Below are 70,028 nucleotides of genomic sequence, written 5' to 3'. Positions count from 1 at the left end.
TTATCTATCTATCTATCTATCTATCTATTTATTTTGAGAGAGAGAGCATGCACACAAGTTGGGGAGTGGCAGAAAGACAGGCAGAGAGAGAAGAGAGAACCCCAAGCAGGTTCTGCACTTTCAGCATGAGCCTGACACAGGGCTCGATCTCATGAACCACAAGATCATGACCTGAGCTGAAATCAAAACTCAGTCACTTAACCGACCAAGCCTAAGAGGTCTGATGATTAAACTGATGGCTGCTGTCCCTCCGTAGGTAGATCCTGGCACCACCTCAGTGCCAAACTTGCTACCATGAGTTGTGTTTGCCTTTTCCTAAAGGCGGGTTCTTGATTCTTTGACATTCAGACCTATGATCAGATCACAGTCATGGATAGAGAAACAAATCTGGAAAGCAATGCACTCTAGAGGGACTTAAGTCCCAACTCTAGAACTTCCCTTCTCTGGGCCTCTATTTCCACATCTACGATGAGGGTAATTAAATTAGATGCTCTCTAAAGTCACTTGAAAACTCTATATTAATTTGCCAATTATTCCTAGACTTCCATCACAACAGAAACATCCGTAAAAGATCAATATCACTTCTGGCCTAGACCATCGGGAACAGGGTAGCCAGGGTGATCTCCTCCATCTTGGCCACATTCTCCACTCACTTTCCCATATAAAACCTGTCACAGCAGCAGCTAGACGGGTTGAGAGTGTGTGATGGGCCTGTCATTGAACTAACCACTCTGCTATGATTACCCCATTATCCTCAGAGGAGGTAGGGATTATAAAAGGTTCCCTGCTGAGCTCCACTTTACATGGGGAATTATGACCCAAAAAACTGAAGGAACTCCCCCAACGTCATGCCACTGGAATGCAACAGACACAATTCTAACCAGGCAGTCTGGCTTCAATCAATTGCTGTTGAGCCCCTACTATGTGCATATGATACAAGCCCCTGCACAGAATCAATATTTGGGGACATCTCTGATGCTATTTTTTGCTTTGTTAAAAACCAATCGCTCCTTCTTCCCGAGCAGCCAGGGGAAATGCAGGACAATTGGGATTTCTCCTGTCGATATTCTATCTACATGCCAAAGAGAACATTAGCAGATTGTGCAGGGAGATGCAGTTCTCCACACAAATACATCTTACTGTTACTGAATCAGTGGCTTCAGTGCTAAGCTGGAGAGCACTATCTTTCTTAGGGGAAGAAAAAGTTTTTGAGTGAAATTCCAATTCTTCCTTCACAAACAGCCTCCTGGTAAAGACTGGCTAGGGGGGGCAGCTAGGGGGGCAGATGGGTGATGACCCCCTTGGCTCTGAACTTTGTCACAAGAACTGGGTGGGAGATTTCATAGCAAACTCTGAGAAAACAAGAGTGGCTTTTCTAAGGACCTGGAGACCCTCTTCCTGAAGAAAGATACCCTAGCATAGAGGTTAAGAGCATGGCCTCCTAACCCAAACTGCCTGGGTTCAACTCCTGGGCCTACCACTTATTGGATCTGTGACCTTGGGTCCATTATCTAATCTCTCTTGTGTTTCAGTTTCTTCATCCCCAAAATGGACTCCAGTAAGTTTTCTGAATACAGAATTCCATTCAGTATACGCATCAGTGTTATTATTTCAGTTCCAGGTTAACTCAGAAAGTCCACTATTTGGAAGTGTAAGAGTTTAAGTGTGGGATTCCACTTTCTCGTTAAATATGCTTCCTTCTAAGAGCAGTGTGACGGCCTTCCCTGAATGCAAAGCAACAAGAATGTCCATCTTTCCCTTCTTCCTTCCACTGTCCAACTGTACCCATCCTTGGGTTCCCATGGCCTCTCCTTGGCTGCCTTGTACACCCCAGCCTGGGTTGTTCTCCAGTGGTGGGGGAGTCAGGCTGAGAAGGGGGGTCTGGGTTTTCCCTCTGCTTCTCCTCCCCTGCTTCTTGTCCTCTGGATCAGCCTGGGTCGCCTCTTCTCATCCTCCCTGAGGAGAGCTGAGACAGGGCTAGGCCCACAGAAAGGATCAGGAGAAGGGCTAATCATACCAACTGACCACAGGCAACAAGGTTGCTCCGAAGACATTCTAGGGTGACTCTGGCCACAACTAATCCACAAAGCCATCTACAGAGTATGGCTTCCACCAGCCTAAAAGGGCTGGCCTACTCTCTGATGCCTTCTAGGATTTTCAAAAGCCTGGCTGGGGTTTAATTTTTGCACTTTGTCCCAGTCTGACCCAGAAACAGATCCCCCTGCAGGCTTGTATGTGAGGGATCCCCAGATCCCCAGGCTCCAGGCCCTGGATTAACCCAAATGGCCTCACTCTTGCTGCACCCTCTAGCCTCCAAGTCTCCAACTGGAACTGGGAACCGTGAGGCTGTGCAGTGAGGTGGGGGCAGCTCAGCCCCAGGGGTCAGGAGGTTTGTGGTCTACTCCATGGTACCCTTGCTCAAATGCCCCGACTAACCCACCCAAGTAGAGGGCTGAAGGAAACCCTTTCCATCCCACAGAGTAAGCCATAACCTATCTCCCCTGCTAAAGGCCAATCCCTTCCATTTTAAATACTTTTTTCTTACTATTAAAAGTAACATATATCCTTGCAAATGTTTGGAAAATACTAAAAAGCACACACACACACACAAAATAAATCATTGATATTCCCATGATCTGGAATTATCTGTCTGACAACATGGTTCTATCCTCTCATAATAGATGATATTAGATGCACAAGCTTCAGCAATATCCAAGGAAAGGAGTTAGGCCTCTACACTCAACTGGCAGCATTGGATGTTGACAGGTAGTCTACGGGGCTCCCAGGAAAAATCAAAGCCGAGTTCACCACATTCAGGGTTCACCCACACAGGACTATAACATAAACAGGTGTAGGGCTGTGCCATGGTTAATGTTATGTGCCAACTTGGCTAGCTACGGCACCCAGTTACTTGGTCAAACTCCTGTCCAGGTGTTGCTACGGAGGTATTTTTCAGATGTGACTAACATCTAAGCCAGCAGATCTTTTTTTATTTTTAATGTTTATTTATTTTTGAGAGAGAGAGACAGAATGCGAGCAGAAGAGGGGTAGAGAGAGGGAGACACAGAATCCGAAGCAGGCTCCAGGCCCTGAGCTGTCCGCATAGAGCCCGATGCGGGGCTGGCACCCACAAACTGTGAGATCATGACCCGAGCCGAAGTCGGACGCTGAACCGACTGAGCCACCCAGGCGCCCCTAAGCCAGCAGATCTTAAGTAAAGCAGATTACCCTCTGTAATGTGGATGGGCTTCAGCCAATCAGCGGAAGTTCTTAAGAACAAGGAGTAAGGTTTTCCCAAAGATGAAGGAACTGAGCCTCAGGTCTGCCCCATGGGTGTCGTCAACGGGAATAGCGCTGTCCGGGGACAGAGGGTCGGTGCACTTGTGAGGAGCACAGCATGATGTTCAGACTTGCCAAATCACCATGTTGTACACCTGAAACCAATGTACATCATCGGTCAACTATACTTCAGTTAAAAAACAAACAAGAAAAGAAAAGAAAAGAAAAGAAAAGAAAAGAAAAGAAAAGAAAAGAAAAGAAAGAAAAGAAAAGGGGCACCTGGGTGGCTCAGTCGGTTAAGCATCCGACTTCGGCTCAGGTCATGATCTCGCAGTCTGTGGGTTCAAGCCCCGCATCAGGCTCTGTGCTGACAACTCAGAGACTGGAGCCTGTTTCAGATTCTATGTCTCCCTCTTCCTCTGACCCTCCCCTGTTCATGCTCTCTCTCTCTCTATCTCAAAAATAAATAAATGTTAAAAAAAATTAAAAAAAAAATACAACTGCCACATGAAAGCCCTGCCTGAGTTTCCAGACTGCCTGGCCTGACCTACAGATTTCAGACCCCAGACTGCGACATCAACTCTCACCTCAATTGCCAACCTGCCGGCTTACCTCTGGATTTCAGACTTGCCAGTCCCTACAACCGTATAAGGCAGTTCCTTAAAATAAATCTCACTACAGGGGCTCCTGGGTGGCTCAGTTGGTTAAGCATCTGACTCTTGATTTCGGCTCAGGTCATGATCTTACGGTGTGTGAGCTCGAGCCCCCACCTCCCCCGTCAGGCTTTGCAGGGACAGCATGGAGCCTGCTTGGGATTCTCTCTCTCCCTCACTCTCTGCTCCTCCCCCACTCGCATGCATGCATGCTCTCTCTTTCTCTCTCTCTCTCTCTCTCAAAATAAATAAAATAAACTTACCAAAAAAATCTCTCTGGGGTCACCTGGGTGGCTCAGTCGGCTGAGCATCTGATTTCGGCTCAGGTCATGATTTCACAATCCGTGAGTTTGAGCCCCACACCGAGTTCTGTGCTGACGGCTCAGAGCCTGGAGCCTGCTTCGGATTCTGTGTCTCCCTCTCTCTCTGCCCCCCACCCCCCTGCTTGCGCTTTGTCTCTCTCTGTCTCTCAAAAATGAATAAATGTTAAAAAAAATTTTGTTTAAGCTCTCTGTATACATATCCTACTGGTTTTGTTCTTCGGGAGAACCCTAACATAAGCAAAGGTGAAATGGCAGAGCTGCTCTGAGACCCTCAAGGGGGAGACACGGCAGGCCAGAGGCCAGAGAAAAAGAATGGCCTCAGTGTGTCCCAGTGACTGTCATTTGAACCATCCCCACCCAGCAGCTTTCTGTGGGATCCCAAACAGAGAAACACCAGAGGAGGAGACTATTCTCCCTCCCTATCTGCCAGCAGGCTGCAGGGACTTCAGGGGCCCACATGGTCAGCCATGTGCTGTCCCCAGGCAAGAGCGAGTGGGGCCAACGCGTGGCAGATGCCAAGTTAGAGGCAGCAGATCCCAGCGCAGCCGGTCTGGAGCGGCAGGGTCTCCGGCTCCTCAAGGTGGAAGCCTGTCTTGCAGCAGCGTTTCCATGTGGCAGGAGTGGCTGCGCCCTGCTCCACGGTCAGGGGCTCAGGGGACATCCATGCATGAGACTGTGCAAGCCAGAGAGAAGAGACGAGAGCTAGATCAAGAAACCAGCGGAAAGCGGGACTCTGCCCAGAGGCAACCATGAGAACATGAGCTCCCTGGAATACATAACCGCCCAGGGAGGTCACGGAGCCTCCCCTGGGATGCAGGATAGCGTGCTTGCACCGACTTGAGTTAAATCTCAAAGGACAGCTGTCATCACATGGAAAGAGATATGGATGGGCACAGCTGAGGAGACGGCAGCCCTCACACAGTTTGGGACCCGGCTTCCCTCTTCTCCACGGGCCAAAGCATGCTGGCAGGAAGGCAGGGCATACAAGGGGTCCAGTGTCCTGCTTCAGGCCTTTCTTGGATTTTGATTAGTTAAATGCCTCCTTGTTTCTGGTTTATTTCTAGCCTTCAGCCCTGTTGGTGACTTTTGTGTATCTTGGGAAGGTGGGAGGGGAGTGAATCAGGAGGGCCTACTTTCAGCTGTCCTTCTCAGGGCCTAATCTGTCCTTTTCAGGGCCTCGTCTTGTTGCAGGAACAGCTGAGGACCACGGAGAAGAGATAAGGGGTGGAAGGAAGTGGATTTCATCCCACGTTACTGATGGGCTGGCTGAGGCTGAGGGAGCAAAGCGGACTTTCCACCCACCACCAGACCAGGAAGGCTATCACAGCATCTGCCCGAGAGGCCAGCACGGAGAGTGGCCAAGCAGAGAACAGGGGCCCCAACAGGGAGCCCACAGCCCCAGGAATCTGAACTTCTCTGGCTTCTTCCATGACCTGAGGGTAATGTAAGGCAGCCCAGCCACACAGATGATCCTTATCCCCACTCAACAGATGAGAAGCCTGAGGCCCCGAGGGGGACGTTTTCTTCCAAGGGTGGACAGCTGGTAAGTGATACAGCAGGACCAGAACCCTCACTCCCAGTCCAGGCGTGGGGCCAAGTGAGCAAGGCAGAGGACAAGACTTCCAGGCCACTGGCCTTGCTACCACACTCTCCCAGCCTGTCCCACTGGCCACCGGAGAACAGTCTGGAGTAGATGGGGTGTCAAACTCTGGTTTCCTCTGGCTTGCTCCTTTGTCCTCCTGTGGCCCCAGGGAGCTCCATTAGCAAAGGCCACCTCCTCGCCTTGCCAGTCTGGTACCACCAGCCTTGGCCTTCGCCACACATTTGGTTATATTCCGAGGTTCAGTCAGATGCCCCCCAAGCCACCCAGGTACTAGCTCTGACCTCTGACCAGCAAAAGGCTGAATCCAGGCCCTATGAGCCTCACAGACCACTCACCTGTTTTTAACTTATGTCTTAGGCTTCTGCCCCCAAGTCACCCCAAAACAGAGGCAACCTGATCCAGAAGAAGAGCAAGGGACATGTGTCCTTGTCTCATCTCACTCTGCAGGCAGAGTGGGACAGGGGGGTGAGCCAGCACAGCAGCCGAGGAGAAGCCTTCTGGGATATGGCCTTGCTGCAGGTGCAAGGCCATCAGGCTTCACTGGGCCTTAGTTTCTTATCTATGAAATAGGAATGTGAACTGTGTGACTGTTAAGGTCCCTTCTGGCTCCAAGGTTCTCCGGGGACCGGAATCAGAATCAGAACTCAGGCCCCCACTACTTCTTACCTGCAGAGCCTCCTGACCGGCCTCCTGCCTCTCTCCTATCTCAGCCAAGCCATTCTCCACCCAGTTTTTTCTACAATGCCCGTGTGACCATGTCGCCTCCATGATTGATTCCTCCAGTGGCGGCCCTGCCCAGCCCCGACACCCCCTGGCCGGGGCTCTGTCCACTGCTCAGGGTCACCAAGGTAGTCCCTACTACCATCTGCGATGGACTCCACCCCCACAAACCTCCACATGTCCCTGAGCCTGTCTCATCCTCTGGGAGTCCCTCCTTCCACCTTGACCACCACTTCCACTGGCCTCCACACCTTCATCCTCACCCAGTTGAGCTCTGCTCATCCTCCACGATCCTGGTGGCTGGATTGGTGACCCCATACTCACTGGCCCTCATAGCCGTTGCCTATTTACTGGTCTGTGTCCCCCCCCCCATGCTGTGACAGCCACTATGTCTTCTCTCCCTGCACCCTGCACTTAACAGGTGCTCGATAAATGTATGTGGACCTCATACTGAGGACAGTCTTCTGTCTTCTAGCCCGGTGCTCTTGTAGGAGTCCAGGAAACAGACCTGGGTGGAAACAGCCAGATTCTGCCCACTGTGTCGGGGCTTCTCAAATCCCTCTGTCCCTGACATTCCAAACCTCTTGCCCTGCGACCCCCATGGTCATCCTCATTCATTTGTTCACTTGACAAACATCCGTTCAGAATCTATTCCATTTTAGGCATGTATAGTAATGTCTTGCACAGGATCTTGTGCCTAGTGGGTCCTCAATGTCTGCTGACTTTTTTTTAATTTTTAAAAAATGTTTTATTTATTTTTTAGAGAGACAGAGTGTGAGCAAGGGAGGGGCAGAGAGCAGGAGACACAGAATCCCGAAGCAGGCTCCAGGCTCCGAGCTGTCAGCACAGAGCCCGACACAGGGCTCAAACCTGCAAACCACGAGATCATGACCTGAGCCGAAGTCGGATGCTTAACCGACTGGGCCACCCGGGCGCCCCTCAGTGTCTGGAAGAAACAGTGACAGTAATGGTATGTCCTCACATTCCTAGGGAGTGGTTTTCCCACCCAGTCCTCAAAATGGTATGGCCCTCCGTGGCAGGTGTTATTATTTCATTTTGCAGTGGAGGAATTCAGGAGAAAAGGTGAAGGGAGCAAGATGTACGTCACAGGGGTCACAGCAAATGCTGGAGCGGGGGCGGAGGTGGGACCCATAGACTATTCCCAGGGGACAGCATCAGCCTGTTCCTCACTGCCCTTGGGATCCCCTCCATGGGTTGCTGCCCAGCCCAGCCCAGCCCATGGCGCCTGCTCCTGGGAGGAGCCTGCACAGGAGACAGAGGACCCTGAAACCACAGACATGACAAGCAGGAGCCACGCCCCGAGTGCCACTCGACACTGGAACCCAAACTATTCCGGAAAACACTAGCCCCACAGCTGTTCTCCAGGCACAAAGTTCAAGGCTCCTTCATGGGCAGGTAGAAACTCTGCCAGAGTAGATTTAATCCCTACTAATCAACACGATAACTTGTTTTTCTTTAGAGTCGAGTGACAACAATAGTGGATCAGAACTCATGCTTGGACCTGGCCTTCCTGAAGCAAGATTAAGAAGGAAAAAAAGAGAGGGAGAGAGAGAGAGAGAGAGAGAGAGAGAGAGAGAGAAATCAAAGTAAAATCCCACAGAACCCACAGAAAAAAATAAAAATAAAAACATGAGCAAAATCAATGCCTGTTCTTCTACCAAGGCTATAAAATTGTATCCTGAAATTGCATTGCAAAAGCAGACTCTTCAGCCTGAGGCTAAATCGGTGTGACCACAGCTAAAATAAAAGGCGTCATGAGCCTGGGGGACAAGATGGGGGAGAGCACCCCCTCATCTGCTATGGTGCCTGGTCTGGCAAGGCTCAGCCCCAGACAAGAGAGAGGGTCAGTGTGGGGCCCCAAAAGGTAGGACAGGGAGTCTGGCTGATGGCCTCTGCGTGGTGCAGGTCCTGCCTTTTCCCCCACAGATCCCGCTCTGGACTGAGATACCATCGTATGTCTTGCCTGGACGGCTATACCCATTGCCCTGCTCTCTCCTTAGCTCCAGGCTTGCTGTCTCCAACCCAAGACCACCCTGCTGCTCAAGCAAGCCTCCTAGAACGCAGACCCAATCCCGTCCCTCCCCTGCTCAACTCAAGTCCCTCTAAAACTCCAGTCCTCCAAAGTCACCCTTTCCTTGCATCGCCACACACGATGACTCGCCTGCCCCCAGCCCGTCAGATTTACAGAAAACTCTGGACCCCCTTCACCTCTTGTCATTCCCACACATTTTCCTGGTCACCTTTCACTCTGAATGCTACTCCTGTTCATTTTCTGATCCCTTCTGTGTTGGTCAGAATGCCTAGAGTAGTAAGCGGCAGAGACCCCTCAAAGTAGCTCAAGCATCAGGGAAGAATTGTTGGAGAGCTCCCTTACTGGGGGCAGCGGCAAAGCGGGCTTCCGACTGAACTGGAACCAGAGGCTGGAAGGCCACCAGGACCTCCTCTCCCCCTCTCGTCCCTGCTCCCTGTGTGTGGATGCTCATCCTCTTAGTTTGGCCTTCTCCTAACAGCAGCCCACAGCCACGTAGCTGCTGCACGTGGCTGCTCTCACTGTTTCCAAGAGGAACAGTCCCTCTTTGATGCAAAGTTTTTAAATCCCAGGGAAAGACTGTGATCGAGTCAGTTCAGATCAGCTGTCCATTCCTGTACCAACAATCTGTGGTCAGTGCAGGAAGGCCTCCCATGTACCCTGCCTGCTTGAGTGCACTGGGCCAGTCCACAGCGGCCGCTGCCAATCATATCACATGGTGTGCGGGGCCCCTGGGTGGCTCAGTCGGTTAAGCGTCCGACTTCGGCTCGGGTCATGATCTAGCAGTTCGTCAGTTCGAGTCCCATGTCGGGCTCCGTGCTGACAGCCGAGAGCCTGGAACCTGTTTCAGAGCCTGGAACCTGTTTCAGATTCTGTCTCCGTCTCTCTGCCCTTCCCCTGCTTGCGCTCTGTCTCTCTCAAATATAAAATAAAAAAAACAATTAAATCACGTGTGGGAGTAGAGCATGCACTCTCAAAGTGGGCAACAGTGCCCCCCCGCAAAAGGCGAAGGCAGTTCTCAGAGGGCAGAACGATCTTGGGTGTGACAAGGTTGGTGGCCCTCCAGAGAACCACAGTACATAACCAGACACACAGTATGTCCATAGTACTGAAATTTCATAGTGGGGAGGGCAATTAAGGAAAAAATCTAAAAAGGCTTCTTTCGGGGGCAGGAGGGGTGGTGATCATGAAAAGAAGCAACATTGAGCAACACCGGAGTTGAGGATGGGGCACATCTCAGAAGGACGGGAGCATTCTGGACAAAACAAACAAATGTCCAGTCCCCCTCCTGCTTCCTGCAGCACCTCCCCCTTCCCCCAAGCACCGTGACACATGCTGGTGTGCACTTCTCCTGAAGATGGAGACTAGGGGGGCACCTGGGTGGCTCAGTCGGTTAAGCGGCCGACTTCGGCTCAGGTCACGATCTCGCGGTCCGTGAGTTCGAGCCCCGCGTCAGGCTCTGTGCTGACAGCTCAGAGCCTGGAGCCTGTTTCAGATTCTGTGTCTCCCTCTCTCTGACCCTCCCCCGTCCATGCTCTGTCTCTCTCTGTCTCAAAAATAAATAAACGTTAAAAAAAAAAATTTGAAGAGGGAGACCAGGGAGGCTCATCACAGCCCCATTACTAATGTTCAGTGACCACTCACACCACGGGGAAGGCCTGCCCGCCCATCCCCCTTGCACCTGGTCAGCCCCACCAGTCCTTGTGCCCGCTTTTCCCTCTGAGTCTGTGGAAGAATCCCCCGCCCTGATCCTAGGCCTGCTCCCCTTCACCATCTTGGATGCCAAGCTCAATGTAAGAATTTCCACTGTTTGATTTTTACAAAGCAAACCACCCACCTTCCTTCCAGACCACCCTGAGTTCGTCTTTCATAATCAAAAAGAGCCTTGAAGACATTTCAAAAATAAAAAGGCTTCTCCGCCCTGGAGTCTGCCCTCAGGAACACAAAGCTCGCGAATGACAATGTTGTATTCATGACAATTTTGTATTCGCTTGCTCAGATCACAGTTGTAAGCTGGGTTTCTTCCACCAGCACAGCCTCTGAAAGTCAAGAAGCGCTATTCAGAGGACACCCCAGAGGCTCAGCCGTTTTTGTTCGGTGTCTTATTGTTGTTGTAGTTTGTTTTAACCCATTACATGTAGAGAGGTCCAGTTCAGACTTCCATGACCTTCTAGGCTCCCCTAGGTCCCTAGGGGTGAGATAAGAATTCACAAGCAGTGATGAGGGAAGTGCTCCCAGGTGAGATGGGAAGAGAAGGGGCAAAGCAGGACAGAGAAAGCAAAGAAGTCCCACCGCAGCGAGATGCCATGCCGAGTGCCAGCCTCCCCTGACCCCACAGGAGCCCCACGTGTTAGTTACACCTGGCGTTCACCCACCTCTGGCCAAAGGAGCACCAGGCAGTCAATGGTTAAGCATGCCTTTGAGCATGGGGGGGATGTAAACTCTGGATGCCTGGGGATCCCTACCTCATACAAAATACAGTTCTAGTTTTCCAACAAGGAATGCCCTGCTAGGGAGGACTGCGGCCGAGCACCTATGTGCCTGCTCTACAGATCCCCCTAGAACCAGAGTGGATCTAGCTTCCTTCCAGCCTGCCCCCCATTCCCTGGCCCTACCCTGTCCCCACCCAGCCAGGCCCCCGGCCCAGCCAGCCTGTACTTGCCCAGCTCTCTGCTTCTGCCCACCCTGACTCCTACATCTGGAGTAAAGATGTGCCCTTCTCCATCTGTTTAAACCAGTCAAGGTGCTTCTGCAGCACCTCCCCCCGACGTCCTGTCCGTCACTCCCTGAGCTGCCCCACACCTTGTACCATCTCTCAGCTCCCATCTCCGTTATTTATGCCCACACCTCATGGGCTCCACATCCCTTCCCTCTTCTGGCATACTCCTCACACTCCCCAGGCTAGGAGATCAGCCTTGAGGTCAGAGCTTCTGCTGTCTGTTGAACAGGGTCATGGTGAGACCAGCCATGCAGATGCTCAGTGACAGGTGCTGAAGAGCACAGGTGCACCTCACGCCGACCCATCAGCTCTCTTTCTGAGTCTGCCCACACTTCTGAGTCCTGCCAAGCGATCATCTCCTTCCAGGAGCCCGGAAGCCCATCTGACTAAGTCCAGCAAGCCATATCCTGTCCCAAGACTTGGAAGGGGGTTTCTACCCTGTCACCTTCAAATGAATGGAGAGATCTGGTCAACTTTTCCTCAGTTTTTCCATAAAGAGTCCCCCCCCCGCCCCACCCACCACCACTGGGGCTAGGCTCTGTGCAACAGAGAAGGGAGGGGAGAAGAAATAAACAGAGGAGGGGAGACCGGGGGTCTGCACTCAGGAAGTGATTCCTGCCTCCTCCCCCAAGCTGGCTGGAGGCCGGCCTCAACCGCCCCAGGGACAGAGAACAGCCCACATTGAGGAAGAGCCAGGGGCTGACTCTGGCCTGTGAGATTTCAGGGGAGGGTCACACTCCACAGCTGGTGCAGTCCAGTAAGGCTGCCTGGAGGAAGCAGGTGGAGGGGAGGAGGAGCGGAGGGACAGAAGAGTGTCCCAGGCAGAGAGACCAGAGTAAACACAGAGTGTCTAAGTTTCTTGAATTCAGGCTGAGTTCTCCAGGGCCTCTCCCCACCTTGACTGCAACCTCCAGGAAAAGCTAAATGCCCCACTAATCACATTCCTCAAATGCTTTCGCCTCACATTTTAAGACGCTGGAACTTCTGTTTAAGCTGTTAAAGTCCCTACACCAGGCCCGCCTTTAGAACAATCGCAAGGGTGGCTTCAGTGGCTCCCAGAGAGCAGGCCTCACCTCCTGAACCCTGACCCAGGCCCGTCACCACCCAAGGCCAATACTGCTCAGCCTTGCCTTGACATTAGGATCCTTGAGCAATTCTGAAACATACCAGTGCCTGACTGAGTCCCTGACCATCACCACCTATAATCAAAATCCCCGAGGGTGGGGGGTCTGGCATTGATGCATTTGTTGTTATTGTTGTTTGTTTTTTGTTGTTGTTGTCGTTCTTGTTTTTTTAATGTTTATTTCTCTTTGAGAGAGAGAGAGAGAGCTTGAGCAGGGGAGGGGCAGAGAGAGAGGGAGACAGAATCACAAGCAGGCTCCAAGCTACAGCACACAGCCCCACGTGGGCCTTGAACTCCCAAACCTCAAGATCATGACCTGAGCCAAAATCAAGAGTCCAATGCTTACCAGACTGAACCACCCAGGTGCCCCTGGGTTTGTGTGTTTGTTTTTTTAATTTAGGATTTTATTTCATATTTACAGAAAAGTTGGAAGAATGATCAAATCTATACCATATACCCATTGCCCACATTTACCAGTTATCAACATTTTGCTTTGTTGTTCTGTGTGCATGTGTGTGTATATTTCCCAACCATCTGAAAGTAACTTAGAAACGTGGTGCCCCTTTATCCCTAAATGTGTACTTTTTAAAGGCAAGAACATTCTCTTACCCACAGTGTCGTTATCAAAACCAGGAAGTTGAACATTGATACAGTACTATTATTTAATTTCGCTGCCACATTCAATTCAATTATCCCAATAGGCACTGGAGCCTGGTAAAGCTCCCCAGATAATCAGAAGATGCCCTCAGGAAGCCTGGTGGGGATGCGACCCGCCTAAGCCACTCTGTGCTGTGGCTGCCACCACAGCCCAAGGCCCCCTGCTTTCTTTCTCAGTTCCACTCTCCCCAAGTTGGGAAGCTACAGCCCTAGCAAAAGGGGCGGGCTGATAAAAGGCATTAACCCCTTGTGTGCAGGCTGGACGCAGAGCTTGGCCCCTGGCTGCGGAGGCAGAAGCGGCTGCCTGGCACCCGCTATAAATAACCCGGAGGGGCAGGCTGTGGGGAGGTGTCACGCCGCCCTGGGGTGGGGGTGGGGGTGGGGGTGGGGAGAATGGTCCCTGGGCCCAGGGCCTTACCTGGGCCAACGCACGCGGGTAGGGAGGGAGGTGGCCAACTGGGCTCCGGCTGGGGGAGAGGGGGGAGAGGGGAGGGGCAAGCTGGGCGGGACCGTCGCGCAGGGGAGGTGCGCTCCTTTCCCGAGCCACCGAGAGCATGGGGGGTCCCAAGGGGCCCCCACGCCTCGTCCACGCCGGACACCCCCTCCTCTGCCTGCTCTGCCTCCTCCCGCCGCTGCTCAAAGTAAGTGCAGGAAGATGGGGATCCGGCTCGGGGTGGGGGCTCCCGGGAGCGCGGAGCTCCGGGGTGGGAGGCGGGTCTCATTGCTCAGTTAGTTACTGGTCCGGGTTTCACTCAGCCCAGTTAGGAGATGGGTTGGGGAGATCTCAGGACTTGGTGGCCGGGTTGAGGTTGGGGATCCCTATATGGGATGAGGGGGTGCAGATAGATCTCCTGCCGGCATGGGAGGGGGGGCAGGTGGAGGGGAGATGAAACTAACATCAACTAGGATGGGACATGGAAACCCTTATGGATGGACAGAGTGTTCCTGGTGACACTCATTTCTAGGACAAAAATTCGTCCTCAGGTCCAGGCATTCCCTATCCCCTGTCCATTTTGTACCCTCCCCTGCGGGTCCCTCTCCATCTTCCCATCACACCCTTCCTCACCCCGCCTCAGTTCTGGCCCTTCCCACAAGGGCCCACCAGAGCTGTGCCCCCCATCTCCTGCCACCCTTTGCCTACCCTCCTCTCAGTGCCTTAAAGCAGCAACCCCCAGTCCCCGTTGAGCAATGAGGCGGAGGAGGCACCGGGAGGACCAATCTAGCCAAGGGTTTCTGAAAACTGTGGGCACACCCCCCACCCCTGCCTGTGGCCAGAGTCAAGGTGTACAGGTGGGTACAGGGGTGGAGGGGGGATGGGACTATACAGAAAGAGCTGAAGAAGTGGAGGTGGGGCTGGGACGGGATGGTTCCCAGAAACAGATGCAGGAGGAGTCCACCTCTAACCCTCTCCCCATTTTACAGATGGGGAAACCAAAGCTCAGAGAAGGAGGGACATCTGTCCTAAGTCACACTTCTTATGAAGAGCCAAGACATTAAAGGGGTTCAGAGAGGCAAGAGGGGCCCCGGGGCCACACAGTGCAGGGGAGAAGAACCAGGCTAGAAGTCAGAAAACCAGGTCTTGTCCCTACTGTACCACACGCCAGCCTCTGGGACTGCCTGGGTCGCCATGTCCCGTATGTACACAGAGGACTCATTTGTTCAACGCTCATTCAACAGAGAGGTAGTGAGCATCCATTGTGGCAAAGTGGCTTTGCCAACACACCTGATTCAAATCCCTGCTTTGCCGCTTAATGTGTAACCTCGGACAGGTTACTCCAATTTTCCAAGCCTCAGTTTCCTCATGGGTAAAATGAAGGTGGTATCAGTGCCTACTGGATAGAGTTGTCATGAGGAATAGTTGAGATAATATTAGGCTATTAAAGACTGAGAACAAACTGAGGGTTGATGGGGGGTGGGAGGGAGGGCAGGGTGGGTGATGGGTATTGAGGAGGGCACCTTTTGGGATGAGCACTGGGTGTTGTATGGAAACCAATTTGACAGTAAATTTCATATATTAAAAAATAAAATAAAAAAAAAAAAGAGATAATATTAGGCTATATTAGATAATAGAGTAAAGCTCTTAGCACTGTGCCTGGCACAGAGTAAGCCGTCAGTAAATTCAGCTACGGTTTTGTGCCAGGCACTATAGATAAGGCATGATGCCACTAAGGGCCCTGCCTTCCCGGTGGGTCCAGTCAGGTGCAGGAGAGGGGCGGTCAGTGCCCCCCATGGGCGGATGGTCCTGAAATCTGCCAGGTTCTTTTAACGACATTGAAGTCTATACTTGGGATGAGTAGAGGCTGTGGGATGGGTTCACTCTCACCTGCTTCCCCCACCCCACATCCCCTGAGTTTTAAGCTCTTTTTTGCCTCCTGCCACGTGTTCTCAAGATACATGCCTTCCAAGAGAGCCGGATGTTAGGCCCAGGGCTGCCCCTTGACCCTCCCCTCTGTGGGGCCATGATGCCGATTACATAAGCTGGTGAGCCAAGGAGAGCTTTCTGGTCCCTGCCCCAGAGCCAGGCCAATGCGGAGGGAGTCTGTGGGAGGGTCCCCTGGGTTCTGGGGGTGTCAGAACTGAGAAGCTCAGAGGCAACAGTCTGTAGCCCCTTAGAGTCAACCAGACCCTCCCCGGGAGACTTCAGCCTGAGGCTGAAGATTAGTTATTTGGCCAAAGTTGCTCAGCACATAACCTCCTGGAGAGGAACTGAACTGTGATCTCTCTGGCCCAAAAGTGCAAGCTTCCTTGTGGTAACAGAATTTATTTCTGGGTCCTCGTCCAACTATTCTGAGATTTCTGCTCACTGTGAAAAGAGAACATGGGACCCAGAGCAGGCGGTAGGGAAGGAAGGTGATGCAGGAGGAGCCAGGTCTCCAGGATGCCTCTCGTTTACTGAATTGGCATTTAAGGAGGATGATGCGTGGTAGGGACAAGGAGGTGAAAACACCCGCCCAGGGCTCCTGCCCTCTGGGGTTGATGGCCCAGCCGGAGGCACCGGCAGGAAGAAAATAATGGCTAGGAATAAGTGTGCCTTTATAAACTCTGGTCTTCGGAACGAAGAAAAGTGTTGGGGGGTTATGATAAAGTCTGGTGGAGGTAGATGGGACAGCAGGGGTAGGGATGGGGCAGCCCTGGAAGATGGCCAAGGGGAAAGCAAGTAATGGGTGAGGGCCCCGGACAAGCCCCAACCCTGAGAAGAGATGGCACCAGGCTTTTGGGGTCTGCTGGGCCCTGGTGGGATCAGATTTCTGTCCTGAAAGCTTGGGGAGCTCTGGAAGCTTCCTGAGTAGGGGAGGGGGCTACCCTGATTTGCCATTGTGGAAGTTCCAACTGGCAGTTTAGCGAGGCAGACCCCTGGACCCAGCCCACACTGCAAGAACCCAGAGGAGCCGAGCCTTGACCTTGGTGTTCCTGGTTGCCCTGCAAGGCCTTTGGGAAGCTGCTTCAGGTGGCAGCATGGAATCATGAAGCCTATCTCGTGCACCAGGCTGGGCTAAGGGCGGAAGGTGGAAACCGAGGTTGAGTGAGGCTAAGTACTATGGCCGCTGGATTCTGAAACTCTTGATTCTAACCTCTTGAGGTAGTTGACTTACCCTCTGTGAAGATCCCAGGAGTCTATCAGTTCCTCTTGGCTGGGTTCAGCCTCTTGGACCTTTGGGTAGCACCCCCAAGGTCTCAGAACAGCGCTTCTGTGGCCTCTTACTCTAGGTCCTGCCTTCTGGTGGGGGGCTCTGGCCCGAGGAGGCTCAGCAACAAGAAAAGTCCCTGGCTCCAGAAGCCTGGACCCTTCCTGAGCTGCACAGCCCTCCCCAAGACTAATGCCAGGGCCCTGCACACCTCTCCTACACACCCAGGGTCTACAGGGTGTGGGCAGGGGGCTCAAGGGCCATTTGCCAGGAGCTAAATCGTAATAACCTTTCCCTAAAATTCAACTACTCTCGGAGTAGTTGACTAAGCCAATCATCTAATTTAATCTTTCTGTTTTTTTTTTTTTCTTGCCACTTTGTTGATGTTTATGTACTTTTTAAAAAACCAATTTGTCTGAGAGCACTGTTTACTTAATTTTGTATTCCTGGTAAGTCTTAAATTTGCAGCACTTTACGAATTACAGGACTACTCTGTATCCTCTTAGCTGCTATTTTCTCCTTTTATCTGATTTTAGCCATTATTAGGAATCCTCAGCCAGTTTGTCTAAAGTCGCTTTCTTCAAAATTGTAATTTTTTTAAAATGTCATTTCAAATCCACCAGAGGGAAGGATAGATTATCCAATAAGCTTATTTTGTTTATTCTATTTAGCATCTACACTGGGCTCAGCACATGCTCAGCACTGTCCTGAGTCCTGGTACCCATTGCCTGTTTTAAGCTTTGTAAAATCCCTAGAGGATAAGACCATCAATACTCCCATTTTACAGATGAGGGAGCTGAGGTGACCTCACGTGCCCAAGGTCACTCTTCTGGTAGTGGCAGGGTCAGGATTCAAACCGAGCAGCCTGACTCCAGATTATCTTCCCTCTCCAAGAATTTAATTAGGACACTCAGAGACTAAAACAAATCAGAATGGAGTGACTTTTAGGTCAACTGGACATTAGATGAGTTGATAAGTAAGGAGATCATTTGAGGCCTAGTGACCTGTTCTAGGGCCTCCTGCTGGCCAGCTGCCTCCCCCTTTAGTGGGCCTCCCCATCCTACACATCCCCCATCCTCAGACATCTGCGTGAGGGCCCAGAGCTTGGCATAGGAAGGGGAGAGGCATGGAGAAGAGAGAGTCACAGGCTGTCAGAGAGCACATGGTAAAAAGAGGCCTGGAAGTTTCTCCAGGGGAGTTGTTGGCTGTTAAAACTGGATGGGAGAGTGGGCATCTTAAGAAGAGTCACCTGCTGGACCCCTCAGGGATGGGAGGACCCACAGGAAGCTGCTGGGGCTTTTGAGGTCCTCACTTGAAGTGTAGCACCTGGTAAGTTAGAACTGAGTATCTAGTCTCCCCTCCCAGGAAGCCTGCCCAGATACTCCAGAAAATAATGGCCTACTTCCTTCTTATGACCTCCGGTCCCTTCCCCTCTGCCTCAGCCAGCCTCAGCTCCAGTACTGCCTCCTGTGGGTCTGCTCAGCGCCCAGGGTCTCCCTCCTTCTCACCTTCCTGCCATCCCCCCAGCACCTCCTTTTCCCCCTCCTCCCCCCTTCCCCTATCCCACCTTCTCCCCATCTCCAGCATCCTCCTCTCCTCTTTCTCTCAGGGCTGAGTTTCTTCCTCCTCTAGCCCTAACTCAGGCTCAGTGAAACCAGTGAATGAGAGGAAACAGTGGGGAGGGATCCTCTCCCTCCCAGAGGAGTCCTCCCTGACCTTGGGCAGAGAGGGAGGAGGCAGGAAGGGAGCTCACCCCATTCCTCTCTGGCGACTGGCAGCCTGGCCACAGGACCTGTGGTCCGTAAATCTCCCAGGCTTAGACTAGGGGCTAAATTTAGACGAAGTTTTGTAGCCAGAACAGGAGGCAGCACCAGGCTGGGCCGACACCCTGGCTCCAGGGAGGTGACACCTTTGAGGCCTGCCTGGTCCCTGGAGCACAGGTTCTGCCTGGACAGGGCCCAAGGTGGAAGAAGAGCAGCTGGCATCTTGGCTCTGACCTGCTGCCTCCTCCTGCCGGGGCCTCTCCCCTGCCCTGTGTAACACGAAGGCTTCCAATTCCAGACACGCAGAGGCTGGAACCAGGAACTGGCTGGCCTCAAAGTGAAAAGTGAGAGAGAAGGAATCTGACAAGCAGGAAGAGAGCCCAGAACCTGAGCTTCCCAGAACTGGGGGTAGGGGTGCAGCTCCACCTGGCTGACGGGACTGTGGTCGCATTCGTCCGTCCGTCCAAGCAAACAGTTGTTGAGCACCTGCCATGTGCCAGGCTCTGAACTGAGAACTGGGGACACAGATGCGAACCAGGCAGATGTGGGCCACCTATGGTCTCACTGGGTAGAGGTGAGGGGTGGAGGGTGGCTCTCTGCCCCTAGGACACCCAAGAGCTGGGTACAGAAGCCTCAAGTGTTCTCTGCAGAAGAGAAAATAATGGGTCTTCAGGGGGCTCAGGATAAGTTATAGAGCCCAAACTTCATGTGCAAGGTCCTGCCCGGCTGGCTGGGTCCGCCCACACTCCTCCTGTGACCCAGCTTTCTGCCTATAGGCCCCACCGCACGGGTGACAACAGCTTCTTACTTGAGTGGCCTCCTAAGCCCCACAGCCACCCTGTTTGGGACTGTGTGATACTCTCGGCATCTGTGGACCACAGGCCTTCCTTTAATTCCCCACCCAGGACCAACGCCTCTCTGTGTATCTGACCAGGCCACAGCCTACCAGACTGGCTGTCCAGTCCTGCCTCCGCCCCTTACCTGCTTGCTGCGTGGCCTTGGGAGATGACGTTACCTCTCTGGGCCTCAGTTGCCTCATCTGTACAATGGGGTTATCTGTCGCTACCTCAGAGGCTGTTGTGAGGCTCAAATGAGCTGTCGTGAAGCCCTGAGAGCTGTGTGTGGCACACTGTGAGTGCTGATTTCAGGTTAAAGAAGCCTCTCCTTCTCTCCTGTCTCCCTCTGCCCTGTGAATGGCATCCTCAAACCAGAGGCCGGCTGGTTCCTGAGCAGGCCCTGTGCCTTCCTGCCTCCAAGCCTTTGCTCGGCTCCTGCCTCGGGGATCTCTTTCTGCTCTTCTTATCCTTCCCCCTACCTTGGACCCTGGTTCCATGCTTTTGGACTGAGCTCCAGTGCCCAGCCCTCCACGGAGCCCTGAGTTTCCCCAGCCAGCGTTGACTGGGCACTGCTGAACGGTGTGCCCAATGAGGGGGCTTCAGGCTGCATTGCCAGGGCCCAGTGCTGGGAGGGGTGCTGAAAGCTGAGGGGTATCTGTGCTGGCGAGAGAGGTGGGGAAGGAGGGACACACGGTTCTAGGAAGCTTTTCTGGAGAAGGATTTGAGTTGGGCCTCAGAACTCCCCACAGTGGGGCTTGAACCCCCACCCCCTATCTCTGAGCTCTCTAATTGGACCCCTCCTCGAGTCCTTGACAGGGGCCACCATGTGACACATGCCTTCTATATGCCAGGCTCGTGACGTACAGTCATTTGTTTAATGTCCTCCAAAGCCCTATGGGCTCTGTATTGTCTCCATTTTACAGATGAGGAGAGCGAGGCTCAGAGAAGTTAAGTCACTTGGCCAAGGCCACAGGGCTAACAAGCACCATGCCCGGAGCCCTGAACATGGGGGTGTTTACAGCCTAGCTGCTCCGAGAGCTCATGGCCCAGGCCTTGAGGTGTAACTGTTCGTGGCCGTGTCTCTGCTTCCCCGGGGCCACTGTGTGCTTCCAGAGAGCGGCGGCCTCTTCTCCCTCTTCGCTGCCCACCCACCACCGCCGCCGGCAGCAGGGGATGTCATGGGTTTGAACTGAGTCAAATCCACCCAGCCAGCCCCCTTGAAGAGAAAGAACATCTTTAGCTGTGCCAGCTTATTGGACCGGTGGAGAAGTTACAGAAGATGGAGCCCAGATCTGGGAGTCATTCCAAAAGCTCTTTTGAGCTGCTCGCCCATGCTGCCCACGCCTGAAGGGCACACGTCAATACTGAGCGTGGTCACCTGCGCCCCAGTGCTCTGCGCAGCAAGGGGACCCAGCCGCAGCCTGAGACCATAGCGTCTGATGCAGGGACAGCCCCGCATTGCCCGAGTGAGGATGCCCGGACCCCGCCCCTCCGTCTGTGGGCTCAGAGCCAGGGATTCAGACTGCCCGCCCAAAGGTGAACATGAGACAGCTGAGGGATGCGGTCAAAACGTGGCAGTTGGGGGGCTCTGAGAGAAGGAGCTTGCATCTAAGACACAAAATCTGATCAGCCTGGAGGTCCGCCAGCAACACCACGCACCTCTGGGTGGAGCACTGCCTCTGCCATGACCTCCAGATGAGGCTGACTCCCTGGAACTTCTGTCCCCCACCCCGGGGAGGGCATTACTAGCTGCTTCTCAAACAAGAAGGGGGCTGGGAAGTGTATGATGGGTCAGGCCTAGAGCCCACAATCTCCCCAGATCCAGCTGAGTGTGGGGCCTCAGAATTCTTCTGGAGATCCCAAGACAAAGAGTGCCCCCTCTCCTTCCTAGCCACCTCACCGCTGGCAGGGACTCACTGGGCAGCGAGGCCTTCCTGATGCCCAAGAAGCTGATGCTGAAAGCTCCCAGTAGCCTCCGGGATATGTGAACAGCAAGACCATGGCCCCCAGTGTCTGTCCTGCAGGCTGAGAGGCCAGAGCTCCCAGCTCATGGCCCAGAGAGCCCCTTACAGACACATACACACACACACACACACACACACACACACACACACACACACACAATGCACCCTACACATATACTACTCACACAACCACAGGTGCTACACAGACATAATACACACCCACACACATACACCTTACGCACACATGTCTCTGCTCCCCAGCACCTCCTTCTGTACCCAGCCTCCTCGGAGAGAGTTGGCTGGTCCCAGGTGCAGTGACTCCCTATGAATGGCGTCCCCGCTGCCCTCGGCTCTCCGAGAAGCAGCAGGCAGTGTAAACCCATCTGGCCAGGTGGGGTCATTTATTAGGAGCTCCAGGCCAGCCTGCTGAGGCTAAACGTGCAGCCTCCAGCCCCGGCACAGGAAATGGATTGAGCCAGATGTGGGGAACGTGATGTTTGAGGGCTGTTGGGCTCTAGCTCTGGGGACATCCCGGGACAAACATTGATCCAGCTGTCATGGAGAGAACATGTGACTGGCCAGGGAAAGGGGAGGGGCTGCCCACTGGTGGGCAGTGCCTTCTACAATCTTGGAATCAGGAATGTCAGGGTTGGGAGAGGCACAGAAGTCATTTTGCGTATACACGCACATACGTACGGGGACACAAATGCACGTACACACACACACACACACACACACACAGGCCACAGAGTTGGAAAAGTGGTGCCCTTGGGAGAAATAGCGGGCGAGAGTTAGAATTCTAGAGTCCATTACTCTCGTTCAGTCTCACGCCATTTCCCAGCCTCTCTGCCTTTGCACATGCTGTGCTCTCTACCTAGGTTGCTCTTCCCGGCACCATCCTTATCAGCTGGGCAAACTCCTACTCAGCCTTCAAAGCCCACATCAGCATGACCTTCTCCGAGATGCTACCCCATTCCACCTCAGCAAGTTATCGATGCTGTAGCAACCTGGTCACCCATCCCTCTTTCCCGCCAGAAGATGGGCTCCTCAGGGGCAGAGATAACCACCTTTACTTTATTCCTCCATCCCCAGCACCGATTCTCATGGTGTTTTCAGAAGATGGGATCCTGGATGGTTTTTTATCTTTTGGATGGAATTGCCATGGTAGCAACAACCATGTCTATTCCCTGGTGAGTGTCCACATTGGCACAGTGGTCCCTTCCTTTTCCCCTACTCATTCTTCTGCTTGCCCCCAAAGTGCTACCTCTTCCAGGAAGCCTTCCCCGTTTTCCCAAATCCAGGGAAATCTCTTCCACGGGGAGACGCCTTTTGTTGTTAACTGCCTGTTTCCCTGTGTGAGAGGGAAACAAAGTTACACTGTCTACTCTCCTCCCCTCCCTTCTGTACCTTCTAAGTTGAGGGGATCCCTGCCTGGCCTGGGACTACCCCAAGGACAGCCATTGGGTCTTCCAACTAGGGCCAGACACATAGCAGGCATTCTACAAATATTTGTTAGGTAAACAAACAGCTGGTGGACTCCCCACCTGGCTTTGCTGACCGAAGGACACGGGGCACATCCCGTCCTGAGGAGGAGAGCTTTGGACGCCAGGGGCTAGAAAGCACAGATCCCTGCCTCCGAGGTCAAGCCGCACTGGAACACTTCTGAGACCTTTTTGGGGTTCCTGGCCAGGCCAGGCTGCCATTCTGCTGCATGCATGAGTGACAGAACCGGGTAAGGGGAGCAGACGGGTGCTACAGGGGCTAGCCAGGGCCTGACCTCTGACCCTCACCCGTCCTATCCCCTAGGCTGCCGGGCCAAGCCAGGCGCCCATAGACCAGCCCCTGTGGGCAATGCTGGAGCAATACTGCCGGGCAGTGATGACTCTCGCCAACCTCGCAGGTAAGCCCACCGCTGCCACCCTGGGGCAGACCCCAAGAGAGAACGGTGAGCCTCAGGGCCAGGAGGGATGAGGCCGCTCTCCTGGACCAGCCCAAGCCATGTGGGGTGGTGAATGCCGGCTTCTGTCCTTGAGCAGGCCCCTTCCCCGTTTGGGGCTCCGGCCCTTCACTGATGATGAAGGACTTGGCTGGACATCCTCCTCCAGCCCTCAGCTCCCAGCTCCCCGCACATAACAGAAGCTAGCTGGGCTGGCATTCGAGAGCACAAGGGGGGGGGTAACCCTCTGTTTATAAACTTTATACAGGTGTCACCTCCTGGTAAGGACTTGCAAGACAGCAGCTGGGCCTCTGAATTCTGACTCCTCAGAGATCCCCCCCCCCCCCCCCCCCGCCACTGCCGACTTGGAGTCAGGGTCAGCCACCTGCGGAGCTCAGAAAAGCCTTGGGCTCTCAAGGGCTCTGGAGAGCAGTCCCTAAGCCCTGCCCGGTGTCGTGGTGGTCTCAGGTCTGCACCCACGGTAGCTGCAGGGAAGGAGGAGGCCTGGGGAGGGCCCCAGGATCTGAAGTTGCTGGCAAGGCAACAAGGAGGTAAGGGTGCTGCCCAGCAATGGGGCCCAGCCCCACACGCAGCCTGGGTCAGGTGTCCAGGAGAACGGCCCTGTTACCAGCCTGCCTTTCAGTGCAGGGGTCAGACAGACCCAAGTCTGGGTCCCACCTTCTCCACCTAGAAGCAATGGCTGAGTCACCTAAGCCATCTGTATTAGTTTGCAAGGGCTGATGTAACATACCACAGACCGGGTGGCTTAAACGGGGGAAATGTATTTTCTCACGATTCTGGAGGCTAGAAGTCCAAGATCAAGGTGTCAGCAGAGGTGGTTTCTTCTGAGGCCTCTGTCCTTGGCTTGCAGTGGCCGTCTCCTCCCTTTTGTCTTCACGTGCTCTTTCTTTTGTGCACGTCTGGGTCCTTGGTTCTTCTTCTTGTTTGTTTTTTAAATTTTGTTTATTTTATTCATTTTTCTTTTTGTTAAGTTTATTTCTTTGGGGAGAGAGAGAGCACAAGCAGGGTAGGGGCAGAGAGAGAGAGAGAGAGGAGAGAACGAATCCCAAGCAGGCTCTGCACTCTGCAACGTGAGGCTCAAACTCACGAACTGTGAGATCATGACCTGGGCTGAAACCAAGTCGACGTTTAAGCCACTGAGACACCCAGGCACCTCTCGATTCCTTTTCTTGCAAGGACCCCAGTCACATTTGGATGAGGTCCGACACTGAAGACCTCGTCTTAATTTCATTGCCTGTCTCCAAATAAGGTCACATTCTGAGTTATTGGGGGTTAGGACTTTAACATATAGATTTGGGGGGGACATAATTCAGCCATTCAGCCCATAGGACCGTCTGAGCCTCAGTTTCCTCGTCTGTTAGGAACAGATCTAAGTCAGGCTCAGAGGCTTACTCTGCAGTTTGAACGAGAGGTCACGGAGACACCCAGCATGCTCCATGAGCCAGGCAATGAAAGATCCCTATTTCAGGGGGTCCCTGACCAGAGCTCTCTGCTGTCAGGAGGGAAACACTGGTTTATCAGCAAACCCCCTGCCTTCTCCAGTACATGGCACAGATCCTCACCTTCCCCTGACCCCTGGTGGATGCAGGTCTGAGTCTAGTGGGGAGGGGTTCAATTTTTCCAAATAGGCCTCCCCTACGTAACTGATAATATCATTCATCCATTTGTAAATGGGGTACATTACATTAATATAAATTTGGGGGGGGGGAATGTTTTTACAAATCAAAGAACACCATGAGGACTCACTATCCCACCATCTGGGAATTTTTATTATTATATCCCCCAGGAGTCTATCGGTCTAGACAGCCTCATGTTTTTTGACCAAACTGGGATGATCCTGTGTCCACAATTCTGTAACCTGCTTTTTTGGTCTTATAACTCAGGGTGAGCACTTTCCCATGTCATGAAATATGCCTCCACCATATCACCGATGATGCTTCCTAGCAGCAGCAGTGGTGGGACTCACCTTCCTTCACTCACCATGCCCTTAGGTTGGGACTCAGACAGATAAGATGCCCTTCAACCTGAGGTTCCCACAGGAAAATGATCTCCTTTCATGATTTCAGTGATCTCCACCGATTGAGAAAATGGACCATGACTAACATAAAGTGCGGACACAAGTAAAACCAATCTGTTCTTTAGACATACGTACATATGATAAAACCGAAAAACTAAGAGCAAGGGAATGATCAATGAAATGTCCAAGAGAATGTTCCCTCCAGGGAAGGAGTATTTAGATAAATATGGAAGTGACTGGCAACGATCTAGTTTTGGATTCAGTGATAGATTCCGTGTTATTTACCACTGTACCCAAACTTCCATAAAAGAAAAAATTAAAATAAAATAAATTTGGGCCATGTGTGGGCTAACGATGACAGGTGGTCATAAATCAAAGGCTATGACCAGTTAAATTGTATGCCTCTGAGGTGCAAATAAAGGAAAACCACACATAACCACAAGAGACTTCAGACAGGCTTTAAATGGATTATTTGTTTTGTTCATCACAGAGGCACCTATTAGGGCATAGACTGTATGGAATATTATTTATTCGGTCTTTAGGCAACATAAGGATCCCAATGGATTCATGGATCCCCTGAAATAAAGCAACTCCCCAATCCAACATGCGTGCACACACACACACACACACACACACACACACACACACACACGAAGGCTGGTCAAGTGGGAAAAGAGTCTTGGTCAGGGAGACAGGCCTAGAGCATTCTGATGGGTGCTGGGGACCAGTCAGTGAACATGACCAGCCCTGCCCTCAGGGAGCCATGGGTTGATAGAGGAGACAGTAAAAAACTAACAACCTTGGCGTGATATAGATCAGTCCCAAGAGATGGAGGCAATGAGGAGGGCCACCCAACCCAGACAAGACCCAGAAGGGGAGAGCCAAGCTGAACGTTTGAAGGGCAAGTGGGAGTCAGCGAGGCTAACTGGAGTGTAGAGCGGTAAGGGCATCCCAGCAGAGGGAACAGCACATGCAAAGGTGTGGGGGTATACAATGGTTCCAGGGAATGACAAGTTGTTCCAAAAAGCATCTCAAGGTTGGCAGGAGGGAGAGCAGGGAGGATAGACAATCTTGAAGAGTGTTCTTTGCACTGCTAAAGAAGCTGGGCTCCATCCGAGGGCAATGGGGAGCCACTCTTAGGAGGAATGCCATGACCTTAATTGTAGAAAAATCAGTGTCTGAGGGCCCTTCCTGATCCCACAGCCTGGCCCATGGTTGGACTTGAAGATATCATCTCCGCTTGGCCATCCTCCTGTGCCAAGATGGCGTAGGACGTGTAGGGGAGAAGTGTCCGCCCTGGGGCCACCAACTTCAGTGCCACCAGACAAGCGTAAGCCACCTTCTGGCCTCTCCCAAGACTCCATGCCCTGAGCAGACCCATGAAAACGCCCAGAAAACCCCACAGCGTTGACCCGGATCTGCCCACTCCTTGTGTATTCCGTCTGACCAGGCATCGCCCCTCAGAGAGGCAGAGACAGACTATCTCCTCAAACCCTGTTTTCCAGCTGACATGTGATGGATGGTGGGATGAATGGGAGGAAGTGGGTGATTCTGTGGAGGCAATGACCATGAGATGCTGTGCGTGTTTCCAGTGTGCTCTGCCTGCCTATTAGGCTGTGCCTTCTGGAGGACCAGGATGTCTGAAACTGTCCCCTGCCACTGCAGCTGACGTCAGAGGTGGGCCAGGAGCTCCTACCTCACCCCATACTGCTCCTGACACGCAGGTGTCACACGTCCCTGAACTTACCTGCAACCTGTCTCACCAGCCTGGGGGCACACAACCATCCCAATACCTCTCCCCCAGTGCCCAGCCTGAGAGCCCCTCTCCGTCCCAGGGGCCTCCCCTCTGCCTCTGCTTCCTTAGTTGGCAAAAAGGCCCAGACTTTATTTGCAGTTGGATGTAACCTAATTGAGGAAATTTTTAGCTCTCTACAATTTCTTCCTCATTCACCTATTTTCAAACACTCAAGTGAGCTATAAGAGCCAACTCGTTCCAAAGCTGTTTCCTCTCTGTCACATCTAGGGTAACAAACAATCGTGCTTGTAAAAAGGTCCATGAAGAAATGCCCCTCATCCTGGAAGCCAGGGCACCTTGGGTCCATGGGTCTGTGCTCGGGCCCTGACTGTCCATCAGGACGCAGAACATCTTTTGGCTCTACTGTTAAAATAGTCACTTCCCAGAGGAATCTCTATTACATGTGCTCTCCCAGTGAAGAGCGATCCAAGTGTCCCAGGCCATTCTGCTCTGCACGTGGGGCAAGAAGTCTTGGCCTCTTGTCGCTGGGCACTCCCCACACCCCAAGATAGCTAATTCCCCTGCGTGGTGTCTCTGGTGACAAGCACATTCATAAGCTTGATGTCTCCCTTTCCCCCTGTACTGCGATCCACGTGTGGAGCGCCCTCCTTTGTGCATGAATGAGACTATTTCCCAGTGAAGACGTGGGCTGACCCTGCCTGCCACATTCTGGCCTATGTGGGACCCTGTGGGGTAGGGCTTAGCCCGGGACTGGGGACAGTGCTCTGCCTAGGGTTGGGTTTGAGACTCAGATCTTAGGCTGGGGTTGGGACCCAACCTATCCTCCCCTGCTCCTGGCAATGGTTGTTATGAACACCAAGGGATCTTTGCCTCTGCAAATGCCCAGAGCTGAGCCAAGGGCTCTAACTGTCCATTCAAGAGGCAGAGGACAGGCTGACTGGCTGATCTGCACCTTATACTTGCCAATCAGCAAGCCCTGGAGAGAGTCCAGTGCTCATCCCTGGTCTCAGTGCTCTCTGGCTCTGCCAGGGCAATGACGGAAGCATTAATACGGAGGCTGGTGAAACCGGAGCACATAAAGGCAGCCCAGCCTGCCTCTTCCCCCTCTCTCTGCTTAGGGCATAGTGCTGGTTCAGGGTGCTATTGACCTTCTCTGGCAGCTTTGTCCCCAGAGGAGACCGGCAAGGGGGAGGACAAGACTAGTTCCTCTGAGACCTCCAGCCCAGCTGGGACTGGGTCCCAGCTCTCCCTGCCGTCTAAAGATAGAAACACTCAACACACACTCACATGCACATCTCCTCTGCCTTTGCATCTCAAAACTCAGAACCAGAGACTCTCAGGGATGGGAGGGGCCTCAGAGAACCTTTCCCTTATGGAGAAACAGCCCCAAAAGGGAGGGCAGGAACTGGGGTAACATGCAGGGAGAATAGAGAGAGGCAAAACCAGAATCCAGCCTGAGCTGACACGTACCACACCCAGGCCCTGCCTCCTGAGCCAGGATCCCCCCGGTCAGCAGGGGTGAGCAGCCGGCCCACCTTGCGCACTCTGACAGTGAAATCAGAACACATTACGGGCAAATTCCATATAAAGGTGTTTAGGTACTACACACACATGCGTGGGCACGCGTGCGCACACACACACATATGGAAAGTAGTTTCAGGTGGCCCTGCCCAAAGCCAAGAAGAACAGAGAGAGGTTCTCACTTCTCACTTTATTCTCTCTGGAGCCTGGGAGAGTAAGACCAGGGTGTTTGAAGTCCTCCAGATAATTTCAGCCAATTTCTCCCCTGGACTTGCCCATCTCATTAAATGGCAACATTGTCCCCTCCCCAGTCACCCAAGGGGAAGACGTGGTGCTATCCCTGCCTTCCTGGCTCCTGCTGGAACCCTCTCTCCAATCCGTCTTCACCAGAGCAAGCTGTCCTCTGAAATACTGCTCCATCCAGCCCCACCGCCTGGTGCAAGTGTTCACCCGTTCAGCCCACTAGATCTCGCTAGACTGTTCCGTGGCCTCCCTGCTGCCCTCAAAGCCCCTCCAGTCCACTTCCTTCCCATCGGCCACCGGGGCTCTTCTAGAGCACAGACTTGCACGTGTACTCTCCGCTCCCCCCCTCCCCCCGGCTCCCGTCTGCAGTGCCCTGGCTCTAGGAGAGGAAACTCAAGCGTCAAGCCGCCCAGTCCTGGCTCTCGGTGAGGGATGCCTGCCGCGGGGGGCTCCCCGGCGCGGGGGCGAGCGCGCTTTGCTGCCCCGTGCAGCCCCGGGGCCTGCGGTCCTCGGACGGGGCATTCCACCACCCCAGGCCCACCTGGTCCATCCCCGCCGCCCTCGTCTGGACGGCGCCCGCGCCTGAGAAGGCGGACTCGGGGCAGGGCCGGGGACCGGCGGGGACTGGTGGCCGGGGGGCTGGAGGCTGGGCCCGGCCGACTGGAGCCATCCGGCCCCGCCCCCTGGCGCCGCCATTGGCCGCGACCGAGCGGGTGGACCCGCGGCTCCGCGCGCTCCGCGGCTCCTCTCCGCGAGGGTCCCGACTTGGCAGCGACGGGCGGCGGGGCGCGGCGCTCCGAGGCTGCCCGGCAGGTCGGGGCTGGGCGGGCAGGGGCCGGGACCCGGCGCTCTCGGGACCGCTCACTCTGGCACCCAGTCCCTCGCAGCCACGCCGGGCGCGCACTCACACTCCCTGTCGGCGCGCGGCTCCCGGGCGCGATGGACGCGGCGCTGCTCTACAGCCTGCTGGAGGCCAACTGCAGCCTGGCGCTGGCCGAAGAGCTGCTCTTGGACGGCTGGGGGCTGCCCCTGGACCCCGAGGGTAGGCGGAGGCGAGCGGAGCGGGCGGCGCGGGGCTCCTTCCCCGGCGTGCTGAGTGCGCCCCAGGCCCCGCGCTCTGAGCGCCCCGCGCCGCCGGCCACCTACCGGAGCCCCTCTCCTCTCTCTCCCGTCTCCAGGTCCCGACTCCTACTGCAACACCACCTTGGACCAGATCGGGACGTGCTGGCCCCGGAGCGCCGCCGGAGCCCTGGTGGAGAGGCCGTGCCCTGAGTACTTCAACGGCGTCAAGTACAACACGACCCGTGAGTGCCCCCCCCCCCCCCACGCCCGATCCTCCGCCGCGGGCTCTGCGCCCGCCGCGCAGAAGAGCGGTTTAGGGAGTAGGGACGGCTCCGGACCTAGCGTCGGAGACCTGGTGAGGCGGTGGCAGCGTCGTAACGCTGAGCCCCTTGTAATGTCGGGGGCTCTCCCCCTGGCCCTACCCCACGGTAGCTTCAGACCTCAGTTAAGACAGTGATTTGCCCAGAGCCCAGAAAGGGAAGGAGGAAATTCTTCCTCCCTTTTGAGGGCAGGCCTGCCTCTCACAATATATACTCTGAGTGCCTGAAGTTCCCCCTCTTTGTTTAGTCAATGCTATCCACTCCAGGGAGGAGGGGTCGCACATGCTAGGTTTCCAGACCCCAGGGTGAGTGGGGTGGTCAGACTCTTTCCTGCCAGAGAGGAAGGAGGGCCATGAGGCAGGAAAGACGGAGTGTGCGCTTGTGTTGGGTGGGGACAGAGCACAGGCACTTCTGGGCCAGAGTGTGTGGGTGTGACCTCATCCCTACCTGGATGTGGGAGAGTGGCCCTCTGGGCAGTGAGTCAGGGCTCCTGGGCAGCGTTACTCCTACTGCCCAGGTAATGTGTGGTGTCTGAATCAGGACCACCCCCCATCTCCCAGGGAGAACAGCCTGTGCCCTCCTTCCTCCTGGCAAGTCACTGGCTGGCTTGACACTCTGGGGAAGACGGCAGCGGAAGCTGCTGGAGTCACAGAGCACCCAGGTGGAGTGATGCAGCATGGGCACTGGGAGTGAGGGGACCAGAATCTGTGCCCTGGGGAAGGCCTCACGGGTGCCAAGTGGGAGTGTCTTGTGAGGCTGTGGGACACAGCATCACTGGCCACCCTGACCGGCCACTCACATCTCCAGCCCCAGCCCACCAGCAGAGAGAGGTCCTTCTCAGACCTTCAGGGAAGCTGGGTTGTTTATCTGAAGCCCCTGAACCTGGAAACGTTGTAGCAACCTCTCTCTGTATGTCTGTGCCTGAACAGTAGCATAGCCCCCCCTGTTATCTCACACTTGGCACGTGTGTATGCCCCCCCCCCGCCCCCACCGCCCCGACTCACACACACCTGTCCAGACTCTTAGGGGCTGAGGAGATGGCTAGAGAGCAAGACAGCCTCGCCCGCCTCTGATGCTAAGCAGCACTCCCTGTCTGCCCCAACAGAGGGCTCTGGTGGGCCCAGGGAGGGGCTGTGCTCTGAGGAGCCCATCGGGAGAGGTGCTCCCAAGGAAGCCCGTGGTAGAGGTAGTCAAGCCGCTGAGGAAGATTTCTGCATTATCTAAGGACGTGCTTCCCGGCCGTGTTAAAAAAACGACCTCTCTGGGAGGAAGTGAGTTCCCCGACCCAGGAAGTATGCAAGCGGAAGGAGTGACTTTTATGCTCCTTTCCAGTCCTGAGATTATAAAACTGTACTTTCAGATCACAGGATCATTGGGTCTCTAGTTCAGACCGGGCCTGAGACAAAGGGCCAAGTGAGGTGATGGGGCATCTCAACCTCATGGTCTGTGGCCCTAAGGGGGCTCCACTCTGGTTTCTACCTCAGCCTGGGCTGTCCCCTGCTCTCCCCAACCAGCCTGGAGCTCCTTGAGGGCAGAGCCTGGGTCTCTTCTTCAGAGCTGAGCACGGTCCTGAGTCAGTCCTTTTACTAATCAGCTACTATATGCGAGCCACTGCACTATCATTGACACCCTCTCTCACAATTGCAACAGACAAAGGAATACAGTGATAAATCCCCAGAAATACAGTGATAAATGGAGCAGAGCAAGGGGACTGTAGGATGGGGGGAAGGGGACAGACAAGGCAGGGAAGACTTCCCAAAGGAGATGCTGGAGCACATACCAGACCACTCATGTCACATCAAGTGAGAGGCTGAAAAACGGTCAGGGCGCCACCGAGGTTGGCAAATGGAGTGCCAATTAGCTCCTGGTACCTAATGAGCAATTTTCCTCGTTTGGACCAAAGTGCTGCCCACACTACAGCTGCTGGGGAACAGGAGCATGGGGTGCTGGGAGCATTGCCATTAACCAGAGCGGCCGGCTGAGGTGGGAAGAGCGAGGAAGCTAATGGCAATGGAAATGTGATTGATTTCTCCCCTGCCCTGCCTCCTGGACGCTGTTTTCCCTTCTCAATGGGATCTTTCCTTTACAAAGGATGCAGGGAGGAAATGAACTCCTATGAGAAGCCTTGAGGAAAAGGAGCAAGGACCTGGTTCCTCTTCCTGCCCAGTTCTGCTATGCTATAGTCAACCCCCCACTGAAGCCTCATTCTTTAGAGGGCCAGCATTCCCAGGGTAAGACAGCAGCTTAGCCTGTAGTCCCCATGAACTTTCTTCCACTCAGCTGAGCACAGAGAGTCTGCCACAAAGCTACCAAGAGGATCATTTTCCAGGCACCACCTACCACTGAGAGAGCTTTGCACACGTGATCCCACCGATCCCCACCTCCCGAAGGCCCCCTGAGATATGTACTGCTTTTATGCCCATGTTGCAGACAGGAAAACTGAGGCTTAGAGACACGAAGTGACTTTTCAAAGTTATATAATCCCCTCCTATGCACCAGTGCAGGCAGAGGAATCCGCAGCCCTCGCTCTCTTTGGGGCAGTACTGCCTCGAAAAAAGTTCTTGAGGAGACAGGAAAAGGACTGCTGCTTCTACCCTGGAAGATCTGGGCGGGCTTAGCCCCCTGGGCTGGACTTCTAAGGACCAGTGGGATTTGAGCAGGTGAAAGTGTAACAGGTATACAGGAGGAGATGGGACCATGCTTTGTGCCTCGGGACTGGCGAGTGTTGTGTGGAGCACAGGTAGGAGGAGACAGAAACAGACAAGAGCAGATGGGTGGATGTTGGTCAGATGATGCAGGGCATTGCAGAGGACTTCACTGTCAGGTGCAGGAGGGAACGTGGGGTAGAGGAGCTCAGCTTTGGAGCACGGAGCCTCTAGAGACAAGAGGAGGGGTTACGAGGCTACTGCAGCTGGCCCAAGTCTAATGGAGGCTGCGGGAGCAGAGGAGGGGATGGGTGCAGGAGACTTTGGGCACTTGTCACGTACAGGACTGGGGTGGGACAGGGACGCGGGAGGAGTCAGGGATGACACCAGGAAAATGCTGAGCATAGTTGGAGACACGTAGTCCCTCAGGTGCTGGAGAGACATCTGAGTGCAGGTGTCCATCCAGGATGCAGTCGGCCGGAAGAGGAAAGCCCAGGAGAGCACTTCCTGCTAGAAGCAAGGCATTGAGAGTTCTTGGATGTGTGGTTAGCTAACTGCTGCAGGGGGCAATGCAGGAGGCCCATGCAGAGCCTTAATGATTTTCACCCAAAGACCATTTCCAGCTGCAGCACGACCAAAGGAAGGGATGGGACTTGTCCATGGTCACACATGCTGTCCCTGCAGAGCCAAGTTAAGAGTCTGTGTGTCTGAGTTCCCTCCAGGATTCTGCCCACCACCCACACTTCCGTGGCCCAGGGTCCACGTGTCTGTGTTGTCGTTTGACCTTTGTTAACTCGTTAATCTTTACATTGACCCTTTGATGAGGTGTAATATTATCCTCATATTACACATGGGGAAACGGAGACACAGAGAAGTTAATTGACTTGATGATAGTCACACAGCTTATAAAAGAGTAAGGATTCCAACTCGGGCTCTGCTGCCTCTCAGAAAGCAACTGTGCCGGTTTAAACAGAGAAGGGATTGGGTAAAAGAATATCAAGGAGGTTGTGGAATCACTGGGTGGGCTGGGGCCCCCAGCCAAGAGCTCAGGGCAGAGCTGGCCCAGTGAGAGAACCTTACTCTCTCTAAGACCGGCCACCAGATAGGCCACACTCCTGCTACCAACCCCGCCTGTGATGCTTAAGCTTTCTGCAGTGGCCTCAGGGAGGCCTTCTCCGTTTCTGTTTTGTGGACCCCCAGCTCCATAATTTCCTTGGAGCAGGTGCATCTGGTGGGGTGGGGGACTATGGGAGACTCTAGGTCCCACACTCCAGCTCTGACTACGGGGAAGCCTGGAAGGTGAGAACCTGGCATTTCAGCTCTGTGGCAGGAAGTGGCCTCTGGCCCCCACAGGTTTCCCGGAGCCCATACAGCATGCAGGTTCAAGTCCTGGGCCACCCAAATTCCATAATGTCTGTACGTAGTATAAGCCGGTGCAATTCTAAAACCCTTCCGGGGCCTCAGTCTCCCTCTCTGCAAGGAGAAAGGAAATTGATTAGCCCCAGTGGGTTGGCCAGAAGCAGGCAATATACTCCCTTCCCTCCCACCTCCCACCATCCTGTGCAGACTCTGAGCCCATGTCTGTGTGTGCATGTCTGTATGTCTCCCTGTCTCTGTTTCTGTTCCTGCCTGTGTGTGGCTCTGTCTTTGTCTGTGGGTATATTTTCTATTTCTTTCTATGTGTATGTCTCTGTCTTTCCCAGTTTCTCTCGTTTTCTATCCCTGCTTCCTTCTCTTTCCCTCCTTCCCACCCTCCACTCTCCCTTTCCAGCTCCCTTACTCCCTCTTTCCCTCCCTCCCCCTCTCCACCCCCTGCTCAATCCTCTGCCTCTCCCTCCTCCCATCCCTCATTTTATCTGCCGTGGTCCCATACCTCCTCCTGCCTGTTCCTGTGGCCCTTGTGGCTGCAAAGGAGGGTCCTGCTGCCCCCTGGATGGGGTTCATTTTCATTTCCTCCTGCAGACTTGCTAAACCCAGCATAGCTCAGCCTCAGTCTCCTTGACCTCAGACTCCCTCCATAACCTATTAGGAACTTTTGGGCCCATGTGTACTGAGGCATCTGCCAGGACAAGGGGAAAACATACACGCCACCTAACCTAACCCCACAGAGAGGACTGTGGGTCCCTACTTCCCAGAACCCCACTCTAGAGACATGCTGAAACACTGCTTGCGCTGGAAACACATAAACTGTTGGGATCTCCCGCTTCTGTAGAAATCGCCTCTTCAGCCCTGAGGGCATGCGGTGATCAGTGCTGAGCCCAGCCCTCAGAGAACTCCAGGCTGCCTCAAGGCCAGACTCACACAAGCCAGCAGTCAGGGAATGGATAGGGGGGCTCCAGCGGTGGGCACTGGAGCATTCCTGGAAAGCTTCCTTGAGGAGGTGGGAGTGCTTCTTGATGGTGGAGATGTCACACCTATTGGCCCATGAGGCAAGGGTATGAGCCTCAGGGAGGGCTCTAAACAGAGTCTCCCCTCTGGGTTGAGGAAGTAGAAGCCGTGAGTCCAGAAACTCAGGTCTGCATTCTTAGTCCCCAGCAAGATCTGTTCACACCTTGACCCCTGAGGCCAGGAGCCTGTTCCGGTCCAGGCCTCTCCTCCCCTGCTACTTAAGGGTGGGAAATGACTGGCCCAGAGAGCAAAAGACACTTGCCCAGGGTCTCGCAGAAAGCCAGGGCCCTGAAGGGCATCTGCTGGCTGTGAGAGCTCTTGGCACCTGCTCTGGCATTTTTCCACCTCTGCATGCATGGGGCCCGGGTGGCCAAGAAGTGTGCTGGGGGAATCTCAGGTGTTCCCTGCCTGAGGACCCTTCATCTCAGAGAGGACCAAAAGCACAGCCACTCCCGATCTCCTCTCCCTCCCTCCCCAGGACCTCTCCAGCTGCTTACAGGCCCTTTTCCTGCCCAGGCTCACCTCTCATTGGCTTCGTGGGAGTATTGGCCTCTTCTCACTGTAAACAAGGGTTTCAAACGTGCGGAAGACCTGAGCCTGCCTTCCAGGGATTCCCAAGAGAGACTCTTGAAGAGAACTTTTTGATATTTACTCTTAAGTGAAGTCAAGATTGTAGGAGCACATGGGAGGAGGTCGATTCCAAAAGGAATGGAAAGCAAGCTGGGAAGACTTCACAGAGGAAGTGTTGTTGGATGGGGCCTTGAAAACTCAGGCCAGTGTTGTGCCAGCTGGAAGGGAGAGTGGGAATAGATGGAGAGGAGACATGGGTGAAGGGAACAGGGTCATGGAGGCTTTGAATGCCAAACCAGGGTGTGGGCCTCGATTCTGCTAGTGGTAGTGCTCCCAGATGCTTGTTCATAGCCCCGGTGCAGGAACAGAATATTCTGGTGGGACACTGCTTGATTTTCAGGATGTACCTTTGAAATCTAAATCCAGGCTGGTTGAGAACTTTGAGAACACCCCCTCCACCCGCTAAGCAACCACCTGCTGAGTCTGGAACCCCACAGCAAAGCCCCACCCCCACTGACTCCCAGGGACCATCCTCCCAAAGGCCCCAAGTGCAATCCACCCACCTGAAATCAGGCGCTCCAGAGTCTGGTGGGAAGTTCCTTTCCTAGCACCTGCAGGGGTGGAGGCTGGGGTGAAGGAGACCAGGAGGAACCCAGGCCCAGATTCAGGAGGGCAGATCTAAATCCTGGCTATGCCCTGATTCACTGAGTGACAGGGAGGTCCCCCTCATCCAAGTCTCAGTGTCCTCATCTGTGTGACAGGGACAGAAAACATGCTGACCTTGTGAGGCCCTGTCAAAACTGGGGAGACGATGCTGTTTGGGGTTCCTGAGGACAGCTGGAGTGTTGTCAGCAGGAGGAGTAAAGGGGGGGTATGGGGCCCAGACCAAGGAGCAGTTGTATCCTTGGGATCATGTCCTTGAGGGTCCTGTTCATGCCGAGGATGGCTGTCCTCGTTCTGGGGGGTGTGGCCTCTGTCATCTCCGAGAGCCACCACAAGTCTATGGCCTGGATGGTGTTGTGGGAGGGAGCAATCCACCTACACTCCGCGGCCTGATCCATCCCCAAAGGCCTCTGGAGAGAGGCAGGTCCTTGGCCCTCCAGAGAAATGCCATTGTTGGTAAAGGGAGGACATAGGATTCTGCCAGACAAAGATGTCTTGACTCCACATTACCTCACAGAAACTCAAGTTGAAATCCTGTTTTTTTATTTTTTTGTTAAAAAAAATTTTTTTTAATGTTTATTTATTTTTGAGAGAGACAGACGGAGCATGAGCAGAGGAGGGGCAGAGAGAGAGGGAGACACAGAATCTGAAGCAGGCTCCAGGCTCTGAACTGTCAGCACAGAGCCCGGCACAGGGCTCGAACTCACGAACCGCGAGATCGTGACCTGAGCTGAAGTCGGACGCTTAACCGACTGAGTCACCCAGGCGCCCCTGAAGGCCTGTTCTGATTCCGGCCAGGCCACAGCCTGCTTGTCTCCCCTTTGGGCTATACGTTATCCTCTTTGAGGCTTCGTGTCTATTAGGCGGAGGGTGAGCTTGACAAGCTCTCATGGTCCCCAAACCCTGATGTTCCTCTGTGCCACAGCAGCCTCTGCCTCAGGGGGTCCCCTGCTCGCCTTCTCTTCCCTATTTCCCCCTGCAGGCCACAGACTGGCGTCATGGCGACAAGCCCATTGAGTGTTGCTAGGGAAGTCTACAAGGAGGAAGCCTTGCACAGTAGAGGCGAGAGCAGGGGATAGGCACCTCCTCCCACTTGCACCCACCCTGGGGAGGGCAGTGACCTCACACAGTGAGCTGCCTTCCAGTCATACCTCTTACCTGTTTCATGGGCCCAGTGTGGTCTCCATTAAACTGCTCCGTGCCTCCCTGACTCAGTTTCCACCCCCCCGTCTGCTCTAAGTTTAGACACTTAACTGTGCCATGCGTACTCAAGGAGGGAAAGGCATCATTAGTGAAAAGGCCTTTGGAAATAAGGAGCTGAGGGTTTTTCGGAGGTCCAGACGGACAGCTGGGGCCCCGGGAGCAGTGTCCACACGACACTGAAGAAATGGAATAGCAGTTCCCTGTCTCTCGTCCCACATATCCTGAGCAGATGGCCCTGGGGAGGCCCTTCCCAACCTGATGACCGTGTGGACGATGGCAGATTCCCAGTGTTGCAACCCAGGTCACGTTGGTTGAGCTTAGAGGAGCGTCACCACTGCAGCCCCCGCCACCAGCGGGCTGCGATCAGACCAACACAGGACACGCTGAAGCCAGGCCCCAGAGCAGGCCGGCCCTGGTCAGCCGCAGCAGCATTTCAGCGATGCAAGAGTGTTAACTCAGGGAGAAGCCCTGTGTTTGGGAAGCTCAGGGGAACTCACCGCTGGTGCCATGACCTTGCCTCACTTCCCAAAGGGTGTCTTAACTGGAGGCAAGAAAACTGTTTGTCATGCCCCACAGCATCACTGCCTCGTTCAGGCAGTAGAGATTAAGAGATAAGAAAGGTGAGCAAGGTGAAGGGCCACGGTTTCCCAGCAAGGCCCCAAGCCAGACGGGAAGGATATGGCCACATCTGGAGTAGCCCAACTCCCAGGGAAGGTCAGTAAGGGGACTGAGGATGGGACGTCGGGCATCTCCTGCAGGCATCTCCCGCACTGGGGATCTGGACATGAAGTAGCTAAGACACCGCAGTAGAGGCACAAGTTGCCGCATCTCCTGGAACACAGTTGCTCGGCGACCCCCAACGTGTCATTGTCCCTCTTCGGGCTCCTCCAGACCAAATGAGGGAGAAACTGCCTCCCCCTCTTAAATTCCCAAGAGGGGGTGCCTGCTGACTCCGTTTCCGGCGTGCTTTCCTGGGAAGGGTCGAGGCTTTCTTGCCTAGAATCTGGAGGATGCCTGACAGCAGCTTTGCGATTTTGGACTGCCATTCCTACCCCTCGTGGGGTTGTCCTGACGGTGTCCGCAGCGCTGGCAGTCGTGCTCGGCCCACCTGTGGCATGTGGATGAGACCCGAGATGCCTCCTGCATGTGTGACTGTTTTGCATTTACAAAGTGCAGCTTCCAGAGCCTGGGCCCCCGAGGTGGCCAGCGGTCTTCTTGGCCCACTCCAAGTGAGTCTCTTGTCTTCATCCAGAGTCACATAGACAACAGCACCATCTCGGTCCATCCCGTGCACTCGATTCTATGTAGCTCTTAAGAGAGGGCCGGAGGGGAGGGCAACCTTGGCCTTGCCCCGCTAGCTGGGAAAGAGCAATCCTGACCCAGAGTGGGCTGGGAGAAGTGAGTAGTGGAACCCTCGAGGGGCCGGAGCAGCCTTGGAAGCACCTAGAGGAGCTGGGGCTGAAGCTGGGCCTTGAGACAGGGCCTGAATTAGTGTGATCTTCTTGGGCTGGGCCCAGGGACACAGGGTGAATGCAGGGTGGGAGGGCTGTGTCTCAGGAGCTTTCCAGTGTCTCACACAGGCCTTGGTGGGGAGCGGAGAGTGGTGTCATTCTGCTGTCCGCAGTGCTGAAAGGTCCTGCCGTGCACAGTGACCCCATTCCTTCAGTAAATATTGCTTCTGGCCCTTCCCACCTCCCTGCCAGCACCTTCTTGCCCTAACTTCCTGTCATTTTCTTTCCAGATATCCAATGACCATGTTGCGCCCCTTCCACCAGTCCCATTCACTCCCCATGCCCAGCCTGTCTCTGGCACCCACTCCCCCATAACTCCCACCCAAAACGGGCCCTGTAGTCCCTGTCCCCCATGCCTTGTCAGCTAGACTATCAGAGATAGAAATGCCAGTCTACAGAGCACTTGAAAGTGACATAGGGGTGTTTGGGGTTGCCATAATGGCTCCACTGGCATTTAGTGGATTGAAAAGTCCCACACAATAGATACCTGACCTTCCTGACATGCCAATAAATAACATCCTTCAGATGATGTACATTACTTTTACTGAGAGGAGAAACTGAGGCCAAGAGGGAAGGGACTTAGCTAAGGTCACTTAGCCAGCCAGCCAGAGACAAAACCACAGCTAGCATATAAGCCCTCATCTTCTCCCAGCCTGGCTTCTGAACCACGCAGGTGACTGTCTGAACGAGGAGCTCTTATCAAAAAGGGGTCGGCATCTGAAAGAGGGAAAGGCTGTTATAATGGGAGCTTTCGGCAGACCAGGGCCACTTTGCGGGAAGAGATCTGGCACGCTGCTGGTGATAGGGACCAGGATTCCCAGGCCACAGAGCCCTGGAAGAGAGGATCTTGCTTGCATCATCCAGACCCTAATGCCCCTGGCAGGCCATGCCGCACACCATCAGCATTGATCTTCGGCAGGGGCGCTTGTGTTGCTGTGGTAACAGGCACCCACCTCGCTGCATCCATCCCTGCGATTCTTGTCTGGCCACCTGCCCTCAGACTTTCCGTGCTCATCCTCCCATAATTCCCAGGTGTAGGGGGCAGGGGGCTCCTGTTTTAGTCTCTCCTGTCCAAAGCTGTGCTTGAGGGCACAGTGTCCCCATTAGCCGGCTCCCCTGGAGAACTGGGCACATTTGTCTTCCAGTCCTCTGGTACCTGGTGTCTGTAGCCAGAACCTCATCTCCAGGCACAACTGGGCCCCAAGAGGGCAGCCCCTTTCCACCAGCACATCCCACATCTCAGACCCTGCTTTCCAAGGTTTTGGCACATCTGAGTTTGTTTGATGCTGAAAAGGTGTATTTGATGGCTGATTCCTAAGGGGTGGGGGGGGGGGGGTCCAGAGACTCCCATATGGTCTCTGCCTACCTACCCCAGGGAGCTTGACTTCAGCAGCAAAGGGAAAAAAAAAAAAAAAAAAAGAATCAGGTCCAAAAAGATGAAGTCCGTAGTGAATTATGGCAAATCGTCTAAAATAGCTTTTTGGTTTTCAAACTATGGGTTAGAGCACAATAGTGGATTATGAAGTCAATTTAGTGAGTCATGACCAGCATTTGTACATAAAATAAATAGAACTCAGTAGAACAGAATAGGAAGAGAAGTATTATAGCTGTGGTCAAGATAAATTTTGCTTTGTGAAACGGGACCCACCAATGCAGGGGGTGTGTGTGAGGCGGGGTGGAGGGGTGAGTACGGGATTTTGACATAAAATAGATACACTGCTGTGGTTCAAGCACAGTAGAATGTGAAGGCCTATGTTTCGAGAGATGGCAAGACCTAGAGAAGGCTTTTAGAGGGAGAAGAAGAAGTGACTCCTTAAATGCCTAGGGTGTTGGGGAAGCCTTCAGGAGGAGATGGCATTTGAGCTGGGGTTTCAAAGGTAGGTAGGCATTTGTCAGTGAGCCATGGGTGAGAGCATCGAGGAGTGTGTTTCAAGGGGTGGCTCAGCCTAGATCCGGCTGGGTGCCAGACCTGCGAGGGCAAGTGATAAGTGCCATGTGGAGAGGTGGCGGGAAGGGGGGTGGGTTCCAGAGAAAGAAAACCAGGAGACAGAATTCATAAAACCTGGTACCCCGGGGGACATTGACGTGAGGGACCAAAATGGTCTCAGATTTGCAGCATCTCTATCCTGACTCCCTCCCACCCTCAAGCCCACCCTGTAGTCAGTGCCATCAAGAGCTATCATACTCGGGAAAGGATTCTTGAATTCCCGTCTTTGGTTAGCCCCACAATGATCAGCAAGACCAGACTCACACACCTGAACAACTCAGGCCAGGTAATGAGCGAGGGATGAAGCGTGAGGCTCAGGCTATGAGGACTCTGGGGTGAGGTAGGGGGTGGGGGGGCTTAGGGGAGAGAAATCTGTGAGATGGGAGCAATCAAAGAGGCCTTCCTGGAAGAAGGGGCTTAGCACTGAACTTCAGGAAAGCTGGATAACATCTATGAACACATCCCCGGAAGATAAATGTTCTGCGCTTTAAACCAGGCCTGTTGAGAGGGACTCTAAAGGGATTGTTCATCTTACAAAAGGATCTGTCCTCCCGGGATACCTCTACGTGGGTCCTTTTGACTCCACACTGTCCTTTAGTTCAGTAACATCACTAACCCTGTGCATCAAATTCTCTTAACACACAACCATTCTGTAGCAAAACAACCCTGAGGAATGAGAAAACCCAAGGGTGTCAAGAGTGGATGTGGGTGCCCGGGTGAGGGGCAAAGAGCTGGTGTCTTCAACGTTGGGGTCAGAACCGCCTTGACTCCCACCAGGGCCAGAGCCCTGCCCAAGGCAGCCTCTAGCTGACAGGCCCGGGAGGCAGGCACAGGCCAGTAACGACCCTGAATTTGAAACTCGGGAGCTCAGAGCACCAAATTAAAAAACAATTAAGCTAGTAGAATCTCCCCCATTGTTTCTGCTCCTTAGCAAGTGCTCCCTCAATAATTCCATTGCTTTTAACTGTCAGCTCAACAGAAGTGGGTTTTTAAAGTACCTTCATTATTTTAGAACTCACTGCTTCCAAAAACAACCCAAGTTTCCCCCTCCAACTCTGTGATTCTGTGCTCTGTGACCTATTTATTTTAGTTAGCTTTATGTCATATATCTAACATCAACCCAAAAGAAAAATCTACAAACAACTGTCCATTAGCCAGAGAGCAGAAAACCCTAGTACACGTCACTCCCAAACAATGGATCGTTCAGGATTCCTAACGAAGTGGGGGAGGTCAGATACACTCTAATGATGCAAAGCAGAGGCTGGCAAAGGGCTTTGGAGTTCTCAGGTGGGAGGGTTCCTTCTGGGTGGTAGTTGAGGGTGGGCTCCCTGGAGGAGGTGGCCTAAGAGCTAGGACTGACGGTCAAGCTAGGATTTCAAGGAAAGTAAGTCTAAGCATTCTCTGGCCTTCCTACATTCCCCGCTGACGAAACCTGCACTCGTATATCTCAGACATCGGTGCTCTGAAATGTCTTTTCACATATCACGTTCCAGTTTTAACAGGGAGACCGGTTGTCAGACACTGGGAGATCTCACATGGGGGGTGCTCTCCCAGGCAGTGGCAGCTCAAGTCTGGCAACACAGTCCTGTTTCCCCAAACGTGCCTCATTCCTGTGTACCCCTGCTCAGCAGCCTAGGGGTTAAGAACAGGCAACCCGAAGCTAGACCTTCTGGATTTGAAGCCTGGCTCTACATCTTCTCATTTTTATATCCTTGACAAGTAGGTTAATCTCTTTGTGCCTCAGTTTCCTCCTCTGTAAAATGGGTTTATATTACTCATGGGGCTGCTGGGAGGACTGAATGGACAAGCGTACCCAAAGTGGTTAAAAGAGGTTCTGGTCTGTGGTAAACGCCTATGTGAATGGTAGCTGTTATTCATTCATTCATTCATTCACTCATTCATTTTAGAGAGAGAAGAGAGCACAGCGGGGAGAGGGGGAGAGAGAGAGAGACTTCCAAGCAGGCTCCACAGTGTCAGCGCAGAACCCAATGTGGGGCTCGATCTCACGAACCATGAGACCATAATCCTGAGCCAAAATCAAGAGTCAGACACGTGCCAGACTGAGCCACTCAGGTGCCCCAGAGTTACTAAACCAGAAATGCTGGTACTGGTGGGGAAGGTACAGATCTCATAAGTATAAAACGAGAGAAGAATGGAAATTATGTGGTGTGCTGAAAGCAACGAATCTTCAGCCACAACCCAGGGCTCACAGTCAGGTTCCGTTTCGAATACAATTGAAGAAAGTATACACAATGCTAGTCACAGATTGTGTCAGAAACGGGTTTTATCATGCCTTTTAGCTGCCATGTGTGGGCAGCCTTTTGCACAACCTTCACATAAATGACTTTCACGTGAACTTTTAGACGGGCGTTGTGTTTCCTGGCTTAGAGAGGCTGAGAAGTATGGCCCTCATCCTGTGGGCCCCAGGGAGCCAGGGAGTGTTCTTGAGGAGAGGAGGGACCTGCCCCTTGGTGGTTGGCATCTTTTGTAGGGAACGCCTACAGAGAGTGCTTGGAGAATGGGACGTGGGCTTCACGGATCAACTACTCACAGTGCGAGCCCATTTTGGATGACAAGGTGAGTGGCTCCCACCAGCCCCAACCCCGGTCCTTGTATAAGCATCAGGACTCAGGTTGAGCATAGGAGGATCCCAAGGGTGACAGAATCGGTCCTTGTGCAATCCAACCACACCTTTTTGCACTTGCTTCTCCTGCCCCCATGTCCTGTCCCCTGCTCAGTGACACTATAGTAGAGAAGGGGGACAGGGACCCCCACCTTTGGGAGAGCTCCGGCTAGCAGAAGACACAACCAAGATGGCACGTGACATAAGAAAGGAATGACGGTGTGATCAGTGTCCCAACATCTAATAGGCTGTGTGACTTCCTTCCTCCCCAGGCTTCAGTCTCCCCATCTGTCATTCTTTAAAAAAAAATTTTATTTAATGTTTGTTTATTTTTGAGAGAGAACAGGGGAGGGGCAGAGAGAGAGGGAGACACAGAATCCTAAGCAGGCTCCAGGCTCTGAGCTGTCAGCGCAGAGCCCATGCGGGGCTCGAACCCACGAACCGCGAGATCATGACCTGAGCCGAAGTCGGATGCTTAGCCAACTGAGCCTCCCAGGCGCCCCAACCCATCTGGCATTCTGATTCTGTGACTCCGCAGGGAGATAAGCACAGCCCCCAGAAGGGTGAGCCCCATGAGAAGCTGGTCCTGCTCAGACCTCACCAGCCCCCTTGCTCAGGAACCAGACCCCCTGCCGCTTACGGTGCCAGCCTCCTCTCCTTTGAAGCTACGCCTCCCTCCTGACCCAAAATGATATGGGCCCCCTTCTTCTCCCTCTTCCTTCACCCATTACAGCCCCCAGTGAGGCTGGAACTTGCCCCCCCAAAGAAGTTCCAAGTTCTGAGGAAAAACATTTATCTACCCTGAGAAAGTGATTCTACAAAATGCGAGCCAAAGGGGGTCTGCAGTGGGGCCACAGGAATGGCTAGTGGGACAGGTCATAAAGGAAAGAAGGAGGTTCCTGCCAGACCTCTGTCCTCCCCTCCCCACCTCACGGCCCCTCTGAGCAGCGGCAGACCGCAGTGGGCACGGGGTGGGGACAGCCTGCCCTGGCAGGAAGGAGTATTTTGTCACTGCTTCTGTTTATAATTGCTGGCATATGGGGGTCAGTACAAGGAGACTGGCTTCTGTTTGGTTTTGATATTGTTCTTAACTTCTCTACAGACGTTGCACCCCCTCCTTGCTATATCCGGGACAGACTGATCCCAAGGCTTCCCCCAGACTTCCCAGGGCTTGCTGCTTCTGGGGCAGGAGGGCATTTTGGCCCACTGTACAGATGTCAAAACCGAGGCCCAGAGATAGAAATCAACTGACAGTCACTCAGCCAGCAAGGGTCTGAGCTGAGGTGAAACACAGGTGTGGCAACTCCCGAGTCCAGAGTTAAAGAGACCATAAAATCTAGGGAGCCACACCTCGGGCATATCTCAGAATGCCTTGTGTCCAAGCCTGCCCCCAGACTGCATGTCGGGAGGCCTGATTACAGCCATTTATACCAAAAGCCTCATGGCCAACAGGCGTGAGCCCTGGGAGCCAGGTGTGATGATGACACTTGAAGCCACTTCTGCCTCCAAGGTCAGGACACGCAGGGTGGCCATAGCTAGAGTGCCCAGCCAAACCTTCATGCGCCCCGTGCCTCCGTCTGCCTGTGTACGTGTCTGTCTGTCCAGCAAAGGAAGTACGACATACACTACCACGTCGCCCTCGTTGTCAACTACCTGGGCCACTGCGTCTCTGTGGCAGCCCTGGTGGCCGCTTTCCTGCTTTTCCTGGCTCTGCGGTGAGTCCATCCTTACCCACGGCCGCTTCTCCCTGCCCCTCCCCCCACAGCACCCCCTTCACCCCTCCCAGACATTCTCGCCTCCACTCTGAGGGCCCTGAAGCCAGTGGACAGGAGTGCGGGGAGGTGCCAGGCCACCAACCTGTGGCAGGCCTGCAGGATGCAAAAGGGGAACTGAGCGACCCAGCCATGGCCGCCACAGGCGGGAATGTGGCTCCTGGTGCAGACCTGCCTTCACCCCAGGTGGAGTCTCTACCTGGCCTTGGGAGGCGCCATTCCCACTGGTCCCTGACCCCAGGCAGAGCCCATCTCCGCCGACTCCCCGTCCCCGGCTGACCCCTGACCTGGGCCTCCCACAGGAGTATCCGCTGTCTGCGGAACGTGATTCACTGGAATCTCATCACCACCTTTATCCTGCGAAATATCATGTGGTTCCTGCTGCAGCTCATCGACCACGAAGTGCATGAGAGCAACAAGGTCACTGGGCTGAGGCTTGGGGCGGCGGGGGGGGGGGGGGTGCTCTGGGCTCTGGCGGCATCCTCTGGGGCCCAGTCCTCAGGTGTAGGCCTGGCCTGAGCTCACCTCTGCCCCAGTCGTTATCCCTCCAGAGCTGGGGCCAGAGTCAGGGCTGGGTAGGGGTGGGGGCAGGGAGGCACTGCCAGGCCCAGGTCTTGGAAGCAGCACTAAACTCACGTGAGACTGGCTGATCCTGTCCCACTCCCCATCTTCTGAATTCAGGGCCTCCCAAAGACCCCTTAGAGAAGAAGAGGCTGGAAGTCGGCTCTGTTGAGCTTTATGTCGCTTAATTCCAATGAGACGCCTGTAGGGATTATTTTCCCCATTACACAGACATGGAAACTGAGGCTCAGGGAGTTTATGTGAGTCTTTTTTTTTTTTTTTTAACGTTTATTTTTGAGACAGAGAGAGACAGAGCATGAACGGGGGAGGGTCAGAGAGAGAGGGAGACACAGAATCCGAAGCAGGCTCCAGGCTCTGAGCTGTCAGCACAGAGCCCGATGCGGGGCTCGAACTCACGGACCGTGAGATCATGACCTGAGCCGAAGTCGGCCGCTTAACCGACTGAGCCACCCAGGCGCCCCAGGTTATGTGAGTCTTTACTGATGCCTCTACATCTGAGCCAGCAGGATCTTGACCAGGCCACCCCATGTGTTTGCTATGTGCCCCTGGATTTGCATCAACTGCCGCTGTACTATGTATGTCCAGGCCACTGAGACTAATGAGGCCAAGCACAGAGTTCTGTGGCACCCCATCAGAGACTTCTCAATACATTTTCTTTGGACAGCGGGCCTGCGCCGACATGCGGCCTGGCTTGACCCTTAACTTGGCCCCACATTAAGCCCTGCCTCAGTGCTGAGTTAAACCCCATTTTGGGTATGCTGCAGCCCAATGTTAGTTTGAGCTCATAAACTGTCGCTTAACCTGGAGAAAAAGCAAGGCTGGGAGGAGGGGATCTTTAGCTTTCCCCCTCGGCAGGACTTTTTGAGAAGAGGAGACAGACAACCACATGGGGCCCAAGATCAGGGCTGGGACTATGGGGGAAAGCTGCAGAGGCAGAGACCAGAGCGGCACAGGACCATCTGACAGCCATCAGAGCCAGCCAGAGAGGGGATGCGCTGTCCACGGAGGGGGGGGAGGTGGGGGCAGAGAACTTGGGCTCTTCTGACCACCATTCCCTTATCTCAGCCTCGGCTCTGAGTATGCCTGGGGGACGAAGCCTGGGGAAAGATGGCCAGGGAGGGTCTGCTGAGTAGAGGTCTGGCCTGGAGGCCTGAGGCCTGGCCGTGGCTTGCTGTGGCCCCAGACAGGCTTTCTGTCTGTCTGCATGCCCACCTTCAGTCTGCAGGGTATCAGGAAAGTAGCCCTGCTCAAAGGGACAAGGACCAATCCCCTTCCCTCTGCCGGGAAGGCAGATGGCAACGTAACCTTCATTTCTTGGTGCCTGCCTTAGCCACTCTCATCTTCTTCAACTGCCCTGTAAGATGGCATTCTTACTTTCTCCATGTCCCACTGAGGCTCAGAGGGATGTGTCGACTCGCCCGGCGTTGGTGAGTCTCCCTCCGTAGCCAGCAGTAATCATACTAAGCCCAGAATCTTCCCAAACGGGAGATTCTACAGAACCCCTCCATAGCTACAGCTCCCCTTCATGAACCCCGTTCTGTTATTTACATAACAACTTTCTTTTCACTGACCCCCTCCTTTTCTCCTACATGCAATTTCATATTGAGTGGACACCAGTCTGACTTGCTGTGGATTGAAGGTGACTCTCAGAAAAATGACCACGAAAACACCACAGTGTTGTTCAGTTCTAGCCCCTGCCTGCAGAAAGCTCAGAGCCAGGCTCCCTCTTTCTCTGTTAAAAAGGGAGATTAGCAAGTGCTGGGGAGACGCCAAAGAAGGAACCAGGGCAGACCGGCGCCTTACCTGGTTCCAAAACCATGAGAGAGAAATGGCGGTGGCTGAAGCTTCCCAGAGCGAGATTTGAGGGTATTTAACACCGTGTCCACTAGACGACTCAGACGGGCGCCTGTGGCGCACTTGGGCCCCGGCCCCAGGCGGCCCCTGACCGCCACCTGCCCCGTGCAGGTCTGGTGCCGCTGCATTACCACCATCTTCAACTACTTCGTGGTGACCAACTTCTTCTGGATGTTTGTGGAGGGCTGCTACCTGCACACGGCCATTGTCATGACCTACTCCACCGAGCGCCTGCGCAAGTGGCTCTTCCTCTTCATCGGATGGTGTGAGGTTCCCGGGGAGGCTGCAGGGCCTGGTGGGGAGGGGGCACTGCTGACAAGGTCACCTCCCTTCATCTTGGGTCCAAGGACAGGTCCACAGCCCTGCCTGCTGTCCCCAGGACAGTCTGAGGATGCACACTCCCTTCCATTGCTGGTGAGGAAGGAGCAAATTGTCCCTCCAAAAGAACATTTTACAAGTAGTCCTCCTCTCTCTTCCTGGAAAGGCCAATCCAAGGACCTTTGTCTCTCGCCGGGAAAGAGAAGTTAGCCAGCATCACTTCTCTATCCAACAATCTCAGAAAACCGTGCCATCCCCTCATCTGTCTGACCTGTTTAGCAGGGGGATGCTGAGAGGGGGAAGGGTGTGGTCAGGGTCTAGGGCAGGCCCCTCCTGGGACCATGGATGGCCATGCACTTGGTGATTGGTTCCAGGCCCCTTGTGGTCCCCTCACCCTGTGTTCTACAGGAGGGTCCTTGTCCGTCTGTCTGTCTGCTGTAGCCTGTGTGTGTCCTTCTTTCAGGCATCCCCTGCCCCATCATCATCGCCTGGGCCATTGGCAAACTCTACTATGAAAATGAACAGTAAGTAGGACTGACCTGTCACAGGGGCCCGCGGGGTGTTAGAAAAGGTCAGCCAAGGGCTCCAGCCAAGCCATGGGGCAGGAAATGAAGTCCTTCCAGGACAGATTTATTTTCTCATTGTCTTAAAAATTGAAAAAAAAAAAAAAATCCCTGGCACCCAGGGGTACTCATGTGGTAGATGTCAAGTCAACTTTGTTGATCTGAGTTAGGAGTCATGGCTCCTTTAAGTGCCCTAACGCTTGACCCCCTTTGGTAAGGCCTTTGGCCTTTGGTAAGGCCTCCCCCTCGGAGTGGCAAGTCTGGCCAAGGGTATATATATACAGGAGGCTTTCAGCCTAGAGCACATCCAAGGCTGTGTCACTGAGCTTTTTTCACAGACCCCTGGACCAGGGCAGTGGATGCTTGTTTTATTCAGGCCTCCCAGTCTCTGCCGAGGGTACATTGTCCCATCTTGGGACCCTCCCTGCACCAGAGATGCTGATAATAGAAGCCACACCCAGATGATGGCAGTTCTGGCCACGTGTCAGCCAAGAAGTGGCTGGGAAGTTGGGTACCTCCAGCTGAAAATAGGGGGGACAGGGGAATGTCAGTCTCTGGATAAAAATCTCCAAGGGGTCTCCGAGGCGAGAGAAAGCAGATGGGATTTGGGAGCAGGGGCAGAGTTGGGTGGGCTCCGAGAGCTCAACATCGGGAAGAGCTCCTGAAGATAAAAACTACCCAAGAGTAGGAAGGCCGCCTTTGTAAAGTAGCGAGGTTCCCGTCCAAGGGGGTGTTGAAGCAAAGATCAGAAACCTCAGTGCTGGCAGGTACCGGGGCAGATTCCTGTCTAAGGCCGTGTGCACTGGGTGACCTCTAAGGTTTCCGAGGACACAGCCAGAATTGCCCAAAGTCCACGTGGACCTTCCGGAGGTGCAGCAGGAGTTGTTGACAGAGCCAGACTGTGTCCCGGGCCCACCCTTCCCCTGGACTCGAGCTTCTCCACCCGCCGGCATCCCCAGAGAATAACCAAGCCTCTGGGAGCAGTGGGCTCTTCTCACTGGGTGAATGAGGCTCAGCTCAGAGAAAGGCCAGAGTTCAGGCCCAGAGACCGCTCCCGCCTCTACATCTGTTGCTTTGTGCAGCCGAGTACCTGGCACATGGGGCGGCAGGTTCCAGGCGATGCAGAAACAGGTGGTACAGGGTGGTTGGGCCCTGGGCCAGCAAGGGGGGGACTGGCTGTCCCATCACTCACGAGCCTCCTGCATGGCCCGCCCTGGGCCCAGCAGTCTGGAATGAGGAGGGGAGGGAGGAGGAGGAGGAGACCCAGGTCTCCAGCTGGGGAGACCAGGCCCTCCATGGAAAGTAAAAGGCAGCCCCGGGGGTGAGCCAAGAAGGTCCCACGGTTTTGGGGAAGGCACAGCCCTAGAGACTGGGTCTCAGGAAGGGTCAAGCCGGAGAACCCTGGGCCCAGGTCTACTGTGGTGCCCAGACTACCGCTCAGCAGGCCACTCACAGCCACCCCGTCTTTGCAGGTGCTGGTTTGGCAAGGAGCCTGGTGACCTGGTGGACTATATCTACCAAGGCCCCATCATCCTCGTGCTCCTGGTAGGTCCTCAGTGGGGACTGGGATGGGGAGGGCACCAGGAGGACAGCAGAGGACCTACCCTGCAGGGATGCTGGGGAAGACATGGCCTGGAATGGCCCCTGCACACACTCCGTACTCGCCGGCCCATTCCTGGCAACCCCCTCCCGCTATCCCTTCTCCAGCTTCATGCCCTGGCGCAGCCCCGTCACCTCTGGCCCTTGGGTTCTCTCTCTGGGCAGAGAATGGTTCTGACCGGCAGATTTCTAGCGCCCCCCATATCTGACATCCCCTTGCCAGGTCCTGAGACAGCCAGGTGAGGGGGCAGCTGGTGGCAAGAGAAGGGGGTGTGGACTTCTGTTCAGCTCAGACCAACATCCTCCTCAGCCCCCAGCGCCCCCCTCCGGGGCCCAGCCCACCGCCCCCAGCCTGGAGCAGTGGTACCAGAATGAAGCGTAATGAGCAATTGTTCCTTGTCCAGCTCCCCGCCCTTTGCCAAATGTATTCACATCTAAGGTATAATTGCGCCACGTCTTTAATCCATAACGAGCTTTAATTAAGGTAGAGTTTAAGTAGAGGCTGCGTTCTGCAAAAGCGAACCCACTATATATCACACATTTTAAAAAAGAGACATGCAAAAAAGCCCCATAAGAAATTGGCATTTACGTAAGACTTATTTCAGGCTTGGTAATTTCGGGCTCCTGTATGCACCAGCTTCCTTAAAGGGCCACCCGCTCCTTGTGGGATACAATCGCCATCCTCCTCTTGTACACAGCAGGTGCCTAACGGGGGTTCTTTGGTCTACCTTGGAGACAATGAGTGTTTATCTCTTTCATTTCCTGACTCTCCTCCTTTTTGTGACTTCTTCTGGGATTCATATGACCCCTGTCTTTGGAGTGTCCTTGATGTATATGCACTAGAGATGACTAGGGAGGTTTCTACCCACTGCCTGAAATTCCACCATCAGAAATTCCACCTCATTTCAAAGGCAGAAGTAGTGAGTGTCCTTGGAGTCCCAGCTGCAATGAGTCACTCATCCCTACCCCCAGTGTGAATGGAAACCCCTTGAGACCCATCCCCTCCCAGCCAGCTGCTGAGAGCCCATGGTGGAGGGAGAGGGCTTTTTGTGAATCTGGGATCCTGCCAAGAAAGGCTGGCCTGGGGGACAGGAGGGGGGGATGGTCAGCAAGAGTGGGGAGGGACTCCCGGCTGCAAGGATGTTGGGCAGCAGTAAGGAAATAGAGAAGGGGAGAAAGGCACGGAGGGCTCCGTGCCAGCCCCCACTCCTCACCTGTTGTTCCACGCCTTTTTCTCTGCTTCTGCCCTCACCTCTCGGTCCAAGAGCCCTTTGCTTCTCCCTTTGGGCCTAGCACATAGCCATCCATCACACGTAAAAGGCTTCCAGGTTCCAGACTGAGCCTGTCCAGAAGCCCCGTCTTCATTACTTCCAAATCTCATATCGTCACTGCCTGGAAACGGGAATTATGATGCCCATTTTACAGATGAAGGAACTGAGATGAAACTGCCTGCTGAGCTGAGACTCGGGGCCGGTCACCCACCACCTGCCTGTCCTCTGCATTGGATACGTGCTCAGTGCTCTGCCCTCCCCCAATGGTTCACAGCTGCATTTCTGCTGCTGAAAGACATGAACGAGCTTATTTCTGGGTTCCGGGAAGTGAATTGGCTGGTTCAGTTTGTAGGAGGCTGTTGTCATGGGAAAGGCATGTGGCACTTCTTGGGTTCCGCTCTGGACCAGGCCCGAGGCTCAGTGCTCTCCGTGAGTATTTTAACCTGTGCCAACCTTCTCAGACAGGCTCTGTGGTATCCCTTTTAGACCGGTGACGAAGCAGAAGCTAGGGAGGTTAATTAAGCAACTTGCCCAGGGCCACCTGAATGCCAGTTGAACAGCCAGAATTAGCACCATGTGACAAGATCGTGTGCCAGGCATTCAAGTGAGAGGTGGTCCAAGGAAGTACAGCGAGGGAGGAGGGAGTGGAAGACAAGGAAGGAAGGAAACCAACAAAGGGTGAGATGACGAGCTGGCTTCCATGGAGGCAACCACGCAGAAGAGTCTCAGAACTCCCCGTGGAAGGTTTGGAAGCTGGGTTACATATCTACACATTTCACGCCCCATCAGTGGAGGTTACTCTGTGGACAGGAGACCCCCATATTTCCAGGTCCCCTGCTTTGAGGCTGAACTAGTTCCCCCGCCCCAGAGGAAGCCTGAGGCCGAGAAACGTCCCCTGCAGCTGCTGGTGAACGCAGGTCCCCGGAACCCCGGAACCCCGCATGCCTACAGGGTGTGCCACATCGGGTCTGACTAAAGTCTCCTCGCTCGGTGCTCCCCCCAGCAATTTCCTAGCAGCCCCTGTTCCAAATAGAAATTCCAGGCCCCTCACCCACCACTGGGAATGCCTGGGGCAGGGGGCCAGATCTGCATTTGGACCAATGGCCCCAAGTACCTTTGATGCGCACACTCTAGTTGGAGACCCACAGCGTCCGGGGCCCTGCCAAGCAGGGACGTGTGTTGTCCGGTTCTTTACGGCCCAGCCAGGACCCCGCGCATCATAGGATTCAGGACGTAGCCCTTTAAGGCTTCACCTGCCTAGAAAATGCCAACAGGAGGAGAAAACAGAGGCATCCAGTGAGGACCAGGCCCCCAGGGGCCGTGAAACAGACTGGTCTCCACGTTTTGAGGGCACCCCCAATTCCATCTTGACAAGTTACCAGGCTCCACGGATGCACGGGGCTCAGGCAGGCTGGCCGTGTTTAACTGCCCAGGTGCATGTGCAGTACAGGAGGCTGAGAACTGTGGAGCGGTGAGAGGAGGAACCTCTCAGCACCCCCATTAAACCCACTGGATACCCGAACTGGAGGGAGCAGAGGACATCCCCAAGGCTGGGAACTGTGTCTGAAGGCAGGATGCAGAAATGTCATCCCCTTTCCTTCTCCCTCCCTCCCTGCCTGCCACTGCAGGTGTGACAGTGAAGTTGGAGGAGGGTCTCCCATGAGCACCAGGAGTCAGCAAGCACCCTCCCCCTCGCAGGGGTGGAGAGTGTCCATGGGACTCATGCGCTGGAGGTTAAGAGCCAGTGAGCTGCATCTGTTCATCGTCTCTGCCTTGGTGGGAGGCGATACGCTCTGTGGCATCCTGGAACGAGCACTGGCGGCAGCCGCCTGGGATTTGCAGGGTGACCCCGAGGGAGCTCTTTGCTCGGAGCCTCAGTTTCTTACCTGTAACACGAGGATGCCAGTCCCTGCTTCATGGGGTCACCGTGAGGACCAGCGGCCCAGGACACAGGGGCACTGCCCAGCCCCTGGAGCCACAGGTTTGGATCCTGTGCTGACGGGCCATGCGGTGCTATCCTGAGCTCTGATCACCCCTCCCCGGCCATGTGCTGAGGGCCTTCACTCTAGTTCCTTCCGTCTGGCCCAGATTTCATTAACCCCTGCAGGAGCAGCAGCATGATGTGGGAGTGAGGAGAAGGATGCCGAGGCCAGCTGCCTCAGTTCGAATCCTGATACCAACGCCTTCTACGTCTGTGGCAGGGGCAAGTGATGTAGCCTATCTGAGCCTCAGTTTGTCCATCTGTAAAATAGGAATAACGATCACAGCTGCTGCTTGAGGAGTAGCTGTGTAGTGCTTAAAACAAAACCTGGAATGGTGTGAGTCCTGGGCCACGTTAGGGAACACCGAACCTCCCGTGTTGGTCCTGGTAGCAACCGTAATGTCCAGACCCCCAGCTTGGGCCTGACACCCACCACCTGCCAGAGCTCTGACCAGCCTGGGGCATTCTTCCTGTAGCGCCTCACGAGGACCTAACGTGCCAGTGGGAACCCAAGCTGCCGGCATCAGAGCTTCCGGACACACGGGGCAGGAGGATGCGAGGCTGGACTTCTCTGGGGGAGTTTTTTCCACAGGGTCTGGCCTTGCCCTCTCATCCTGCACCCTCTCCCCTCAACATTCCCAGAGCCTATGCCACACAGGCTGCCCTGGGAACATCCCAGGCCAGGAGGGCCCTGCAGCTGCTGTTGTAGAAGGAGGTAGATAGATTCCACTGTCTGGACTCACTGCAGTGGCCCCAGCCGGCCTATCTCCCCCACCCCAAGGCTTTCTCCCCTGGCCCTTTCTCTGCTTGGGACACAATCCCCCACCTTCCTTCAGTGCCATTTCTCTAGGCCTTTCTGACCCCTTAGGAAAGACGCGTGCCCCCCCCTCCCTCCAGACCACAAGACTTCTGGGAGCAGGGGCCTGACACATAGCAAGTCAGTTAGATGAATGAATGAATGAAGAGACTAGGCTGGTCAAGGCTATGGGACAGTAAGCAGTGCTCACTGAAGAGCTGGGATTTGGGGCAGGGTTGGGAGGCCAGGAAGGGAAAGCTCTGTGTGGGCTGGATGGTGAGAGACTCCCTGGAGGAGGGGGAAGGTGCCTGTGAGAGGGTGAGGTGGAGAAGGTGTGGTGGAGGGGGAGGCTGGGAACCACGCTCACAAGGGAAGAGTGACTTCCGGGCTGCACAGACCCAGGCTGTGATGCGGCAGGGGCAGCATCACTAACTGCCTGCCTCACGGAGTAGAGAGGATAAGGCCTTATCTCCCAGATCCTCCACGCTTGACCCTGTCCCTGCTTTTGCCTCAGCACATGGGACAGGACCCTGCAGGTGCTCTGCAACTCACTGACAGAATGGATGGGTGTGTGGGTGGATGGACGGGTGAGTAGATAAACTGATGAATGGATTGTTGAGTAGATACTTGGATGGATGATGGATGGATAATTGAATGAATTGGTAGCGGGTTGATAGATGATGGGTAAATGGATATAATGCAGGGAATGTGGCAGAAATGAGAATATATTGCCTCTACTCTCAGAGAAGTGAGAAAGAATCAGAAAAGGTCAAGTATTTTGTATCACTTGTACGAGAAAATTAGGATTGACCTATGTGTTATGGTGCTCTTGTGATCCAAGGAAATATACCAGAAACGCAGGGGCTAGAAATGAGACGAGCCTGAAGAAGAAGCAGAGCACAGCGGGCCGCTGGCTGCAGGCATCCCTCCCACCCCATACCCTGGCCATGCCGCCATGGGCACGAGAGCAGCAGGCTGTGGTTGATCATGTCTGCCAGTATAGCCCAACTCCCAGCCTGGTATATACCCAGAACCTAGGAGGGCTTAAGAAGTGACGGATTCTCAGGACAGAGACACGGGAGGAGTTTGTGTGTATGCGTGTGCACACATATGTACTCGTGTGTGTGCATCTGCATGAGCCAGCAGACACCCTGTGACTCAAGTGCACTTTCTCGGGAGAGATTCCCAAGAAAGGGAGTCTCACTTTCCTGTCTGCTCACACTTGGAGATGGATAGAGAGAAACACTGGCATTGCCCACGCCCCCAGATACACGCTCACACACGAACACACACTCTCTGAGGCAAACACACACAGGCACGGAGAACAGACCCACCGGAAGGTTCGACCCGCCCCAGATCAGTCGCACAGACGAGCTGACGCGGATGGACGGGACGCTTGCGGCCCACGGTGACCGTACACAGCGTGAGGATGACTCAGGAGGAGGCCCCACGGGCAGGTCCCAGGAAGAGGCTGCGTGCGTGGGCTCTGATGCTGAGGAAGAGGCTCAGGATGAAGATAAATGAGGTCCTTCCAGGAGCCTGGGAGTCAGCCCAGCAGATCGTTCATCTCCGTGGCCTCAGATGTGTCTGTGACGGTTCTAGAGTTTTCCTGGATGCAGGGGACGGATGGGGAGAGATTAGTCACTCCTGGCCAGGTCTGCTCCAAGGGTTGAAGGGCCTCAGGGGAACCCTCAATCGACAAGGCAGGAGCAGGGGCTTGGGGACTCTCTGAGGAGCTGCGGCTCAGGAGAAGCGGCCTTTGTGCCCTTGTTCACTGCTTTCTAAGGCTGCTTTTCCTCTTGGCTCTGGAGGTGGAGAAGCAGGCTCTGGAGCCCTCGGGTGACAAGGAATTGAGCAAAGTGCCTGCCGGTCCTGGTGCGGGAGAAACAGAGGCCTCCGGCCCCCAGGCAGGGGCTGGGGTGACCGGTAGGATGGATGTGTGCATGGGGCATGCGTCTCGGTGGGCTCCAGGCGTCAGTGGCTGCCTGTCGGTTCTTTCCCCACCTCATGCGCCTTCCTTTTTCCCTGCCTCCCCCTCCAGATCAACTTTGTATTTCTCTTCAACATCGTCAGGATCCTAATGACGAAATTGCGAGCATCCACCACATCGGAAACAATCCAGTACCGGTGAGCGTGGGCGCCTTAGCCCCCCGAGGGGAGCCTGCCTCCGGCCTGGCCCTCTTAGTCCTCCTGGTCCTCAGCCGGGGAGCTTGCTGAGGGGTCCCAGAAGAAACAGCACCCGAGTGGGGCCCTGCCTGCAGTGTCGTCTCAGACCAGTCCTGTCACCCTCTCACCCCCGCCCCCCCCCAGGAAGGCAGTGAAGGCCACCCTGGTTCTCCTGCCCCTCCTGGGCATCACCTACATGCTCTTCTTCATCAACCCTGGGGAGGACGACCTGTCGCAGATCGTGTTCGTCTACTTCAACTCCTTCCTGCAGTCATTCCAGGTGGGGCGTGTGACCTGATGGGGACTCCTTCCTGCCCTAGAATGCTCGGGCACCAGTGCCCTCACAGAGACTTCCGCCGGGACTGGTGTATACATGTGCACACTGCAATATGAATGCATGCACACACTGGTCCCGAGCCCCGGCCCCTGGCACCCCCACCCCAGGGTGGGCTCCCCTCCTGACTGGGTCTCAGTCACCCTAGCCTGCACCTACCGAAGGTCCGGCACCTGTTCTGAGGATTCGTGGCAGCCTGTCGCTTGCAGTGGACCCAGGACACCCGCGCCATGAGGGGTTGGCTCCCCGCAGCCCTTAGCCTCTGGGGTCCTCGGGGGCAGAGTGTTCCGGGCCAGCCCTGCCGCGTGGCTCACCAAGCAAGTCACTGACGCCTCCCTCCTTCCTTTCCAGGGTTTCTTTGTGTCTGTCTTCTACTGCTTCTTCAATGGAGAGGTAGGAGACCAGGCTCCGGGTTAGTCCTCAGTTCCCACTCTGGTGGAGTGGCCCAGCCTTTTGGAAGTGCCTGGGTCCCTGGCTCTGCCGAGCTCTACCACCCGACTTCGGGAAACGGGAATCCTGCCTGAGGGTCTCAAACCAGTTTAGAAGGCCAACCGTGCTGGCCAGAAACAACACGCCAGCGCTTCACAAATGCACTCGGAGAGCCGGACGAGCAATGAGCAGAGGAGCCCGGGCTGCAGGGGTCCCATAGGAGAGGGAAGCAGAACACAGGTGGACAGGGGAAAGCATTCCGGGAGCGAGTCAGGTGTGAGCCGCGCAGCCAGGCCTTTATGGACCCAGGGAGCAGGAAAGACACCAGCACATTCCCCCACCACAGGGAGGACCATACACCCTCAGGCCAGCTCCAGGGAGCGAGGCACCGGGGGCGGCCTGGTTGGTTAGCTCGCAAAGCCCAGAATCTTAGTGTGACCAGCTTGGGAGAGATGCTCACACAGGCCGGTGGTGGTTGAGGACACACGGTGGGTTATGGGGCAAAGACTAGACACAGTCCCCAGGTGCTGAGAGCTTCCAAACAGGAGGAGGGCCAGTGCCATCCTGAGGCACGTCACCTGCCGACGTAGGGGATGACGGTGGGGTGTCTCTGCTCACTTAGGTCTCGGTCGATGAATGCAGACCGCAGACGGCAAAGTCCAGCAGTGGAGACTGGCCGGGGCTGGAGGGCAGGGAGAGAAAGAGCCGTGAAAGCAAACAAACAATGAATGTCTCTGGGGCATTTCTTCTGTCCAGCCGTGTGCTAAGCTAGCATATGGGGAACACGATCCATTGTGCAGAAAAATTCTTACCGTGCAAATGAGAATAATACGGCATCAGCGACGGTCAGGTTTTGAAACGAATAGAACCGTTGGCTCTCCATCTCAGCAGCACATGCTGTCAGTGAGGTAGGGTCTGTCAGCAGGTGGAGGAGGTTGGAGGAAGGACTTTCAGGAGGGAGAGCGATGCTGAGTATGCATGAGGAGCTCACAGTTCGGCAGATGCCCCGGGAGAGCGAGAGGCAGATCTGAGAAGCTGCTGTGGTCCCACCATAGCTATGAGGTGGCAGAGGGATGGGGCAGGGAAGGCAGGGTGTCCCAAGGAAGAGTGGGGGCTGGGAGCTTCTCCAGGAGAGGGATGAGGCCAGAGGGCCCTGGTCAGTGCAGAGGAGGGGAGAGGCGCCAAGGCTGAGATTCCAAGGCCAACAGGGGCTTCAGGGGGAGGACCTGCCTTTGGAACCAGCCAGTGCCTGGGTGTGAGGGTGGCGGTCAGAAGGGCGCCCCACCTCCCTTGAAGGGCCCTGCGAGGGGCAGGGGGCAGGGGAGAAGACTCTGGGTCCCAGGACTGGCCCCCGCAGGCCCGGCTAAGCCTCTGCCTCTCCCGCAGGTGCGCTCGGCCGTGAGAAAGAGGTGGCACCGCTGGCAAGACCACCACTCCCTCCGAGTGCCCGTGGCCCGGGCCACGTCCATCCCCACGTCACCCACACGGATCAGCTTCCACAGCATCAAGCAGACGGCCGCCGTGTGACCCCTCCGCCACCCCACTCGCCCATCACTCCACCTTAGGGACAGCTTCCCCATCCTTGTCTGGCGCCTGTCTCTGGGTTCACCTTGCTGCGCGGGCCCTGGTGGGGGTGGAAGGGAGAGAAGAGACCAGCCCGGCCAGCTGGAGAGAGGCTGTGCGGCAGGTGGCCTGAGAGGCTCTCAGGAGCCAGGGCCAGCCGGGCCAGAAGTGTCAGTGCAGAGGGAGCAGAAGGGAGTCACAGGGACCAGCCCCCCCCTCCCCACAGAGGAGCAGTTTACAAGTCTTCAGGCATTTGCCCACACCAGCCTCTCACTGCATCCTCACCATAGCCCCATTCACAGATGAGGAAACTGAGGCCCCGAGCCAGGAGGGGCCTGCCCAAGTCCTACAGCTAGTTCTCAGCAGAGCCGGGGGTCCTCACTGCCCCCTTCAATGCGGTTGGCCCTCCTTGCCTTCTGCCTCCATGCTCAGTGCTGCCCTCTGCGGTTGAGAGTGGTGGTCACAGCAATAGGAAGTAAAGGATTAATTTGGCTTCATCCCAGGGGCTCTCACCTACCCCCCACCCCAGACCAGGTCATCTCTCTGCCCCTCCCCAGCCATGCTCCTGTCCCTGGGGTCCTAGGAAGGATGCTGCTTCCTGTCTTGGGAGACCTCTTCTCCACAGGCTCGGGACCTTGGGGAGGGACTTGTGGGGAGGAAGACACAGTTAGGGCAGCCATACACTGTTAGGCCAACCAAAAGGTGTAGTGCAGGACAAGGGAGGAGGAGGCTGCCCCCTACTCCTCCACCAGGGCAAGGAGTAGGACTGGAATATCAGAAACCAAAGTGGGTCTTTGATGATCAGAACCAATCTCCCAACCCCCACCTCAGACTGGGCTTCATTTCAGCCTGCCCTTCAGAAACCACGTCTCTGCTCTCTGCGAAATAAACCATGCCTCTGTGGAAACAGCCTCCCCTCAGGTCAAGTCAACCAGGCATGCGAAGGGGTGCTGTGGCCAAGGATGGGGGGCTGGATCCATTCTCGTTTGCAGAGCCCATGGCCCTGGCCTAGGGCTGGTTCTCCATCTCTGACCTGTGTGTCTGCAGGTCTGTCCATTATCATTCCCCGGGACAGTGTCTGCCCCTCCTCCCCAACCAAGGGCAGTTTAATTCAGCACAGAGGACCGGTGCAATTCACACAGCAGGCCGCAGCCCGTCCCAAAGGCCAGTGTCCTGAAATCCAGAGGCAAGTGTAGACAAGGCCCCACATGGGGCACCACATGGAAACAACCATGAGGGAGTTTCCAGGAGACGGTGGGAGTGGAAGGGACTGAGGAGCCATCAGGCCAGGATTCAAAAGGGCTTTTGCTCTAGGAATACCCCCAGAACATTTTTTTTTGTAATCCGGTATCCCATCTTGCGTGTTTTTAAGTTGACATCTAAAATTTCTACATACATTTTCAAATGTGCAAGAGAGAGTGATATCTGGCATTTGGCAAATATTCACATTTTAACACAAACCTGCCACAACACTTTAAAATACATCGTTCAGAATCCCAACACAACAGTGATTTAATAACCACCCTCACCTGTTTAAAAAAACATGCTAACCAGCTAACTCTCCCTCAACAGCAAAAAATTTTACATTGTTCCTTTTCACTTTGAACTTGTATCTTCATTCCATTTCCCCTATGGAATTTTCTAGTAATGCAGTATTTTTACGGTTGAAAGTCTTTCTTTGCTCACCTTATCATACTTCTCTGCCACAAAATATGTTTATAAATTGAAATAGAGATATTTAATTTTCTGCGACCGAAATCTGTAAGTTTTTTGAAAACGTCTTCCAGATTGAGTTGTTACCACTATTTTTCATATAAGATATAGTATACAATTGAATCACACAACACAGACACTAAACGTTTTTGTAAGTCGATGTTAAACCTCAAAAGGGAAATGTATTGGAAACACATCTTAATGGAATGGATAGGCATTTCATCGTTCATGAATCCGTGGGTGAATGTTTATTGCCAGAACGAATCAGGACTTGGCATCTTTTCTTTTTTCTTTTCTTCATTTTTATACCCCCACACGCAGAGAAGCCTTTGCACATAAATAAGTAGAGGTCACGCACTTCTCTGAACTCCCCAGATGGATGCCAAAAACTGCATCGCGATCTATCATCAAAAATTATGTGTCAGCCACTTGATTAAGTCCTCTTTAAATCTGGCTAAAAAAAAAGAAAACCATCAGCCTTCCCCAAGGGCTTGGCTACGCAGGGGCATCTGGGAGCTGCTTGGCCCTTGGGCTGAGCCAGGAGAGGTTAACCGCTGGCCAACGCACCTGAGTGCTATGCAGCAAAGTCCACTATGCTATGCAGGCCACGAAGTGCCTGTTGGGGTGTGAGCCTGTAGACGGCAACGATGCCGGCAGGCATGGCAGGTGTGGAGCATCTGTGGGGTGGGAGGTGGAAGGTGAGCTGACATTTCCCTGCTGGGAGGGTCTGTGGGGGAGGTGCTACCCGCGGCCTGAAGCCTCCAGACCCCCGGTTTCCCGTGGAGGAGGCTAACTAGCAGTAGGAAAGAAAATGGACAGAGCAGAATGAAGGCTCACAGAAACTGACCACCAACACGTGGGGGTCCGTAGCCAGAGACACACAGAGGTGTGCAGATGTGGAGGCAAACACTCCTGGGGCCACACAGGGAGGCCCAGAGGGACCTGGAGAGACCCCTGGAGACACGCACGGGTGCACCCAGACACTAGATACACATGCGCCCATCCGTCTGTCACTCCCCATTTCCTGGACACCACCCTGTGCCACGTATGGAAATAACACCACTAATAACGCGAGGTTCCTGCTTCAAGAGAAACTCAGCATCTAGTTGGGAAGAAACAGCTCCCAAACGCTACAAGGTAAAAAGCAGAAGAAAGGATCTGTGTTCTGTGTCCCCGCCTGGCTGGATCCCTGGTGTCCACGTCCACATCCACGTGCTGTGGTGAGGGGAGAAGAGGGTCGGGTCCGAGGACTGAAAACAAGTCAGGTTCTGCGGCCGGCCCTTTCCTCAGCTCCCTATTTTTTCCATCTCTCTGAGCCCACACCCATGGTGGCCCCAAGCCAGACAAGGTTTGGGGGACACAAGAACCTCGGATGCCCTCCCCTACTCCTTTCCCTTCTCCCACTGTCCGGGGAAACCGGGACTGCCACAGCGGGCACTGAGGCAGCTGGGTGGGAAGGGGGCTGTAGCACAATAGGTTCCCCTTCACGTGTCTGAGGCTGACGCAGGGTATGTCTGGGGCTGCAAGGCCCAAGGGAATCCTTTCCTAGCGTGACGCTTCAGCCGGGGTCAGGGAGAAGTCTGTGGAAAAGAGCCTGGCCAGGGGCCCACAGCTCTGAGAACACGCCTGGGTGGCTCAAGGGAACCGACTGGGTTGCTCTTTGAGAAGAGACTTTGGGAACCTCTATTTCCAGATGGGGTGGAATCTGGGAATCTGCACATTAACAAGCCCCCCAGGCGTTTCTGTTGCTGTCTGGCGTGGGAGCCGTGGAAGAAGGAAACGTCTCGTCTCCTTTTTCCAACACGCACACATGTACCACTTTGGAAAGGTGAGTGACCTCGCCTGCCTTTCTAGAAGCCTTTAGGGGAAGGCAGTTGTAGCAGGAGGGAAAGAAGCAGGTACGGAACACGTAAATTTTCCCATCAATATGCTTAGTATGATTTCCAGGCTTTGCCCCCTGAGATGCCACTAAACTTCTTGAGGGAGCCACCCCACCTAGAGAAGTCAGTTAGCAGGGGGAATGGGCGGAGAGCGCCCTGAGATCACTGCCCCGTGTTGACTGAGTTTCCCCAGATTTTGTCGGCAGGGATTTCTTTGCTCAGAGCTTGAGGCCCTCCCACAGAGCTGGAGCATGCTTCCCCCACCACAGAACCACCACGGTGGACTCCATCTGGCAAATCCCGTCCATCCTACAGGACTCAGCCCCAAGAGCCTCCCTTCCAGGAAGCTGTCCTACCAGTGTCAGTCAGACAAGGCCCCTCTAGGAGCTCCCAGGGCAATCCTTGCCAGGCTCCGCCACCAGGCTGGGAACTGCTTCAAGGCATGTGCCATTACTTATGCCCACAGCAAGAACTCTGCACACAGGAGGAGCTCTAGAAATATTCATTGAATAAACTGGCCTTTCGTATTTGCTAGTAACTCACAGGCCAGCGTTCAGTGCCAGCAGGACAGACCAAAGACACAAAGAATCTCAGAGATCTATGAGCTTTGAAAGGGGGAGAAAATCCATTCTCCGGCTCCATATCTCCCCTCACCACCAGAACCGGAGGAGCCAGGCCCAGACTGCAGGCATCCCCCTCTCCGCATGCAGGCAGGAAATTGGAAGAGCACGCCCACATCCTTCCAAGACTCGCCTGCAGGTGTCCATCCATCAGTCTCAGGCTGAGGGGCGCCCAGGCCTTGATGGGCCCTGACTTCCTACAGGGTAGAGTTGGGCCGACCACACCTGTGCCCCACCCGTCTAGGGCTGTGCCTGCTGTCCTGTGCTGTAGGAGCCGAAGCAGCTCTCCCAAGCACACGTCCTGGCTTAGAGGATTAACTGTACGATCGCTCTGCTGAAACCCCACATTGGTCTGAGTACGCAGCACGGGCCACACATGCTGCCTGGAGAAATGAAGGAAGAAAGCCAGGGCCACAGAAAGTCTGGAATGTTAGCTACTGCACTTTGGAAAAACAACCTGTGCAAAGGGCCCTTCCAAGGCAAAGCCCCGTATCTGGTCTTGCTGGGCACGTGAGTGAGCAGGAAGGGGCAGGGGGAGCTGATCCTGGCTCCGGAAGAAAATGGACTCTGCTTCTGCTGTGAAAACAAGACAGTAGTTAATTGTGCTTCATAATCAGATCTGCGGGGCACCGAGCAAGGCCTCCTCTGGCTCGCTGAGGCCCAACCGCGTGCAATGAACAGGCCAGCATCACGCATCCCCACGGAGGCCCCTCTGCCCAAGAAGACAGGGAAATCCTAAGACTTGTCTTTTCTTCCTGCTTCTCCCCAGTTCTGGTCTCCACGTCCCCTGGAGAAGACTGGTGGTGGACCTACGAGGAGCCCTGCAGATGCCCCCTTTCCTTATTCTTCCTGCTTGGCCTAAATATCTTACCCTTTCGGGGCTTTCCAAAGCATGCACTATGGAGTCTGTGCCTCTCGTTCCTCTCTGTTCCTCCCCCAGCCCTGTGGCTCCAAATCTATCTCAGTCCTCAGTTTGAAACAGATTCTTGGCTGCCCCCACCCCCTTAACGTTGCACACCTAAATGCTAAGGTCTTTATAATGCGGGAGTGTGGGGCGCCTGGGTGGCTCAGTCAGTTGGGCATCCGACTTCGGCTCAGGTCATGATCTCGCGGTCCGTGAGTTCGAGCCCCGCGTCGGGCTCTGTGCTGACAGCTCGGAGCCTGGAGCCTGTTTCAGATTCTGGGTTTCCCTCTCTCTGACCCTCCCCTGTTCATGCTCTGTCTCTCTCTGTCTCAAAAATAAATAAATGTTAAAAAAAATAAAAAATTAAAAAAAAATAATAATAATGCGGGAGTGTGGAGTGTGAAGGTCCAGAAAGAATTCTTGAAACATTTCCCAGTGAAAAAAGGTGCTTTTATTATAGCACCGGGACAGGACCTACGGGGCCACACTGCACTTGTGATTACAAGGAGTGACTGATTCTACTCTTTTTAGTTAGTGGGGGCGAAGCATAAGTGAGTCTCTAAGGAACTCGTGTATGTTGAAGGTGAGGTCTACAGGACCTTGAAGGTCTGGCTATTGTCAAGATAAGGTTACCCTTCATTAACTGGTAAATCTAGACGTTAGTCATCAGACCCTTTAAGAATGTCATGTTCTGCGTGTCTCAGATGTGCAACAGTGGGCCACAAGTTGTAAGATGATTTATTCTTAGTCATATTTTTCCCACCTTTGTTTTTCTCAACATTTACAACTGAAGGAATGAGGGGGAAAAGGCCCTTCCTTGGAATTGTAATGGATTCTTTTTCCTACCTAGAAAAAATAGGGACACCTGGGTGGCTCAGTCGGTTAAGCGTCGGACTTTTGGTTTCACCTCGGGTCATGAACTCGTGGTTTGTGAGTTCGAGGCCCGCGTCAGGATCTGTGCTGACAGTGTGGGGCCCACTTGGGATTCTCTCTCTCCCTCTCTCTGCCCTTTCCCCACTCGCTCTGTCTCTCTCTCTCTCAAAATACATAAACTTGAAAAAATTAAAAAGAAAAATATAAACGTATAAAATGTACAAATACTGTGCATTAAATAGTGCACAAAATTTCTACAGAAATCCTCAAAAGAACCACAGACCCATGTTTAAATGCCCGCGACCTCAAGATAAAATAAAAACGCTCTCATGTAGCTAATTGAAGAGTTTGCTACATCGGCGGTGCTCAAACCTGCCTGTGTGTTAGAAGCACGGGGCGTTCTGCGTCACACAGGTTTCTGAGCCCACTCCAGACGTCCTGGAACATGACCCCAGGAGGTGTGAATTCACACTTTTAACAGGCTCCAGGAGTGCTTCTCACACAGAAAGGCCCTGGGAGCCACCAGCCCACAAGGCCCTTCTCCCTGGCACACAAGACCCTTGGCTCCCTGTGTCTCCCACCGTGACCACCTCACCCCTGCGAAGCACGGCTCTGCCTTCCCTGCCCCACCCCCTGTACGAAGGTTGGGTCTCCAGTAGGTCATGACTGGCACGAGGGCAGGGCCTTGTCTGCCCCAGCCCTTAATTGCCAGGATCCAGGAAATGTCAGCGTTCCAAGAGAGACTTCATTTGAACAAAGGGTTCCAAAAGCACACATCTGAAAACCACTGAATTTACACAATCCTAGTCCCTTGGACTCTCAACTCGTGGTGCCCAGGATAGGAAGTAGTTTTCTAAGTGAGATTGCTGGAGGCAACTTCTACCAAAGCTCAGTGGAATCAAACTAGACGGTGCACAAATTAGTACACGTAGCAGGTCCGGATGTATCAGTGCGCTGAATTTGGAGGGAGAAAGGAAAGAAGTGAACACCACCTGCCTCTCTGCGTGGCAGACTGGACTACATGTTTTTCCAGGTACTTTCTCACTTAATCTTTTAAAATCCTGCAATATTGAAAAACTCATCTTACAAAGAAAAAAAAAAAAATGCTAGCTACTATGAGCTACCAGTTCCTTTCAGAGAGTCTAACCCGGGCCTGGAACTCTTGTCCCTAAAAGATCTTGAAGTCTTACAGTTTTTCTACCTGGAACCTCTTCTCAGAGTCTACAAGTTGTACAAGAATTTTTTAATCTACTGCTTTCATTTTAGTTATAACCTTTAAAAGCTAGTGATACACTTACAAATTTAGTAATCATCTTAAAAGTAATCATCTTAAAAGAATATTTTACCTTAAAATGCCCTTTTCACGGTGTCAGTTGAAAGACAGGTTAATAACACAAAACACTGGGGGCCCCTGGGTGGCTCAGTCCGTTAAGCATCCAACTCTGGGATCTCAGCCCACGTCTTGATCTCCGGGTCGTGAGTTCAAGCCCCACATTGGGTTCCGTGCTGAGCATAAACCCTACTTCAAACAAAACAAAACAAAACATTAGCTAAAGTTCCTCAAACCAGGGATTCCCTAACGTATTCCATGGGGGGGTTGAGATTTTGTTTCCACTACAAAAATCACTATAACACACTAACTTTGTGACCCTGCCTTGGTACTAACTACTCCGTGACTGCAGGGCTCTTACAAAGTTATGTATGTACGTCAGGGGGTAGACATTCCGAAGTTAGCCAGTTTTGACATCAAAATACTGAATGTGGGGGCGCCTCGGTGGCTCAGTTGGTTAAGCGGCTGACTTCGGCTCAGGTCATGATCTCGTGGTCCGTGAGTTCGAGCCCCACGTCGGGCTCTGTGCTGACAGCTCAGAGCCTGGAGCCTGTTTCAGATTCTGTGTCTCCCTCTCGCTGACCCTCCCCTGTTCATGCTCTGTCTCTCTCGGTCTCAAAAATAAATAAAACGTTAAAAAATTAAAAAAAAAAATAATGTGGGAGCTGCCCTGAAGAATATTCATTCATCAACCATTCAAATATTTTTTGAGCAGCCACCCAATGCTAGGCTCTCCTCTGGGCATAACGGGCACATAGCCATGAAGAAAACAGACCCAGATCCCAGACCTCACAGAACTTACTTTCTGACCAGGAGAGGGAAAATTAAACAAGATAAGGAAGTAAAATGTGCTATAAAGTGTTAATCACTACGGAGGAAAAAGAAGACAGGGAAGGGGATATAAAGCGTGCTTGGGTCTGAACGTGAAGGGAGGAGGGTTTGGCTGGAGGTTGAAACTGTCAGTGAAATGGCTAGGGAGGCCTCGCTGGGGTGACTGCTGAATAGTCTTGAGGGTTGGGAGGTACTCATGAGCATCTGGGTCCTGGAGGGAAGCATTGTAGACAGGCGGAAAAGTGAATGCCAAGGTCCTGCTTCTGGGTGTGTTGGGGCAACAGGAAAGAGGTGTGTGTGTGATGGGAAGGAAGATGGGGGAGATCATGCAGGTGTTATTCTTGAGAAGAAAAGCCACTGAATTTGAACTTTTAGTATGAATGGGGTCACTTCAGCCGCTGTGTAGAAAATACACTGCAAGGGGCGCCTGGGTGGCTCAGTCGGTTAAGTGTCCAACTCTTGATTTTGGCTCAGGTCATGATCTCATGGCTTCGTGTGCGAGCGCTATGCACTGACCTCACAGAACCTGCTTGGAATTCTCCCTCTCTCTCTGCCCCTCCCCCAAGTCACACTCTGTTTCTCTCAAAGTAAATTAATTTAAAAAAAAAAGAAAGAAAAGAAAATAGATTGTGAGGTAGAGTGCAGATGAGAGTCTTGCATTAAACCAGTGGGGAGATGGTGGTGGCCAGATTCAGAATACCAGTAAGGACAGAGTTGATGGCCTGGAAGAGGCATGTAAGAGAAGGAGCAGTCAGGACTGGCATTGAGGAGCAGTTACTAACCAAGAAGTCAGGTTCACAAGCCTGCTTAGGAATTCTTTTCAGAAAATGGAAAGTCTGGTCTCGATTTGTTTATATATTTTTTTATTTATTTTTTAAAGAGAGAGACACAGAGAGCATGAGAGGGAGAGGTGCAGAGAGAGGGAGACAGAGAATCCCAAGCAATCTGTGTGCTATCAGCAGAGCCCGATGCAGGACTCAGACTCACGAACTGTGAGATCGTGACCTGAGCTGAACTCAAGAGTCGGACGCTTAACTGACTGAGCCACCCAGAAGCCCCAGGTCTCGATCTTTAAAAGAATGCTAATAAGGATTTTTTTTTTTAAAGCTTGTCAGTGTTTTTTTCCTTTCCTACAATCTCGCTGTGTTTCATCTATCAACTTGCACTCAGATGTAGAACAGTGGGTTTTGATGACCAAAAAAAGGCTTTAATTAGCCTAAGTTATTTTAGGTAGCATAACTACTTTTGCATTGTTAGTGATTGAGTTTTAAGACATAACAAATGCAGATACTGTCTGGAAAAATTCTACTGTTATGCCCAGAATTCGTGATCCCCAAAGACCACCAGGGAGCCGAGTCCGATGCAAAAAGCAAAGAGCCTTTATTCGAGCTAGCTCGAGCTCAGTCGCCTACCTGCACCAAAGCAGCGGTGAGATACCGGAGAGAGAGAGCGAGTTTCAAAAGCACAAAGGTTTTATAGGGATCATGGCCTTAGCCGATTGGCTGGGGAAGGGTCGTGGCCTCAGCCGATTGCCTGCCAAAGTGTGGTCCCAGATCAGCAATTATCAGCGTCACCTGGAACTTGTTAAAAATGCAAATGTTGGGCTTGGTGGTCACAGGCCCACTGAATCAGAGACTCTGGGGGTGGGGCTCAGCAATCCATGTTTGAACAAGTCTTCCAGGAGATTCTGATGCACCTGAAGTTTAAGAACCACTATGTCTGAGGTTAACATATTTGGCCTCAGTGTATACAGAACGTTTCTCACTGGCCACCTATTAACCATTGGCTGTCAGCCTTGCTGGGCTATATAAATACCTAGCACCAAACACCATCCCCAGAGACTCTGATTTAACTGGTTTGGGGAGGGGTAAAATGCTCCCAGGTCTTTCTAAGCCTGGACAGGGTTGAGGGCTCCTGCCTCTGACCCCTACCTGAGAGAAGCCCTCCCTTTTCTACTCACACTTTCCATGCCTCTCACACTCGCCTTCCTCCCACCTCAGACTTCCAAGGTATCCATCAATCGGTAGCCTGCTTTCTTAGAAAACATAAGTTACTCAAGGGGAGGATGCGTGGTCTGAGGTTTGAGCGGGAACTTCTTTCTGCGGCCATGTCGGGGACATAGTCACTAGTCAGCCGGCCTAGGTCTGCTCTTTCACTACATGGGCTCACTTCTGCACCAAGTCCAGAATATTACAAGAGGAAGCAGACAGCTTTGGCCCCCAAAGCCAGAAGGGCTCTCTCTTCCCAGCCTCATGCTCATGAAGCTTCAGTTAGGTTCAGGCTCAGGCTGTGGCTTGGAACAGAGGCATAGAGGGTCATCACATCTAGATTCTGGAAGGGTCGGGACTAGAATGCACTGTGTCCAGTACAGCCCCACCCACCCGCATCCTGCAAGCCTGTGGCTCCATGGGATCACTCAGGGAAACTGAAAACCCACAGCACGCTTGCCCCCTACCCGGCCCCGCTTGTCTAATTGTCTCATTGGGTGCAAGGTCCTTATAAATTCACCTTCTCAAAAGAAAGCCCTTTCGGAGGAGCAATGGGTCCAGCGTTCACATGGTAAGAGAGTTCACAATGATAGATGGTCGGGTAAATACCAAAAGGAAGCACAATCCCCTCTGAGGGGTTCCAAAACGCTCATCTTGACTACATTGTCCCTGCTCCGAACACACCCATTACAGAGTCTGGGCTCCTCAGGGTAGATGGACGTTTGCCAATTTAAACAGACCCCTTTCTCTGTGAAATCCAAATGCACATGACCAGGACGGATGCATCTCAAGCCAGTCCTGCCTGTCATTCTGCAATCTCCTCTCTAGCCAGCTTGGAGGGGCCTTAGATTTAAAACTCAAGCCAGAAATGGCTCTCAT

At 53.9% G+C, this 70,028-nt stretch overlaps 1 protein-coding gene and 1 long non-coding RNA gene across 3 annotated transcripts; one reads left to right on the top strand and one right to left on the bottom strand.

Moving 5' to 3' along the window:
* The first annotated feature begins 13,643 nt into the window (after positions 1-13,643).
* CRHR2 (corticotropin releasing hormone receptor 2) lies at positions 13,644-59,917 on the top strand. Of its 2 annotated transcripts, XM_019443726.2 has the most exons (13): positions 13,644-13,768; positions 23,123-23,216; positions 29,989-30,114; positions 43,651-43,736; positions 45,388-45,497; positions 45,857-45,974; positions 48,102-48,255; positions 48,772-48,832; positions 50,344-50,416; positions 56,560-56,645; positions 56,829-56,964; positions 57,370-57,411; positions 58,834-59,917. In XM_019443726.2, the coding sequence occupies exons 1-13, from the start codon at positions 13,682-13,684 to the stop codon at positions 58,972-58,974; spliced, it is 1,314 nt and encodes a 437-aa protein (XP_019299271.2). In that variant the 5' UTR covers positions 13,644-13,681; the 3' UTR covers positions 58,975-59,917. The 2 variants fall into 2 exon arrangements, with proteins under 2 accessions (XP_019299271.2, XP_019299270.2); XM_019443725.2 differs by lacking the exons at positions 13,644-13,768; positions 23,123-23,216 and adding an exon at positions 29,433-29,852.
* Positions 59,918-60,286: 369 nt separating this feature from the next.
* On the bottom strand, positions 60,287-68,628 carry LOC128775532 (uncharacterized). Its single transcript, XR_008420269.1, has 3 exons — positions 68,574-68,628; positions 66,347-66,519; positions 60,287-61,177 (listed from the first exon to the last, which is right to left on the bottom strand). It is a non-coding gene; the product is annotated as an uncharacterized LOC128775532 (long non-coding RNA).
* Positions 68,629-70,028: the final 1,400 nt, after the last annotated feature.

Source organism: Panthera pardus, unplaced genomic scaffold, assembly GCF_024362965.1.
Source record: "Panthera pardus isolate Hobbes unplaced genomic scaffold, ASM2436296v1 HiC_scaffold_8, whole genome shotgun sequence".
Classification (NCBI taxonomy): domain Eukaryota; kingdom Metazoa; phylum Chordata; class Mammalia; order Carnivora; family Felidae; genus Panthera; species Panthera pardus.
This window is presented reverse-complemented; position numbering and strand designations above follow the sequence as displayed.

Coding starts and splice junctions, on each gene's coding strand:
- CRHR2 (XM_019443726.2), top strand. CDS start 13,682: ATGGGGGGTCCCAAGGGGCCCCCACGCCTCGTCCACGCCGGACACCCC. Junction 45,498..45,856: donor CTGCTTTTCCTGGCTCTGCG/GTGAGTCCATCC, acceptor GGCCTCCCACAG/GAGTATCCGCTGTCTGCGGA. Junction 50,417..56,559: donor CCATCATCCTCGTGCTCCTG/GTAGGTCCTCAG, acceptor CTCCCCCTCCAG/ATCAACTTTGTATTTCTCTT.